This window comes from Marmota monax, unplaced genomic scaffold, assembly GCF_021218885.2.
Source record: "Marmota monax isolate L192 unplaced genomic scaffold, Marmota_monax_Labrador192_F-V1.1 WCK01_AAM20220418_F8-fsc00034, whole genome shotgun sequence".
In the NCBI taxonomy this organism is placed as follows: Eukaryota; Metazoa; Chordata; class Mammalia; order Rodentia; family Sciuridae; genus Marmota; species Marmota monax.
The window spans coordinates 7246722-7318810 of NW_026693934.1; the positions used below are offsets into that span (position 1 = coordinate 7246722).

At 40.7% G+C, this 72089-nt stretch overlaps 1 protein-coding gene, 1 long non-coding RNA gene and 1 pseudogene across 4 annotated transcripts; 2 read left to right on the forward strand and 1 right to left on the reverse strand.

Annotated features, from left to right (window-relative positions):
* Positions 1-9850: 9850 nt before the first annotated feature.
* LOC124106118 (uncharacterized) lies at positions 9851-22250 on the reverse strand. 3 transcript variants are annotated; one of them, XR_009228560.1, is made up of 3 exons: positions 22114-22250; positions 15717-15897; positions 9851-11245 (listed from the first exon to the last, which is right to left on the reverse strand). It is a non-coding gene; the product is annotated as an uncharacterized LOC124106118 (long non-coding RNA). The 3 variants fall into 3 exon arrangements; XR_009228561.1 differs by adding an exon at positions 21173-21236 and having other exon boundaries at positions 9851-15897; XR_006856000.2 differs by having other exon boundaries at positions 9851-15897.
* Positions 22251-41512: 19262 nt separating this feature from the next.
* On the forward strand, positions 41513-45389 carry Cxcr4 (C-X-C motif chemokine receptor 4). Its single transcript, XM_046463787.2, has 2 exons — positions 41513-41652; positions 43795-45389. The coding sequence occupies exons 1-2, from the start codon at positions 41638-41640 to the stop codon at positions 44836-44838; spliced, it is 1059 nt and encodes a 352-aa protein (XP_046319743.1). The 5' UTR covers positions 41513-41637; the 3' UTR covers positions 44839-45389.
* On the forward strand, positions 45074-52176 carry LOC124106210 (small ribosomal subunit protein uS2-like; annotated as a pseudogene).
* The last annotated feature ends 19913 nt before the right edge of the window (positions 52177-72089 follow it).

Sequence of the window (72089 nt, forward strand, 5' to 3'; positions counted from 1 at the left end):
AAGTCCACCTCAAAGAAATGTTAATGAACAGCCCCCAGCAAAAAGGTGCTGACTCAGTCCTTCCTGACCAGATTACTTCTTTGGCCCACCTGTGTCCCACCCCTCGGTCCTTCCCACCTACATTCCATTACTGAAAGAACTATAAAAAGGGGAGACAACATCCCTTCCATGGATTCCACCTCTTGGGTCCCCTTCTTCCTCCGGGAGAAGTCTTTTCTGCTGTCCTTTAATAAACTTCTAATTTCTACTCTGACCTTGCCTCGGCGTGCTTCTTTGGTGTTATTCTTCAACATTGGGGAAGCAAGAACTCGTCACCGGTCAACAGCGGTAACACAATGATGCACAAGGACACATCTCCCACTTTCACGTTTGGTAACTTCATGTTGGTGTCATTAAATTTGTTACGATTCATCTTTTACTTGGCTTTTTTGCTGCTGGGATCAAAGAGCCTGACAAGAGCAATTTTAGAGAACTAAAGAAAAGTCTATTTGGGAGCTCACAGTTTCAGAGGTCTCAGAACATAGAAGGCCTACTTCATTCCTCAGGGCCTGAGAAGAAGCAGGACAGCATGATGGAGGAAACTGAGTCAGGGCACGGCCACCAAAAAGCAGAGAGAGAAAGAAAAAGAGAGAGAGGTGGGAGGTGGAAGGAAGAGAGAGATTCCCACTCCACTGGGACAAAACATATACCCCAAAGTCACGCCACCCAATGACTCATCTCCTCCAGCCACAACCTACCTGCTTACAGTTACCACCCAGTTAATCCCTATTAGGGGATTAACACACTGATTGGGTTAAGGTTATCAAAACCCAATCATTTCATCTCTAAACCTTCTTGCATTGTCTGACACATAAGCTTTTGGGAGACAGCTAATATTGAAACCATAGCAGCACCGAAATCTGCAAATGCTACAGGCCCCTCCCTCTGCCTGCCTTCATTCCTACCTTCCTTTATTTTTCCCTCTTTCTTCCCTTCCTTCCAATTGAGAACCAATTATCAAACATATACTAACACACCATAGGATGGGAGAAGTTAGGTCCCAGATACCTTCCCCAGAAGAGTCCCCACCGTTGTCCTTGTTTGCCCTTTGCATCTCCAACGCTGGTGTGGCTTGTGGGTTCATGCAGGTCAAAGCATGTCCCCTTGTTGGGGAGCGTCTTTGTTCATTTTCTGCTGCTGTAATAGAATATCTGAGAATGGATAGTTTATGGAGTACAGATTTGTTTGTCTTGCAGTTCTGATGGCTGAGAAGCCCAAGTGCATGGTCCTGGCATCTAGCTGGGGCCACCATGGCAGAAGGTAGAAGGGGCAAGAGAGGGCGGAAGCAGAAGCACAAGTGAGGACCAAACTCTCTGTGACAATTAAGCGGCTCCTGCAATTATGACCTACTCACCTCTTCAAGGTCCTACACAATTGCCCTGGAGATGACGTTTCCAGCACAGAACTTGGGGAACATATTCAAACCATAGCAGAGGGAAGGTGAGAGCTAGATATGGTAAAACTGACACGCTGCAGTTGGCCTGAAAAATGCCAAAGGCAGTGTGGTGCAGTATGCAGTGACCTGAGTTGGAGCAAATGGCCAGGGTTTGCTCTGCCTTCTCCACAGAAAGTCTTTCCTCCTAAGAACACGGAGTATGATTCTATTTCTACCTTTCCACCTTTTCTCACAGCATGAACCCCACCTGGGAAGTCCTTCTACCCAAATCCACCCCTCAGTCAACTCCTCCCTGCACTGGATTTAACTGGTCCTTTAAAGGAGGGAACTGGGTATTTGGTGATCAACAGAAGCCAAGTTCAATGGCACACCTCTGGGAGTCTTCCAAGTGGATGAAGCAGATGAGAGGGATGAGCCAGGAGACTCTGAAACCCTCCTAATTCAGCTGAAGCCACTTCCCTTTAATGATTTTTAGATGAAGAAATAAGGTTTTCTTTGAAAAAGGGTTTCTGCTGCTAAATAAAAACTTTTGAACATCAGTGAATAATCCTGAAGAATCTATTATCTGAACCACAGCAAAAACTTCTTCATTTTGTCTCCTACCTTCCACTCTTGCCTGTCCCTTCCTCTCTTCTCTCTTCCTCTCTACTGTCCCACACACAGCAATCATAGTGTTAAAATGCAAATAAGATTGTGCCATTTTCTCCTCCAAACTCCCCAACAACTTCCTGTAGTCATCAGAATAAAATCTGAAATCTAACATGTCCAATAAGGTTCTGCAGGGTGTGGCCCCCAGCCCCTTTCTGACTTCATCTCCTCTCACCCACAGAGGTCTATTTATCACACATCTTTCTGGAATCTTCTTCCTTTGAGTATCCATATGGTTTGCTCTTTCAAAGATCTGGCCAAATGTCGTTGTGTGAGCAAAGCCTTCTCAAATCCTCCTATCGAAACTAGTACCCATCACTATAACCCTCTCTCCCTGCCTTAATCTAGAAAGCGTGTGTTTCATAATTTAAAAAGTAAGCCATGTTAATTTTAGGAAATGTAGAAAATATGAAAATAAAATAATTAATTGCCATAAATGCAAAGATGAACAAACAATCTTTCACTATTTTTTCAAGTGTTTTTTGTTTCTTTTCTTTTGGTCTTATTCTTTTTCAATGTTAATCATGCACAGAATTTAAACAATCAACTAGATTTACAGATTTTATTATGAGAAGCAGCAATTTGATTTTGGTTCTTTTTTCCTTCTACCTCCACCACAGTTGCACATTTCCTATCCCTCTGTCCTCCTAATATACAATATATGTGTATTTTGAATAAGTCAACATTCAGTGTTAAACAATTGTGATTATGAATACACAATGAACCATATGGTTTTTCATTATTACTTTTCCTTTCCAATTATTTATGTTTTGCCTAGAATTACTCATTTTATTATATCCTATTTGCTCAGAGTTCTGTGCTCCATATCAGTAATAAAACCCAAATTACACCAGTTGCCCAAATTGTCTCAACAGAATCCAGACATATGTGTCATGTTGTTTTAATTTCTTGGAGCATTTTTCTACCTGTGCTTTATGACAATGGTCCATCTAGAATGATTGGCCTACATATCTGGTACATTGCTGGCATCCCAGAATTACCTGAAGTTCTCAGAAAACAGTATGCATATTCTCCTTGGTTTACTCCAAGCCCATGCTCCAAGAGCATTCTGAGAAAGGCTGCCTAGAAGACATATTTTTGAGACATTTCACATCTGCAAATGCTTTCCTTATGTGCTTACAGCTCATTGATAATTTGGCTGGAAGTAGAATCTTGGGTCTGAAATCATTTTCCTTCAGAATTTTGAAGGCACGGTCCCATTGTGTTTCAGCTCCCAAAGTTTCTAATGAGAACCGAAACCATGCTAATTAATGGTCCTTTGTAAGTGGCATGTTTTTGCTCTCTGCAGGATTTTAAGCTCTCTCTTTGGCTCGATGTTCTGAAAGTTCATGGTGGTGTGAATGTGGGACTATTCTCATCTATTGTGCAATTGTGATGGGCACATGGTGGCCTTTTCAGTCTGGAAACTCAAATTTTTCAATTCTGGGAATTTTCTTGAATTCTTTCTTTGACAATCCCTTCTTCTTTGTTTTCTCTTTTCTTTCTTTCTGAAATCTGGATTATTGAGACCTCCCAGGCTTCTGCTTTAATTGTCTCATCTTTTCTCACCGATCTATCCATCTGTCTTCTTAATTCTACTTTGGGGGAGGTTTCTTCAACTTTCCAATTCTTCTACTGACTTTTTCATTTTTGCTATCATATTTTTAATTTCCAACAGCTTTTTTTGTTCTCTGAGTATTAACTTTTTTTAGCATCCTATTCTCATGTCATAATTGCAATATCTCCTTCTCTTTTGTCTGAATATTCTTTCTCCTATATATTTTCTTTTCCTTGTGTAATGTTTCTTCCAAGTTGCTCTTTTTCTGTTTACGTGGTTTTTGTTTGGTCTTTCCTGTTAGAAACTTTCTGCAGATGTCTGATAGTCCTTGGACATCCGTTCATCTGAAGAAGGGGGAACCAAATGCTGATCATTAACTCTGAATGCACAGGTGGGACTCGTTGACTGGAGAGTTTCACTAGGTGGTGTAATTGCTTTGTACCGTTTGGTTGGAAAACCCCAATACCAGTATCTTTAGGTCTTTTTCTGTTGAGACCGTCAGACTTTCCAGAGAAGACTTCTCCAATCTTCTGCCAGAAGGCCTAGCCATGGCTGCCATCTTTCTTGGCAGCATTAAGTGAGCATAAACTCACTTAATCCCCCTTTTGAATCCAGTCCTCCATCCTCAGCTTGGCCAAGTGTCATTTTCAGAAAATAAAGCTCCAGTCTTCTTCAGGATGCCTGGCTCTTCTTTGTGGAGAAGAGAAGGTCTGGAGAGACAAATTGCTTCTTCAACAAATTTTCAGTTGATTCTATTTATCTTCTGTTTCCTGCACACACACACACACACACACACACACACACACACACACACACACACCCCATTCTAGATTCACTTGACCCTACCAATTCCTGCACTTCGGAAGGTGATTACCATAAACCCAGGCTGTTCTCAGCTTTCCCCTCTGCCCACCTTGGGTACAGTTTTCTCAGGTTTGCCTCCTAACCCCCACACTTATTCCTATTTGCTTCTATTTCTCTTTATCCATAAGCATGAGTTTTGCCTTTAAAACCCTTTTACTGGCATTCTGTGAGGTTTCAGGTTTCATAAGAGGCAAAAATAGATGTGTGTTTTCAGTGTGACATCTGTATCCAGCAATCCCTATCCTACATCTACTTATTTGCTTATTGGCTATCTTGCCTCAATAGAATACGAACTCCACAAGAGCAGAGACCTGGATCTTTTGGTCACTTCTATACACTCAATTCCTAGAAGAACAGCTCTGGCACAAAGCATGTACTCCAGCAATTGACAAATAAGTGGATAAATGTAAGAAGGAAATTTCCTCTAGCTCAATTTCTGTTTTGTAAGTTTTTGGATCTTCAATTCCTAAATGCATTATATCGTTCCTTCTCCTTTCACCTTAAGGACCTTCCACTTCACTGTTTTTCAATCTTTACTTTTTCCTGGTAGATCTTCTATTTTATTGGCTTGCTCCAAACTCCTTTCTCTTTCTACTACCTGGCTGTATTCAGTCTTGTTTTCCATAAGGGAGATGTATTTTTCACTCAGTAAAGCACACTCCCTATACTTGTAGGAGCTAGGAGAACACAAAGAAGGAAGGCTTAGTTATAATTTAACTAACTTTCTTTTTTAAAATCAAGATTCCTATTGAGATTCAAATTCAAAGTAGGTGGGGGGTGGGGAAAAAGGAACAGTAAATTACCAGTTTGCCAGGAGCAGGTGAGTTAATAAGAGGAGATCTGGGGCAAGGGAATTGGAGGGATTATTGGAAGGGAATGAGAACTAGCTTCTAGACAAAGAAAAGGCAAATTAATACTCAGAGTGTTCACTTTCATCCTTATTCTTTCATCCTTATTCTTCTCTTATGTCTCCCTTAGTGAAAACCAGGGCCAAATAGGGAAAGAAAAAAATTGGTAATTTTTTCTTTCATTGAAACAATATATGTTAAATTTTCTAGTATACTTTAGCACCAGGTGAAGAAATCACATCTGCCCTTATGAAATGAGAGTCTAGTTGGAAATTCAGACCCTAAACCAATAGACAAATAAAGTTAATATTAGCAAACAGTGTCAAGTGCCTTGAGAGAAGTGAGTAGAATTCAGTAATAGGAGATTATAAAGGACAGTTCCTTAGATGAATTGGGCAGTGAAGGCTCCTCTATGAAAGTGCATTGGACAGATTTATTGTTGTTGTTGTTCTTATTACATCTCAAGTATTTAAATTTTTCCAGCCCAAAGTAATTTCCATCTTTTGAGAATTAAGGGCTCCCCCATATGAAGCTTTATTGTTATGTGCAATCTCATCCTCAGCTGGAGGGGTGTCCTGATTGGCTTGAGCAAATCTGGTCCCTCCCCCTTGAATTTATTTTACTGCCAAAGGGATCCGGTTAGACATGGGCATGTGATACAATTCAGGCCAATGAGAGATAATGAATCCCTGAACTCCAGAAGGAAATACCATGGGAATCCCTCCTTCTTCCTCTGGAGATTAGATGTGAGGATGTGATCCTGGAATGATGGCAGTAGTTTTGTTACCATAAGAATCAGAGCTGGGGGCTGGGGCTGGGGCTGGGGCTGGAGCTCAGTAGTAGAGCACTTGCTTTGCACGTGTGAGGTACTGGGTTCGATCCTCAGCACCACATAAAAATAAAATAAAGATATTTTTAAAAATCAGCTGTACAGAAAATGAGAGAAATGGGGATCTTCGGAAACCTAGATCAATCCTTTCTTGAAGCCATTACTATTTTCTCACTCATGAGACACATGAACTGTTGGGAAAAGTATAAACGGCAGCCATACCCCAGAGAAAAAACCCCAACATGGCGCCTAAGCACCTCTTCTTCCTACCTTCTTCATTTCTGCAGTGGCGCGAAAAGTTCCCGCCCGTGTGAACTCTCCCGCCGGCGCCAATTTCAAATCTCGCTGGCGGGGAACCTTAGCCCCAATGAGAACTAATTCCTGGGCTCCGGAGCTGATATCTGAAAGAACTTGCCAATAAACAGGTTGCCTGCCATTTATCTAAGCCCTACCATCTCCCCCTTAGTTCTATATAAGCACACAGCTTTTTGCAATAAAATTGGAATTCTCCCGGCGAAGTGTCTTTGCGTGGGGAATTCTTTCATGAACAAGTAGATTCCCTTATTGTTTAGGGTATTTCAAGTGGGAGTTTTTCATTTACAATCAAAACAAAATAACTAAATTCTAAAAAAAAAAAAAGACACTTAAGCTGAAGCCTGAGAAAGATACAACCCAAAGACAAGAAAAAGTCTATTCTAGACACAGAAATCAGTCCTGGGAAAATTCTGAAGGGGAAAAAAAATTGCTGTAATGCATTCAGGAATTGAAGATCCAAAAACTTACAAAATAGAAATTGAGCTGGAGGAAATTTCCTTCTTACATGTATCCACTTATTTGTCAATTGTTGGAGTCCTTGCTTTGTGCCAGAGATGTTCTTCTAGGAATTGAGTGTATAGAAGTGACCAAAACACACAGGGTCAGGGAACTAAAACTACACTCTGGTGTGGGAGACACAGGAAGAATGAGCTGAGGCTAGGCAGCAGGCAGTGGCTGGATTATGCCTCCTTGGGTCATGAGAAGGAATTTGTACATTTGGGTATAAGGAAATAGGAAGTCCCATTCGGATTCATGTTTCAAAATGATGGGATTACCAAATAAGAACATGGTGGATAGAGGCAAGAGCAGAAGAAGGGTATGAAAAGGGGCTTTTGGGTTGTCCAGACAAGAGAAGATGGTTGCTTAAGCAAGGGTGGTGGGTAGTTGGAATAACAAGAAACTGGATAATTTTGTAGTCATTTCTTTCATTTATTTGTTCATTCACTTTTTTCAACCAGAAGTACAAAGTGTCTCTATGTACCACAGTGTTAAAACTGAGGACCTAAAGATAAAAGGGCTCTTGCCGCAGTCTGGCTGGCCACAAATCACGAGCCACTCAAGCAGGAACAAACTTCATTTTCCGAACTCCCGCGAATGCCACCCACGCAGCCCTCCTAGGCACACCACACACCAACAGGAACTCCCTCCACTGGACCTTACCAGCCAACTCAAACTCCCCAGGAATCCCCGTGAGAACTCCAAAGTAGCAGGCGCCTGAGGAGGACAGCAGGGGTCTATATACAATTGAATACACAGCTTAACATAACCATCATCATCTCAATGGCTCGCTGGCTCACCTCTCAACCACTCCCTTCTGGCAAAATGCCATGCGTCATCCTGACTAGGCTGTGGCCCTCAACAGGCTCTTTCCCTATCCACAGAAGATTTCAGTTCAGAGGGAAATGGCCAAGCAATTAAAATAAAAAGGTACTTTGATGGAGATACCTTCAATGTGTGGTGGAGACATTGAGGAATGAACCAGTTAGTTGGCCTGGGAAAGTCAGGGATGGCTTCTTAAAAGTAGAGACTGGGGTTTATAGGAATTTGTCAGGTCAGCAAGAAGGGCATGCTAGGCAGTGTGGAATGCTTCCATGTCTAAAAAGAGTTTCCACTCAGGGAATGAAGAGGCAATATTTCCAGAGCCCCAGTGGCAAGGAACTGGAGAAACAGTAGCTCTCACCAAACATTCCTTTCATATCCCAGACCCCTTTGCAGTTGGAGGTTCTGGACAAGAAAAGTGGGTACCATTTTCCCACGATAGAATGGAACTCAACTTCCAGCTCTTGCTTTCTCCTCCATGGCAAGGAGGAAATCTGGTGACATGGAAAAATATTGGTAAGGCAACCTGTTTTCTGTGTCATTGCAGTTCCACCAGAGAGTGACCCAGAAATGCAGTGAACTTTGCATAAATAAGAAATCCTTTTTTTTGTGTTAGGCCATTGAGATTTTGAAAATGTTTGAGGATGTATCAAATTTAGCCTGGTTAATATACAAAGTGATGAGGATAAGACTAATCAGAAAAGCAAGAGCCAGAACATGGACTTGACTGTCACATGCCCTGATAACATTGGATTTCATTGTGTAGGCCTTTAAGAGTAACCAAAGAATAGAGAGTGACATTATCAGACCATTCTGGCAGTAGTGGGATGGATGGATGGATAGAAATGTAGTCTTGAGGCTTGGGGGCAGGGATAGCTCTTAAAATCAGAGAGAATAGAAAAGATGTTGTTGAAATAGTACAGGATAAAAAAAGAAAGAAAAAGTACAGGAGAAAAAGTGCTTTTTGAACTAAGACAATGATGGTATGAAAGGAGCATGCACATTTGGCAGATATTTTAGGAGACTGCACACAGGTTGTAGGTGCCTGGATATTTGGTGGAGTACAGGAGAAAGAAGACTTAGAAGTTTTGAATCCCTTAAACTTCTACTTTCTTAGTTCAGTCAACTTGATTGCTCTGGGTCCAACCACTGTCAGCATTAAAAGAACCAGGAGGGAGAGCTGAAAGAGAAGTCTTCGTGGCTTCAAGGCAAAATAGAACAATATTGTGCCATGAGTCAGAGGAGCAAGGAGATCAAATCTGGTCCCTCTGACTTGAATAAATTCATTGTACCTCTCTGGACTTCAGTTTCCTCATCTGCATAAGGTAATCTTCAAACTTCAAAGAATCCCAAGGCCTATATCCGTTTTAATGTTTCATAATTTTCAAAAAAGGTACAGGAACAGGGAAAGGAAAGGATGGGAAGAAAGTAGGTGAGGAGTCCAGCTAGGCCCAACAAGAAGAATGGAAGAATAAGGAACAGAGAAAAAAGAGAATAGTGTTGGTCAAAATGAGATTCTTGGGCACCCAAGGTTACCCAGCCACCTAGTGTCTTTTTATCTAAGCCAGGGACAGGGTGTAGATTTTATCTCAGCTTATATAGGTCATGTTTTACTTATTGGATTTGTATTTTTATATATCAATTTTATAACTGTCCCTAATTTATGAAAATGCATCAGTGGTTCAAAAGATGATAAAAATAGTGATGTAAATATCAGAATTCAGGTACCCCATGCCATGATAACTGTAAAGAGAAAGCAGATTTAAGGACAAATGAAGAGAAGTGAAGTAGTATATGCTAGGAGAAGTAAGAATATAACTGTGATCTTAAACAAGCTCACATAAATTAAAGTCTATAAGTTGAGCTTAGGAAATATGACCAGAAGCATCTAAAAACTGTTTTGTATTGGACTGGTAATGTGTTTGCCCCTAGACCTCCAGGGTGGCATCTGTTATAAAAATGTTTTCCAATAACACTAGGAAGTCATGAAAGCTTCAGTGCCATTTTCCAACAAAGCACAATGACTTCGCTGATAGGACAATAAAGTTTTTCCAGAACAAGTGCAAACATCACAAGTGTTTTCTAACACAAAATTGATGAATTTTGTTGCTAAAGGTAATAGAGAAACCAACACTACAGAAGCATCATAAAATAAGTATAGGCCACACTATTACCAAGAAGTTTGTGAAACCAGCTACAAAGGTAATGACAAATAATGTATTTGAAGAGAAAGTGGAAGTAAGAGCACAATTTCTTTATCAAAGGACATTTGTAGGTGTTACATAGTATCTGTGGTACACAACGTGGGAGAAAGGTAGTATTGTTCCTGTATAGATATTTTATTTTATATATGGAAAAATTCAGCTCTGGTGAGGCACGTATATGAAAGAGAAGTGTTGATTTTCCACTTCAAGAGTCTCTCTTTTTTTTTTAATTGCCTTATTAGCCTGGCATGGTGGCACATACCTGTAATCCCAGCACCCTGGGAGTCTGAGGCAGGAGGATCACAAGTTCAAAGCCAGCCTCAGCAACTTCGCAAGGCCCTCAATAACTTAGTAAAAACCTGTCTCAAAATAAAAATAAAAAGGGATGGAGATGTAGCTCAGTGGTTAAGTGCCCCTGGGTTCAATTTCTAGTACCAAAACAATAAATAAATATATGACCTTATTGAAATATAACTTACATAGCATACAATTCATCCACATAAAGTGTATAAGTCAATGATTTTGTTATGATATATTGTTTTGTTTTGTTTTTTACATCATATTGATTTTTTTAAATTGTGGTAAAAAATAAATAACATAATTTTTCCATTGAAACCATTTTTAAGCATACAATTGAGTAGCATTAGTTCTCTTTACAGTGTTATGCAACCATCATCACTATGAGAATCTGTGTGTGTGTGTGTGTGTGTGTTTTACTAGGGATTGAACCACATGGTAGGCAATGCTCTGAGCTACATTCCCCCCACCCTATTTTATTTGAGACAGGGTCTCCTACTAAATTGTCTCAAACGTGTGATCCTCCTTCCTCAGCTTCTTGAGTAGCTGAGATTACAGGCATGTGCCACACGTCTACCTTCTCTTTTTCACTTAGATATAGTTTACTAATTGTTTATCACTGAAAACCCACACTCCAAGTGAAAATGATTGTCATTTGATCAACACGTATTTTATGAGTCATGCTATAAAGTAAAAAATACTTTGGCATCAGTTTGCAGAGTGTGCACTAAGGAGGGCATTCCCAGTGAATTGAGGAGGACGTGTCTGAACAGCAGTCTATCCACAGCTTCCCTCAGAGATCAGGTGGCTGTCAGCACCACACCTTTCAATCTTGATTCCATTTTGATGGTATTCCCATGGAAGTTATTTCTGAGATACAGATTAGCATACAGGATTTTTCCTAGGGCAAGGGTTTAGGATCAACACCTGTTGAAGGAAGAGAAAGGAAGCAAGATTGGGAGATAGTGAGCGATCATACATCCTAACAAAGTCCTCAGCCAACCCCCTAGGGTGCTATGAATCTAGGGGATTCAGAGTTGACTTGAATGGAGATGAGGGGACCAGATCCTTAAACCCCGTCACTGGTCAGTCATTGGAAATATTGCACCTTTAGCAAGAAGTTTCCTCAGTCAAGACAATTCCATGAATGGGCTGATGATTGAGAGCCACCTTCCCAAGAGCTTTCCCAGCAAGAGGAATTTTGTCCTTCAGCTCTAAAGGAGTATCTGGGAAGTACATCCAACGCATTTCATCTCTTGCACTGCTCAGATCCACCTCTTTGTTTAAACTCTGGGAGAAGCTTTTGCAGGATTCCTAGAGAACGCTTGAGAGGAAAGTTAGTGAGATAAACTGTAGTCCTTATCCACTGTAGATGTCTCCAGGATGCAACTGATAGTCATCATTTTATCTCTGTAACTCATCTTAGATTCCCCTCACCTTCAGCTACCACATCAGTTGGTCTCACTGGCTTACCTGTTGGCAAGACCCATTTCCTCATACTTGAGGGGTCTGAGTACCTTGTCACCATGCTCTTTTGGGGCCAGAATTGGGCAAGAGGATTCAAAGAGGTATCCTGTGGATCACCTAGATACTCTCATTGTGTGACGGCAGGCTTACTTCATCCTAATAATCAGGATAATTACCCCTGCCAAGATGTGACTCCTCTTCTTCCTGCTGATCCCTTAGCAAAAGTACTGAAGCATGCAAGTAGTAGTCATAGTTCAATAGGACTCTTTGTCCCTGGAAGAAGTAAGTGTTCATGTTCCACTTCGGGAACCAGATTTGCTCAAACATAAATTCTAGAGTTCTGGGAACAAGAAGAACAACTTTCCAGGCTTTCCCATGCACAGTCTCCATCCCTGCCATCCAGGCTGCTTTATTCATGCCTATCTGGGCAGCTGATGACAGAGGTTCCCTGATAAAAACCGGTCAAGTCCCTTTGTCTACCTGTTTGCTTAGTGCCTCTTCTATGGTGGATGCTGTCTGGTGGGCTTTAACATTAAAAAAAAAAAAAATCTTCTCCCTTCTTTCCTTCTCCCACATACCCATTCACAGGCATCTACCCGGATCTTCTAGTTTCTGATATTCCAATCTTTCTCCTCCCAGGACCATAAACAGTCAACCAAACCATTCACCACTGATCCTGAGGGCATATATATTCTAGTCTCTGAGCTGCTCTTCCTTCCTCCCAAAGTTGTACCACTTAAAGCTCTACTCATTGAGAGCGTTTTTCCTGCTCTGCTTCTATTGAGGCCACCCTGAGAAAGTCTATATACAGTACAATTTCTGTATTAGTTAGACTTTCGTCACTATGACCAAAATACCTTACAAGAACAACTTAGTGGATTAAAAGTTCATTTTGGGCTCACAGTTTCAGAGGTTCAGTCCATGGTTGGGTGACTCCATTGCTTTGGGACTGAGTAAGGCAAAACATCATGGCGGAAGTATAAAGTAGAAGAAAGCTTTTAGCTCATGGAAGCCAGAAAGCAGATAGAATTGGAGCCAAGAAAAAAAATATTCCCAAGGGCATGCCCCCGGTGACTTCCTTCCTCCAGCCATACCCCACATGCCTATCATTACTATCCAGTAGGTCATTCAAATTATTAATCCATTAAATTGTAAATCTACTGATGATGTTACAGCTCTCGTGATCTAATCTTTTCACCTCTAAACATTGGATGTTTCCAACACATGAGCTTTTCAGTTAACATATCCAAACCATAACAACTACCATGATTCTTATCTTAAAATGCATACCAAGGCAAGCCATATGTGGACAAATCTCAGAGTTTGTCCTTCTTCATCAACTGGTCTTAAAGGATTCTTTTGCAGTCACAGAAATAAGCTGAGGAAAGGGTGCTACCGTAGTCATGATAGATGACATGGGGTGCTAGACTCTGTCTCTGTAGCTTAGTTGTGTGCCTGGTTTAACTCATGCTCATCTCATTAGGGACTGTTATTAGCCTTCCCAACCCTAAGATTCTGGCAGAATTTAGCCCATTGTTGGCAGTTCTGCTTCCATGGTCATTTAGTGTGCCGTGATTAAGCACGAAGCCTCCACTACAACCCACAAGATAATTTTGAAACTTATATAATTCTAACTGTAGATGGTATTATCATGCTCCAGAAATCTAAGAGTCTATACTGTAATTCTTCTATTGGGTTTATCATAAGCTCACAAAGCATCTTTTTCTACCATTGATACTTCCAATAAAATGGTATCTATCTGGTCATGTAACTCAAACCTATATCTGCTCCAGGGCTCTTTCCTGCTCTGAATATCAGTGAAAATTGACATCCTTCCACATTACCCACTACATGATCTAGAGCAATATTCCCAAGTACAGAGCATAGAAGAACCAGGGTACCTTACCAAGAGTTGTAGATTGTGCTTCCTACTTTGTGGTCAAGATACATGATGAAAGGAAGGAAGGAAGGAAGGAAGGAAGGAAGGAAGGAAGGAAAGGAGGGAGGGAAGGAGGAGATATGTGATGCAATAATTTGTCCTTTACTTTTAAGGGAATATCCTGGCAGACCTCAGAACAGGACCCCCAAAATATGTTACTGGTGTGGTAGGTTCTTTGTAGGGTTTATCTCCCACCCTCTGGAATGTGTCTCACTAAAGTATCCACAGATCTGGTTTTTGTTTTTTTTGTGTGTGCTTTTGTTTTTTATCTTTATCCAATCTGATCCAATCTTGTCGTAGACTAGTGAAGTAAGGTGGTACTCTTTGAATGTCTAGATAGCTCAGACTATCTTAAGACAGAGAGGAGAAGAGATAATGCAGCCCTGAGGGAAAACTATAAGGGAATACTATTGTCCTTTTCAAGTTAGTGCAAGTCATTTTTTATCCTTTCCAATAAGGTTGGAAAAGAAAGCATTAGTAAGATCAGTGATTTTGCATCATATAACGAAGGACATGATAATCTGCTCAATAAAGAAGTTGCAGTTGGGGCTACTGCTTAGGGTTCCTATGATCCTCATTGTTTTCTCTGAACAGAGTTCTGTAACAGCATCTCCAACTGTCAGTCTTAGGGGAAGAGAGGCACCACTGCTTCTTCAGAACCATATTTCTTGTTACTGTGGTTATTGGTGTGCCCTCCTGAATTTTTTTTTTTTTTTTTGTATCAGGGATTGAATCTAAGGGCACTTAACAACTGAGCCACATCCCCAGTCCCTTTTTAATATTTTATTTAGAGACAGGGTTCCACTAAGTTGCTTAAGGCCTCGCTAAATTCCTCGCTAAGTTTAGCTTTGGACTCATGATTCTACTGCCTCAACCTCCTGAGTCATGCACCACTGTGCCCAGCCTCCTGATCCTTCTGCAAAACAGTCATCCTGTGACCCTTGTCACCCTTACATAGCACATACACTCTCATGTGCCCACTTTGCTGAGCTTTTTGCACTACTCCTTTTATCACCATCTGCTACAGAAATTCGGTCATTTTTGCTCCAATTGGTGTGAATGACCATTTTTTCCATTTTTCTAGGGGGCCATCCTAGCAGCATGTTTATACCATTTTCTGGGGGGTCCTCCAAGAACATTAAAATCCTGTGTCCCAGGAGAGGGCTCACATATCAATAAGCTCTCTTTAACTGAATGAATAATCTGTTCTCCTTGTTTCTGCATTCTCCACAATCCAGTCCTTCCCTGGGTCCTACAAGTTGACTTATCCTACAGTTCCTTCAGAGCATGACTCCTTCCCTCCCCAGGCAGGCCCAGCATGTCCTCAGCTTATGTTGTGTCTTAGCCCTAGTCATTGACCTCGTGGACAAAAAAGGAGGGGAGAGTAGATTCTATGGGAAAGAGGCAGGTGTTGTCTAACATGGAGAAGACTCTGCATCATCTTCAGGTAAGAAGGGAATGTCAAGCCTTCCAGGGAGATGTGGGCTACTTCTACAGGTTCAGAGGGTCCCAGTGATTTCAGGACAGAAGATTCTTGGATGCAACAACCCAGAAGTCCCCTTCCCAATTCTCAGCATCCCACTCTTTTCTAACCAAGATCTTAACTTTACAATATCCGACCAGCCTTTGTTAGTTTGGTCTTCTTTGGTGCTCATCTATTTTTAGAATTAAATCTTCAGCCTGATCCTTGCAGCTTTCTCTTCCACGGAAGGAGATGAAAACCTCTTCATATGCTGCCCTCTGAATTTCACACTTAGGTTTTAATTGCCAAGTCATCATGATTAACTTTTCTGTATCTTTTATGAGAATGGAGTTTAGTTATAGTGACCAAAATCTGTTGTCTTTAAAGTTACCATTTCTACTGTGTTTCTCAAAAGTTTAATACACTGTAGGATCTATCTCCCATATGTGTACCATCCCCATTCATGATTGGTAAAAGTCTTAATAATTGTGCTGCCACATTGAGCGAGCAACTATCTATATTCCACCTACCACCAGTGATGGGATCCTCATTACCACCAAACAGCTCAAAATCTAGATCCAAAAATCCCATTCCAGTGATTTTCTCCTCTTTTATGATGACGGCTATCACAGGTTGGGTTCCCCAGGATGCAGACTTGAGATACATATTAATGTGCAGGATGTTTTTCAGGACTTTCTATTAAATCAACACCTGTGGAAAGGAAAAAAAGGAAGCAGGATTGATCAGAGAGAGAATTCGAGCTGTGATTTAGGCTTAAGCCAACCATGTGGGGAGTTCTGAAGCTGGGATGTCTCTTCAGAGATGTCCTGAGTTTGGATGAAGGGACTGGGCCTCTCTACCTGGATCAATCAGCCCTGGGAGGAGGAGTGAGCTTGGGTGAGGTAGTTTTCCACAGCCAAGGCATCCCCACAAAGGGAGGAAAGCTGAGCTCAGTTTTCAAGAGCAATTCCAGGAACATGGAGAAGGGGGTGAATCCTTTCTTCATTTCCAGAGGCGGATGGGTAGTGAATACCACAGCACCCACCACCACAAAGGAAATGGTGAAAACTGGGAACAGGATGACATTGCAATCACTGATAGTGACATATTTTGACTTTTATGAGGAAGGAGGTTTTGAAATGAGAGATGAGATAAAAAGTAATTTCTTCATGGCCATTTCTATGATTTCAAGTGGCTTCCTATAAGAGCATTATCTCATCAATATATGCAGCTCGAACATTCTGAACCTGCATGGCCACATGAAAAATAAGATAAAGGGATTTCTTTTAAGACTGAGCCATGTTATAAACAGCTTAAAAATGCCAAAAAATATTTTTTTATTTATTACCAGAATGTAATGACTTACCTTTCTTGTTAGAAACAAACCTATTACGTATTATTTTATATATCTAAAAACATGCCTAAATGCTGCAATAAAACATAAATAAATACTTTCAGAGCCAAATGGAACTCAAGAATAGACTAGAAATCCATTTGCAGTTATCTCCTGATGTGCAGCATCCAACTGTCCCTCGTCTGAGTGTGATAAGCTCATCCACAGAGTGTCTGACAGTCTCCAGAGAGAGCCCTTGCCATGGTTTCTGGATCTGTATGTGACTGAGCTATCCAGAACAAAAACGCATGGGCCTTTCCCTACAGCTTTATAATTGTGAGATATTATTTTGTAATTTAATAAACAGAGGAAATCAAAGCAATAAGAAAAGATGAAAAGAAACAAAGCAAAAATAAAGAAATTGACCTCGTTCATGCCATGATCAATGACTCAAGGGGATGATTCAAACAGATTATAGATGCTTTAATGAGATTGTCAGCGGCAGCATCCATCTCATCGCAATGAGATAATTATCACTTGATTTTTAACATTGTGCTTTATTTCTGTCTTGTGACAAGCACCATTTTGTAATCAATTTGTTATAATTTGCCTAAATTGGTAGAGATGGCTCTGACACCATACATACCCCCATATGCACATGCGCACACACACACACTTCTCAATACATCAACTGCTGTGAATATTTTTTTACTTCTATCATATGTTGGGGTTTCCATATAGGATATGCTTTTTCAAATGAAAAAAAAATATTTAGTGTTTTATTTATAGAAAATATTTACTGTTTTTGCAAGCTGTCCCTCCACTAAAATGTAAGGTCACTGAATACAGAGACCTTGTCTCCGCGCCCTGTATCCCCATCACCTAGAACAATATCAAGCACATGGCACTTCCTTGCTCAATGTTTATTGCACAAGTGAATGAATGAAACCTTTACTTATCCAGCCAACCATAGCCATCGGAAATGTACCTATTCATGCATCATCTGAGAAAACCAGGTTTACTAGTGAGTGAGTTAGTTTTTTAATCTATTTGGCAAATTAAATATGGTCTGCATATTCAATATGTATTATGTAAAATGACATTCTGAAGAAAGAGTCCTAAGGTGAAGGCCCATGAGCCCAACAAACTGGAAACTGGAAGAGCCAACTTTCATCTTCATTTGCTCAGTCCTCCCAGATAATAGCATTAGGATAGCCAGAAAAAGCAAGAAAGGGGACCTGAAGCAGGCATGGCTGGAACCTTGTTTAGTCAATCCTATTAAGCCTTATGCAGCTTTCATATTTAATAGCCTCCTCCCAAATACCTCACTAACCCAACCTAAATCACTCCTTTGTATAATACAGTACATACCTGCTGCTCAATAATAGCTTCTTTTTCCTGCCCTCCTCCTGCCCAGTAGAGTTCCATTTATTATCTATCTTTAGTTGGGCCTTTCCAACAATCTTTTCATGTCCCCCCATACACATTTTCTTGTCCCCCCATACACATTTTCTTGTCCCCCCATACACATTTTCTATAAAGCCACCTGAGCAATTTTGACCATCCCTGGAGATTATTGACCAACCAGGTTGGGTTTACATTTATGAGCATGTAACTGAAGCTGACACGGCTCTTACCAGAATTAATAGATCTTGGAACAATTTGCCTTCGAAGCATTTTATAAACAGCTTCATACATCTAAGGGCAAGACAGATTTTAATTAGTGTCACTAATAGCTAAGTAATCAGAGGTAAAATAATTAAGTGACAGGACCAATAGGACAAAGGGGTAGAAAGTGAACTTGGAGTCTGCCCTTTCAAGGTGATAGAAGTGTCCACTTGTCTATGGGGTGATATGGGCAAGTCTTCTGTTAGCACTGAGGGCTGGCAAATTGGTTTGTCTGGGTGTAATATCATTTTGAAACACCCTGCACTTCCTTCCTCTCACCCTCTCTCTTTAGTTTCTCCTCTTATTTAATTGTAGTTGCTCTATTCTCTGAGCAAAGCAGCTGCCTGACTGGGGAAGAGGTCCACCATACAGAGTCATGGTTTACAGTTTGCTAAATGTAAGCCTGCCTAATCCTTTGGTATCATTGGATTACTCTGCCCAAGCAAATTTTCCCAGCTTTCATCATGAGAATGGGCTCCCTGCCAAGAAAGCACTCATCCCAGCTCAGATCCACCTGGGCCTTCCCGATTGTAGACTCCCCCACCCCAGGCCATTAAGAGAGCTTTCAGCCTGAATATTTGCTCAACCATTTCTGCAAGTCAAATACAAAGTCTTTGTTCCACGGAATCACTAACCTCTGTGCAAGATTCTGTTCTGAATTGTTGCCAGGAAAAGAGAAAGAAAAAGAAAGCCTTTGATCATTTGGTCAGTTTTCGCCTAATTTCATCTAATTATATTTAAAATGAATTTATAGTCTATTTAAATAAGTTTAAATAGTAACCAAGTTAAGATCAGAGAGTTTAAAGAAAATCATGCACCTTTGCGGATGAATGTCACTCTACAGGTGGCTGCATTTGGAAAGTAAGTAAAAGCTTTCTGAAATTCCTAAATGCTTCATGAACGCTGTATCAATTAAAGCTTTAACCGATTAAAAAAAATGTTCATGGTCATTTGCTGCCTAATTCCCTCCACAAGCTAAGAGACGGGGACCTTCTTAGATTTCAAAGGGAAAGGGTTCTTTGTGATGGCAAAACAGAGCAAGGAGCTTGAGTCTCACACACACATCTCTGTCAATCATGTCTAACATTCCCAGTACGTATAAACTCTCTCTTGGAGCCAAGACAATAACACCTTGCCATTGAATCTCTGATTTTGATCCCTCCATAGCTAAACTTTAACAACTGTAAGCAAGCAGTTGAGGATGAAGTGTTGGTAAAGAGCTGCTTTCAGAATCGAGTACCCAGACTCAAAGAATTTAAGGATCTAAGGGGCACATTCATTGCACAGGCAAACAACAAAAATTACGCCTTGAACACTGAATCTGTTTAAAGTATTATGAAAATGAAAGATTCCTCTATACATTTTCCACTTGTATGCAAAAATTCTGGAGCCTGAGTGAGGAAGCATTCAATGTGTTAAATGTGCACTAAGTAGCAAAACATTGGGTGGATTTCTATAACACTGCCTTAGTACTCCTTTATTCATGGAGATTGCAGATGCCTGAAACCCTAGATAGTATCAAGACCTATATGTCCATGTTTTCTCCTATATGTACATACATAGGATAACATTTACTTTATAAATTAGGCACAGTAAGAAATTAACAACTAATAAAATTGAATAATTATAACAATACACCGTAATGCATTTTTTTTTTGTAAATGTGATCTCTCTCAAAATAAAATTTTTGTTTTTATTTTTGAGAATATATGTGGTCTTTGTTCTGTACACTGTGCCTGGCTTTATCATGTGCCCTGCCATGTTGCCACATGGTACCAGAGTTAATCTGTCCTTTCATGTTTTGTGCCCCAATGTCTCCTTTATACTTTTATGAAAGTAAGTTCTATTAGGCATCTTCTTCCAGAAGAGCCCACTTTTAAGACAATTGAAGACTTGTTCTGAACAGTGTCCCCTCTCTTTAATCAACTTCTTCAGCTCTGTTGGAAATACGGCAACAGCTTCTTCAATGGCAGATACAGTTTCTCCAGTCATTTTCTTATTTTTCAATCCACACCTATTCCTGAATCTGTGTAACCATTGCTTTTTGCATTACAAGGCTTGCATTAAAAGGCACCCATTTCAGAGGATCCCTTGCTGAACACTTCATATAGGCTCAATGCTTTCTGACACACAACACATTGCTGTCAATCAGAGCATATTTTCTGTTCATGTCTTTCACCATGAATTTAAAGCCTCTTCCACCTGAAGCACTTATTATGCCCTGTGGCTATAACTTTGCCATTTTGAGGTCCAACAGCCAAACTAGCACAGATTTCTTTTTCCTTCATAGTTTCACAGACAGAAGATTCATTCTTACTTCAAATTTTAGCAACCTCAGTATAAGACTTTTTATTCCCCTAAGTGGAGAACTATCCCCTTGTAAAGGAAGCACTTTACAGCTCCTCTTTGATATATCAGAATTACCAGCATTTCTACTCTTTTGTTTGGAAACCACTATTAATAAAGTACAGGTTACTTAAATTTCAAGCACTGAAATACAATACAGTCAATCTGATAACTGAGATGACTACTAAGTGGCTAACAGGTAGATAATGTATACAACCTGGATACCTGGATACACCAGACAGAGAACAATTCATGCTCTGGGCAGGCAGAATGGCATGGTGTGAGATTTCATCACACTACTCAGAATGGCCCACAATTTAAAACTTTCAAATCATTTATTTCTAGAATTTTCCACTGAATATTTTTGGATTGTGGTAGGCTGAGGATAACTGAAAACTTGGGAAGCAAAACTACAAAAGTGGAACTACTGTACTTTATTGATTTACTTAAACCCAGCTTATCAAATATGTCAAGATTGAAGAACACATTTTTGTGGTGCTAGGGCCTCCCTTCCTTCACACTCCCCAGCCTTTACGTTGCTTTCCAGAGCTGCTACAGTCAATGGAGAGGAGCAAGGTCTCTTTATCATGTGCCTTTACCCACACAAAGATAAGTAGGTAAGTATTCTGCCAGGTTCACCTTTCCTCCTCTTCCTCCAATCTTCCAGAAGACAGAGGACAGTAAGGTCTTAAAAATACAGCACCTTAAAAAAGAAAAAAAAAAAAAAGATGATATCTATGGCTTAAATAAAGTAGTCCAGGTGAGCATGGACTTTGAGAAGGGTTAGAAAGGCCATTCTATTTGGTGGTCAGCAATGTATCTTATTTTAAATCAAGTTCCTAAAGACAGGGGACCATACATTTGCTGAAGTGGGGAGGGTGACAGCTAACAAATGTGTGAGCTGATAAGAAGCTTAACTGGAACTCAGCTTCATTCATAGAAGTCTGTTTGGCTTGATATGCACCCGCACTCCCAAGTTTCACTTTGCATTTCTGGGTTCACCAAACCCTCAGATTCGATGCTGAAAGTCAAAGTGAAACCCCCCATGAAGAAAACCACACTGATTTTTACCTGCTTTAATGTCAACATTTTAAGAACCTGACAGTAAATCAAATCAGTTTACTCTACACTCAGCTTTGGGGGTATATAAAATACCTCCACTAAAGTGTCAGCTAATTTGATTGGCCTCAAAAATGTTTACCATTTCAAGAATTTTAAATAAAATAAAAAAGCCTCCACACATATCTAACAATGTTAAACAATTGTATATGCTTTGTGAAAACCTGAAAATCCCAAGTCCTTCAAAACAACGGCCAAAAGTAAATATTGAAAATTTCTCTATAATATGCATATAATAACACTGCCAACAAAAGAGAGAAAAGGAGGAATAGCCCAAAGAATGAAGATAAGTAGGAGGAAAGTTAGAGGGGGGAAAAAAAACAAAATATGGGTGCCTTTTCTGTTCATTACTGGAACAGGTAGAATTTCCACTTGTTACCAGAATTAGTCTAATTTGAAATGCTCATCTGACTTGAAATGTTCAAATTGGTCCTGGGGCCAAATTGGTCTGTCCAATTTACCTGGGGCTGAATTTGATCCATTCTGTGTACCCAGGGCCATCTTCATTGCACCGGGGGCTGCATCCTTGGGTGTTCTTCTGTCCATAACCCTGACAAAATAGGACTAGGGAAGCCCAGCTTCTGTATGGCATCAGAGTTGCTGAAAGTCAGAGTAGAAGAACTAGGAAGAAAGCCAAGATTTGGGAATGTACAAACAGCAGAGCAGGAGTGGCCAAGTTAAAGACCAAGGTCAAAGTAACAGAGTGAGAGCTGAGCCAGGTGGGAATAGGTCAGTCAGGAAGGCTGGAGACAAAGAAAACAGGAGCTAGGGGAAATAAGGGCAGCTCCTAGAAGACTGTTGGAACTCCCCACCATCATCAAGGTGGGGGTGGCCAGGGAGGGGTCGAGGACACCCACCATTGACAGAACACAACCAATCTTACCCTTGAAATCAAAATCTGGTTACCTTAAAGCCAAAAAGTCCTCCCTTTTGTGGAAATGAGAACTCTTGGATGCTCTACTATTCCCCACCCACCTTTTTTCCCCAAATAAAATGGTAACCCTGGGATTTAGTTTTCTGTCTTTACTAATAAAATTCAAAAGGCCTATGTGGAAATTCCATGAGGATGAAGATGAAAAAAAATATATATGGCTAGATGATCCTATAGTTCATGTTGCTGTTATGCATCTGCCATCCCCCACATAACCCCCCCCCCCATTATGATTTCCTTGTGGACTAAGACCTTCATCTCTCTGTTCCATCTCTCTGTTCCATCTCTCTGTCTTTGAGGCCTAGTCTAATGCTTGGCACTTCCTAACTACTTATAAAAATGCTTACTTTAATGTTCAAGTTGAGGAATGGTCATACTATTGATACTTTTTTTTTTTTTTTTTGACAATGCTGGGGACAGAACCCAGGGCCTCATGCATGTTACCTGGGCTAGTGCTCTACCACTGAGCTACACTCCCAGCCCCCATTTGATACTTTCAGTCTCTCCAGAGTCTTCAAATATGTTTGAAGCATTTGTCCCCAGAGTCAATTAAACATCATCAATCTCCAGGAAGCTCAGAAGTACCAACCAACCTTAGGCTCAGTTACCTTCCCTGGAATGAAAGTGGCTGGTATTTTTTTCTGGAAACATATAAGGAAGTAATTTATAAGCAGCCCCTTTTCCTGCCTTTTTGCCTGTATAACAGAGCCATTTCTCCTTGCCTCAAAAAATATAGTGTGTTTCCAAGCTGCAAAGAAACCGTTGAAAATTAAACCACACAACAGCATTTTAATGAGAACATGATTACCTAACACCCCTCTGTGGTTTTTAGATGGCCTTGTGCCAACCTTCCAAACTGCTACCAGAAGCCCAGAGTTTAAAAAAAAAAAAACAAGAAGAAAGAGACCAAAAAAAAGTGATTAGCATCCCCTTAGTGAAGGTAGCTTTCTTGGATGGCTTCCAAATAGATCTCTCTAGAAGGACCTAGGTTATTACTGGTGCCTACAGTTGAAGAAAAAACTTTCTTCCTGTTTTGAAAAGTTTGAGAGACAAAAAAAGGGGGGCAACCTTGAATTAGTACACGATGTCCTCAACTCAAGTGTTTTCAGCACTGAGCTCCACTGTGAGTGGCTGTACCCAGTGCTGTCTGTCTCATCAACTTGCCCTCTGCGTACCCACTTGCTATTTCTGTAGCCTAGGTTACAAGACCACAGGTGTCAATGCTGCAAGGTGGAAGCTCCAGGGCCCTCAGAACAAAACCTGGGGTGCAAAGCGGGCACTTTGCACCAAGCGTGCCTGATAGTGGGCACAAAGAGACAGAGGTGCTGGGGCTCACATGAGGGTCATTTCTCTGGGAGCCTTCTTCCCTTGGCCTCCAACTGGCCAGCACTTATATAAGTCAGGGTTGTGGTTTCATTTCCACATTGGGTTTCCTGACTCAACCCCTGAGCCACCTTCTGTAGTTGTCTTCCCACCGTTCAATGACACTCAGATGGCTCTAAGAGGCAACATGAAAAAGGGGAGAGCAGAACTGGAAGACACTGGAGTGGAATCCCTTCACTCCCCAGATGACTAAATCAAGGCATAGATGAGCAAATCACAGGAAGTATGCCCTAACTCACAAGAAGATTCAGAGACAAGAACATAATTACCATCCTCATTTCCAGGCTGTGTCCATTGCCCTAGCCTGGCTACCTCCAGTTCCTTTCAGTAACACAGTAACTTCACACAAAGTGATGGCCCCAGAGCTGGCCCTTTGTAAATGCTACTTTTCTTCCTGGCAAAGTACTCTGTGCTCTGCTAAACCCTGACAAAGATAAGTGGGAAAGTTCTAAAGGAGTTCCATTACCTCAAAGGCAATAAACAACACATCTGGCATAGAAACAACACAAGCAAATACACAGCAGAATGCAAGATGCTGAACAGTGTGAATGCAATGAAAAGTCAAAGGCTCTCTCTCCTTACTCCCTCACCTGGCTAACTCCACTGTTCTTAATTTTGAGATCACTTCTTTTGGGAAGCCCTTTGGGTTTGATTTAGGTTTTGTGTAAGTGTGCAATCGTCTGGGTACTCCATGATGACAGGTTCCCATTGCTGTTTCCCCATGCCTAGTGCCTGGAACATAGTGCTCTGTAAACATCTGCAGAAGGAAGAAGCTGAATGTCCATCAGGAAACTCTAACCAGGACCTGCGATTGGAGATGGTGTCTAAGATAGGAAAGATCTCTGTCTAGAAAGTGGTCTAGAAATGGTTGGATAATACCCACACACATCACAGAAAACCACTGCAATCTCTGCTGGTGGGTGAGGAGACTGGTCAGTGAGGAGACTCCCACAGACAAGGATCCCCTTTAAGGAAAAAGAGCCCAGGCTGGAAGGCCCAGACTGGGAGGTCAGGAAAGCTAACAGGATGGCAGCAATTTGAAGGGAGATGATTTAAAAAGAAAAGGATTAAGGGAAAATCAAATTCTAGAAGTCACTCAGTTCGATTTTAGAATCTAATTTGGGGAAACAGTTTCCTACAGTGGGAAAGAGAGCTTTCAGGGTTCCTAGTGGCTACTGCCCTCACCCCCAATTTGGAAGCATTGAATCTCTTTCTCAGCACCTGAAAAGACTAGCTGAGTTTCACCTCAGGAAAATGCAAAATAGTCAGCTGCAGCCTAGGAAAAAATAAAAATAAAAAAAGGTTCGCAAACTCCAGCACAGATTTCTCTGAAACACTCTTGTAAAGGGAATTCTGAAAAGACCACTGACTCATTTCAGCCGAGTGGCAGGGTGATCCTTTAATGTGGTGAGAACATGACCAAGAAACCACTTCTCTTTGGCGAGACTTCTCTTTGGGGAGCTGTTCGCTCTGACTCTTATCTGGTGTCTGTCCCAAGCAAATGAGCTTCATCTCCATCTTTCACTCAGGGGCACCTGGTCTGCATTTAACAAAACAAAACAAAAAAGAGTTCCACAAAGAATTATAATTGTCAACAGCAGAGAAGGCTACCTTATGGCTCACCCACAAGGTAATTATAACAAGGAGCAGAATGATTGGTCTGACAGTGGGTACAAAGAAGGAACAAGGAGTCATGAGGAACAATTGGGACTGGCTTATAAAACATGCCCCACCCCCTATACCCTGGGTAGAAAAGGCCCCCTTCTAGGCAGCCATGCCCCTGTATGAAACACAGCAGACATTTAGTGTCAATTCCTCCAAACCATCCTTAGCAAGAAGCTAACTAAAGAGGATGCCCAGAAAATGAGAGAATGGAAGACAGATGAGCATGGCAGCCTTAAACTGTTGCTGACACATTCCACTCCAACCTTGGGCAGACGAGGAAGAAAACTATGACTCATTTCTATATAAGACCCCGATAGTTCTGCTGCTCTCCAGGAAAGATTACCTCAAGGTTACAAGGTTATAGACCAGGTCTATGGGCTGAGCTTCCATTGCAGAGCGCAGCAAGGGCCCACTCTGCTAGTCTGTTGGACTGGCCTCACTATGGAAGCCATCCCTTCTTTGGGACCATCCTTTTTAAAAAATTTATTTGTTCTTATTAGTTATACATGATAGTGGAACATATTTTGACATATTATACATATATGGAGTATAACTTCTCATTCTTCTGGTTGTACACAATGTAGAGTTACATTGGCAGTGTAATCATGTAAGTGCATAGGATAGTAATGTCCTATTCATTCTACTATCTTTCCTATTCCCATTCCCCCTCCCTTCCATTCATTCCCCTTTGTCTAATTCCAAGTATTTCTATTCTTCCCTACCCACCCCCTTATTGTGAATTAGCATTTTCATATCAGACAAAACATTCAGCCTTTGGTTTGGGGGTATTGGATTATTTCAATTAGCATGATATACTCCCTTTCCATTTATTTTCCCAGCAAATGCTATAATTTCATTCTTTTTTATGGCTGAGTAACTTTCCATTGTGTATATATACCACATTTTCTTTATCTGTTCATCTATTAAAGGGCACCTAGATTGGCTCCATAGTTTAGCTATTGTGAATTGAGCTGCTATAAACGTTGATATGGCTGTGTCACTGTGGTATGCTTTGTGTATAAACTGGGAGTCAGATGACTGGGTCAAATGGGGTGGTTCCATTCCAAGTTTTCTGAGGAATCTCCACACTGCTTTCCATAATGTTTGCACCAATTTGCAGTCCCACCAGCAATGCATGAGTGTACCCTTTTCCCCACATCCTCACCACCATTTATTGTTATTTATCCTCTTGATAGTTGCCATTCTGACTGGAGTGAGGTGAAATCTCAGTGTAGTTTTAATTTGCATTTCTCTAATTGCTAGAGAAGTTGAACATTTTCTCATATATTTGTTGACCATTTGTATTTTTTTTTTCTGTGAAGTTCCTGTTCAGTTCTTTTCCCCATTTATTGATTGAATAATTTGGGTTTTTTTGTTTTTTGTTTGTTTAGTTGGTTTGGTCTGGTGTTAAGTTTTTTGAGTTCTTTATGTATCCTAGAGATTAATGCTCTATCTGAGGTAGAGATGGCAAAGATTTTCTCCCATTCTGTAGGCTCTCTCTTCATATTCTTGATTGCTTCCTTTGCTGTGAAGAAGCTTTTTAGTTTGATTCCATTCTCTTTACTGATTCTTGATTTTACTTCTTGGGCTTTAGGAGTCTTGTTAAGGAAATCAGTTCCTAAGCTAACATGATATAGATTTGGGCCTATTTTTTCTTCTAATAGGTGCAGGGTCTCTATTCTAGTGCCTAAGTCCTTGATCCACTTTGTGCAGGGTGAGAGATAGGGGTTTAATTTCATTTTGCTACATACGGATTTCCCGTTTTCAGCACCATTTGCTGAAGAGGCTGTCTTTTCTCCAATGTATGTTTTTGGCACCTTTGCCTAGTATGAGATAACTGAATTTATGTGGATTTGTCTCTGTGTCTTCTATTCTGTACCATCAGTCTATGTGTCTGTTTTGGAACCATCCTTTTCTTGTCACCTATCTGGATTTGAATTTCTAAGGGGAGCCTCAAACAGCCCCAAAGCCAGTGACCATTGAGATCCCTGTAACTAAAAGAACAGTCTCTCCTAATCAGATGGGCATTCCTTAGGAATCCGGAAGGACATTTATGGGGGAGGGGCTTGGTTGTCAAATTGTAAGCAGCCCTTTCCCACCCCCATACTGGAGCAGCTGTAAATAGTGGGTGGCTATCTCTGGGGGACCCCCATAAGGCACACACATGCTGCAGGGTACAGTAGGGAGCATCAAGTCACTGACTTCCCTGGTCCTTACCTAAAAAAACAAGATGAGCACCTGATGCCCTTGTCCTCCTCCTTCCCCCACATCCTCAACACGGGGCTTCTGTCATCTTCAGAGAGTGGCATCCCCAGATCAGAAAGGGTGCAGGACAACTGTGTCACTAATGTTGATGATGATGACTACCCTGGTGGCAAATAGCAGGTACCACTATTATCTCTTAGCAGATGCCCTATTACATGGAGTAGGTAACCTGTCCAAAGCCTCTGAGCTAGTGAGCCCAGGCCTCTTATAATGGACAGAGGAATTGGGTGTGTCAGAAGCACTTTTTCAGCACCACCCTGTTCTGGCTCCTGCAGCATCAGTCTCCTGTCACTCGTTGGCGCCAATTTTGTGCTTGAAATCCCAATTGTGGGTTTGAGGTCATAACTGTCTGTTCTTCCTCAAGAGGCGACACACCCACTGTTCCCTGGTTTCATTTGTACATTGGGGTTCCAACTGTCACTCCCCAGCCACCGCATTGGTTTCACTTCCCTGAGCCCTAATTCATTCGAAATAGGGACCTACCTACCAAGTTAGTGTGAGAAATGAGAAAAGGGGTGTAAATATAATGCTGGCAGGAGCCTCACCATGATCTGTTCATGCACCAGTGAGCACTTCACAAACAAAAACCATCCTAATGAATTATTTTTGTTTTTCATAACAGACATCTTCACCTCTAGCTGACATCAGAATCATCCAGAGCGTGTTCTTAAAATACAAATGTTCATGACCCTACCCCAGCCATGCCAAATCAGAAACGCAATGATGGGGTCCAGGAATCTGAATTTTATCTAGCATTAAGCTCCTTGTTGTGCAGGGGCTAAGGCCCAGCTCATGTTCATCCTTCTGGAAGGTTCCATAAGGGATTCTTACCCAGTAAGAGGTTTAGATGACCCAAAAGCTACCTCTCAAATAGCAATCCACTTATTTGATTGGTTCTTGGTTTGTAGCTCCCTAACTACAAGTTGAGCAGTGATTGGAATACAGAGAAATATTTCTTCTATCCCATTCCACATTGGTCATCTCCCAAACTCATATCTCTGGCAGTCAAAGTAGGAATAGGCTCCAGGTACCAGACTAAAACTACACTCCCTCCATAACTACCTTTCCTCTACTAAACATGAATATCACTTTTAACAACCACAAAGTTTCATGAACCACCACACGAAAGCTGGTCATGCTGGTAACGTGTCTGTTAACAAATAATATTCTTACACACACACACAAAAAAAAAACTCCTATGAATTCAAACACTTCCAGATAAATTTAGTACTTTTTAAAATCACAGTGGTATCCACATGTATTTGAAATGTTACCAGACATTATTTATTCAACCTTTAGAAAGATTTGGGACTTGGGAATATTTGAACCCTATACAACACCCTCCATAGGGGTCCAGATTGGGAACCTCAGACTGGGAACTAGCCTGCACCACCCTGTCAAGGCCAAAGGTCAGTAGCCTGCCCTCACTTGTTCATGCACAGCAAATGTCACCTAAAAACTCCAACTGTGAAAACAGCAGTGTTTGAGATGAGCTGCCAGTGAGTAACCAAAGAGCCAGAAATGTGATCTGAAGCCAAGATGGAAAGAGAAAATGGATCTGAAAACAAACTCTTCCCATTGCAAATTGTATCTGTGGCCATCCTGGAACCACACAGCATGAACCAACAATGAACAAGCCAAACTAGACCAAAACACTCAGCAAAGAAACTATTATAATGGAATAAAGGTCTGGGAGACAAAAATGGCTGTTTTCCTTTAGAATGACTCTGGCACAATTTATAAATAAAGGCACAAATGTAGAACAAGTTATTTTCAATGTTTCACTGAAATTATGCCTGCAGGTGGGGAGCCCTGGAAGGACCAACTTCAAGTATCTTGGGTATGACATCCCAACAACACGCTCACCTGGGAGGCGAGTGCCGTGACGATAGTGTGGGCTTCCTGGGAAGCTCAGCTCAGATTCCATCTCTTCTGTAAATCTTTTCCCAGGTCCACTGGTTTGTAATGACTCTTTCTCATCTGAAACACTGGGTCTTGACCATGGTCATTCTGACTCTGTCTGAGGAGGGCAGACGCCATCAACTTCTTGTTTTCTGTAAAAGTCACCTCTAACCATAAAAGTTACAGACAAGTGTATCTGAACTGTTATGACATCACAGATATTGATCTAAACTCATACCTAAGCTCCTAGGACATCTGCTTTTTCTATTCTGCCTTTTCTCCTGGAGCTCTTTGGCACAGTCCTCGGCTCTAATATTGCATAGTCACACACTGATTTGCTTTAATCTAACATGTCGTCCTATCCTACAGAATCAACTGGTCTTACCCAGGTAGAACATTACAAATATAAGGAAGGATCTAGAAATCTACATTATTTTTTCATCTGCCAAGTTTACCTCCTCTGATGGTTATCTTCTAAAGATGTGCAAAGGAGGTGAAGTCACCTTGATGACATCAGTAACCGGATGTCATTGTACTACACAAAAGCCCACAAGTCAGAGGCAGGCATTGCTTGAGAAACCCAAAGTCTGAAAAATAAAAAATATAAGCCTTCAAACTTTCTCTGAACAACATCAACTCCCCTCCAAAATAGTCTCCCTTGATCTGCATTCATTATTCATCAACTGCAGTTAGAGACCCCCTGGCTTCCTCTTTCTTCCTCAGTCCCACATCAATGAGTCACCAGATGCTGATTCCCTAAGGTTTCTTCTACCCATTAGCCTCCTTCTAACTCCCACCACTATGCAGCTAACCAGACCTTTATAACCTTCCACACTAGTTACCCAGATATTTTTCTATCTGGTCTATCCACTTCAGCTTTCTCCTTCCAATCCATTCACCACCCCACTTACAGACCAAATTAAAGCCTGTAATTCTGCTCAGATTATTCTCCAAATCAAAATCTTCACACTTTTCCTATGCCTTGATAGAACAATATGCAGACCTAGCCTTGTTTATAATTCCATCTCTGTTCTGGCCTCCATATACGTTACCAGACAGAATCCCAGCCTGTATTCCAGACAACCAGCTGATCCCTGTTCATGACTGCAACTTTCTATTCATGCTTTCTTCCTTCCTGTTGAATTCTTTCCAAGTCAAAATCCTATCCATTCTTCACATGTATTTTCTTTGTGAAAGGAAGGCCTCTTTTTTTCTCTCCTGGACCTTATGTGTAAATTGCCCATCCTGCTCTGGCTCAAGTCACAGTTACTTTTGTTCTTATATTTATGTCCCATGCTAGACTTAAGTGTCTTGATACTGAATATCGTATGTTATTCATACAGTATATTTCCCAGTACCTAAGGGAGTGCTGAACATCATTGGGACTCAAAATACTTTGTGGAAAGAAAGGGGAGAAGGAAGAACGGAAAGATAAAAGGAAGGGAGGAAGGGAGCAAAAAAGAAAAGGCAGAAAGAAAGGGGAGGAAAAGAGGAGGGATCTAATGAAGAGGTTTCAGAAGTAAGAGGAGAAAATCAGAAGGGGCTAGTTAGCACAGGAAGAGAAGCCACTGAAGAAGAAGGCAGGTTGTGAAGATAAATGGGGAAAATAAAATACTATAGGTCTGACCTGGGCAGCATGAGAGTATGTGTACTAAATTTGCAAGGGATTTGCAAGGGAGGACCAAGGAAACTTGCTTGCACCATCAGAGAACTTAACAGCAACCCTGATTTTATTCAGTGGCAGACAATCATCTTATTATCTCCCCCACCTTTCACAGCAGGGCTGAGGTTTTCAGGCCAAAGAATGGTCTCTGATTTATGAAGTCATAATGGGTAGAAGCTCACCTCATTTTATACTTATCTAGATTTAATTAAAGCATCTTATCTCTAATAATAATTAACTTTAACTGAACAATCATTCCACTTTACCAAGTAGCCATATGGATTACCCTGGCTGGTCCTCAAATCAATCTTGGTAAGATAAATAGTTAATAGGATTACCAAAGAGTGGCCTTGCACTTCAGAATGTGATAAACTTCTGGTTGTGTGCTGTCATCTCCCTTGGCCCTCACTCATATCTCCATTACCTAAGTCACACTCAGGGAAACCCATCGACCCCAGTTTGAAGAACACAAGCCACTGCTTTATACTTCCAAGTCTTTGCCCATAGGGTTCTCTGGGTAGAATTTGCTTTTAGTCCTTCAGCAACTTCACCTCCAGAATCATGTCTTCTGAGGGAAGAACCAGAATAGCATCCACTGAGAGAATTTCTAGGGTTCTCCTTTGGAGATTGGGGATGACCATCAACAGACAGGCATGCCTGGTTTTTGGCAGCTGCTTCTGTGGAAATTCTGGAAGATGAACCAGGACCTAAGAGATTATGGGACCCATACCATCACCTCTGACCAGTGAAGAAATACAGACATGTGCATATACGTGCATATACGCTCTTTATCCAGCACACCCCACCCCAGCAACAGAGAGAAGGGAGGGCTTACATAGTAAAACCCACTTCCCTCGCTCTCAGGAGAAAGAGGTGTTTACACTTAGAACAAAGTGGGACAGCAGACGGGTAGGGGAGAAACTCAGACTTGTATTGGCCTCTTTGGACCAATTTCTGGATGAATCCACTCCCCCATCTTTAGCTCCCTCTTCTACAGAATTCATTTAAGGTGGGCATATTCCATTCACAGAGGGACACAATGGCATGGGGCCTAGAGACTGCCGATAACAGGTCTTGAGATCAGAGTATTCTATGTGGTTTTCTCTGATTCGAGGTGGACGTGAACAAATTTTTCAAGAAGAAAATGAGATGTATAGCTTGAAAAAAATATATACTTAATGATGTACATTTTTTCCAAGGTACTAAGTATTGAACCCAGGGTGCTTTACCACTAATCTTTACCTCTACCCCTTTCTGAGATAGCGCATCACCAAGTTTCTCATTGACCTTGAATTTGGAATCCTGCCTCAGCCTCCTGAGTAGCTGGGATTACAGGCATGCACCACTGCATCTGGCATGATGTACTTTTTAATATTTGGAAAGCAGTCTATTGTTTTCACAATACAAACTAGAATAAGTAAGTAAAGTTAGCAAAACTCTCTTGACTGTCGGGGAATGGAGAGCAGAAATATCTTCTGTATATTTGTACTTTCAAAAAAGAAGCAAAAGACAACTCCTGGGACCTGTTGCAAAAGAGCATCAGTTAAATTTTTACAGATAGCATAAAAGGACGAAGGGGATCTTTGCCGACCAGGCACCAGGGAGCCTCTCTCATTTTCTAGGCCAGTCCTGGGACACTCAACCCCTGAACTCAAAGACAGAAGCCTAGGTAGGAATGTGTGTGATGGTGTCTTAGTGAGCTTTTCCTTTTCTAGAATGGAGGTTAGGAAATGGGGAAGGCAAATGACAAAGAAGAGAAAAATCAGGAGATGCTAGGGTCTCCACAAACTCAGAAGCATGAACTAGGGGGTAGAGCACTTGCTTGTAAGAGGCTCTAGAGCGGGTTCCATCCTCAGCATTGAAAAAGAACTTTTTTTTTTCAGAAGCACTAGAGAACTTGGATATCTGGGGCAGCAATAAATGTAAGTGTGTGGGCGTACATGTGTGCACACGTGTGTGAGAGAAATTGGGGAAGGTTTTGGTGGAAGGCGGTGGGTGGCTCTTTTTTTAGTCTGGCGAATTGTCAAATTGTGACAAAAACCTCAGAACAACACATGGGTGAAAGGAATAGGAAAAAAATCCCTTCAAAAAAGTAACCAGCTGCCAGAACCTTAATGCTGAAGTGAAATTTTACCCGGGGTTGGAGGGGAACCTGTTCAGTCTAGAGAAGGTTCATTCTAAATCAGGTTAGGGAGACACTTGACAATGGAGCTGGGATACCCTCCCATTTTCTATCAGTTGGACACACAAATAGAGACCAGCTCATGGAAAGGATTAATCCAAGTGGTTCAGAGTTGTTCCTAAAGTGTCTCCGTGGAAGTTGTTCTTTCTTCTCTGCCCGCCCCAAGCAAGTCATAAACTATCCACATGTTAGCTGACTCCCAAACCATAAAGAAACAACAGGGAGGACATAGGACCTTTGATGCCTATTCAGAGAGCAGAGCGGCCCCACCTTGGCTTTCAAAGGTAAGAGGGGCCAGGGACAGTGGTAAGCAAAAATAACCCAAATAAACATAGCCCAGTGGGTGCCACAAAGGATTAAACACCTTTAAATGAGTTGTGGGGGAGGGGGAAATGAAGAAAACCGGAGACATGCCCCTGTGGTATTTTTAAATGACAGTGAACCGTTTTCCTTTCCTCTATTTAAAAATAAACTGCTCCAACACAGAACCATCCCCAGCTCACACAGATCTCAGGAAATTCCCTGAGCTTTTCATGGGAGGGAATGACAGGGAAATCTAGATGATAAAGCAATATTGTCTCCAGGCAGCCACCAGCACCTGCTAAAAGGAAACCCATTTGAGTATGTATTGTCAGATGACTTTTTAAGTATTCATTTGAACCTGGTTTTGCCTAATGTAACACAAAGCAAAGAGGGGGTTAACTTCATTCTTTATTAGCCTGCTTCCGACACTGCTACTTTCCTGCATATTTTTCTCCAAGGCAAGTATGTCTGAAAGTCTCAGGAAGCCTTAAAAAGTCTAGCACTAAATCTTTTGAGACACTTAATCCCTAAATCTTCCATGTTTGGAGATAATTTCCTTTATGAAAAGAAACCCTAACCTGGCCCAATTCCTCTCTCAAACTCACTAATGGAACAAAGAAGCCTCTCATTAGACTCATCCCTGTGGCTGTAGAAATAAGTGTCTCAGAAAGAGCACGTTTTTGCTTTAGCCTCAGGATGGCTTTGGCTGTCGCCTTCTTTGGCTTCCTCTCCTGGCGTCTCATCCAGGCAAGCTCTAGCCTAGTTAGATCCAGTGGATAGCAAAGAGGAGAGCCAGGTGCCCAGGAGAAAGGAAGAGTTGTCTAGTGACTAGGGTTTGCCCAGCATAAAATAGGCTCTCTTTCCCCTGCTGGGCAAGACTTCCCTGGGAGTGTTAAGAGACTGGACCACCCACATGGTTTTGTTGAAGTTTTTCCTTACAGTGGTTGGAAGATAAGACCAAATGGCTCCAGAGGACTCCTTCCAACCCAAATCTGAGACTCCATAACTACAGGAGAGGCTTTCGAGGCACGTATGAGAAACTCTTTATTACTTCTCTTTCCTTCCCTCATCACACATCTCTCTTCTGCCCTGCAATTAGAAGAAAGAACATTTCACACTTTATTTAAGGCTCCATTTCCCTTTACCTGACTTCTGTGGGTAATGATGGAGAAAGCCGTTTGCCTGGCTAATTAAAGCCCTCCACTGGCAAGAGAGATATTTTAGCAGCTGAGATCTGAACCTATATTTAATATAGATCATGTCTTTGAGCACTTATGTGTTCCACACTGTACTAAATATTTTACATATATATTGTATTTAATCCTCCAACAATCCAAAAAGTAAAATGCTACTGTTATCTAGATATTACAACAAAGGTAATAGATTTTTTAGAGATACGCTTGCCCAGATCTACACTGGTATACCATGTGCTGGTAAATAAGTTCTCAAAAAAAAAAAAAGCCTTAATTTATCACATTTGCTGATTTCCATGGTGTAATATTCCCACTGTGGTCAATTTTAAGCTATCAACATGATGTCTCCAATTTTGGAGGTAGAAGAGTAGATATGTTAATGCCTGTATGAGCCAATGCAGTACCCCCATGCTCTGAATCACAGAGCTACACTGTCTGGCTTGCAATCCCTTCTACTGTGACTCCTCTTATTTAAAGAAAAGGATGAAGAGTGTATTTCTTGTTGAAGGATGTTATCCTACAATAGCTGAAAGGAAAAATCAGGCTTAGGGCAGAGGGTGTTGCTCAATGGTATAGTGCTTACGTAGCATGTAGGAGATTCTGGGTTCGAATCCCAGGAGAGAGAGAGAGAGAGAGAGAGAGAGAGAGAGAGAGAGAGAGAGAAAAGAAGAAGAAGAAGAGGAGGAGGAGGAGGAGGAGGAGGAGAGGAAAGAAGAAAGAGGAAAGGAAGGAAGGAAGGAAGGAAGGAAGGAAAGAAAGAAAGAAAGAAAGAAAGAAAGAAAGAAAGAAAGAAAGAAAGAAAGAAAGAAAGAAAGAAAGAAAGAAAGAAAGAAAGAAAAAGAAAAACAGACCAAGCCCTTGTGCATCAAGGTAGTAGACAAAGCAGAGAGCCAGGGATGGGAAAGGGGTTGAAGAATATGAGTCACAGAGACTTTCTTAATTCTCTTTAGGGACCCAGACTTGAATTAGTCAGAAGCTACAATGGAGGATCAATTCAGAAATCCAAAGTGACTAATTTCAATCTCAGAGATATGGGCACCCCACAAGGATTCTGAAGTCAGCTGTTGTCTATTTCCATTGCTGCCTATGTGTGTCTGTTCCTGTCATCATCTTAGACTATCTTAGACCAGTGTAAACTGAAAGTTTGTAGAGTTTTTGTGTTTGTTTTGAGCTAATACTATTTACTTACTTTTTTTTTTCTGATGCTAGGGATTGAACCCAGGGCCCAGTGCACACTAGGCAAGTAATGTACCAATGAGCCATGCCCTCAAACCGTGAACCAACATTTTTTAAGTTTATAGATTTCATATTTCAAAAAATCAGGACTTTCATTCTCTCTTCATGATGACTGAAATTCCCACATAATAATAGAAGGTAGTTGCTGCCACTTTTAGGCAAGGCATACATACACCTTCCAGTTAGCTACAGTCTCCACCACTTTCTATTGTCTCACTCATTTACAATATCTGCAGGTTTCCAAACTTTGTCACTTGTGTCTTAGACTTACAAGAGCTCCATAGCTTTAGATTCAGAAAACTGTCAAAACAGCCAGGCATGGAGGCACATGCCTATAATCCCAGGCTGGGGAGGCTGATGATTGCAAGTTCAAGGCCAGCCTCAGCAACTTAGTGAGACCCTAAGCAACTTAGAGACACCATCTCAAAATAAAAATTAAAAAGGGCTGGGAATGTAGCTCAGGGCTGGGAATGTAGCCCAGATTCAATCCCCAGTACCAAAGGAAAGAAGAAGATGGTGGAGGAGCAAGAAGAGGAGGAAGAGGAACAGGAAAAGGAGGAGGAGGAGAATAGGTCAAGCAAAGTACTGCATGGATTCCTCTACACGCACAGACACATACACACAAATAATTCCCACCTTGTCCTTCTGCCAATGTAATGCTCTTGGTAGACTCAAAACCCATCTACATGATCAATCAGACCACCACATTTCTAGAAGAACTGGGGCTCTGCCATGGGATGCATAGTTCTCTTTAGAAAACCTTCTATCCACAGGGCTCTAAACGCTTCCTCTTGTTATATAGCTGCCTGAGGTCACCACCAATAAATTACTGGCTTAAGGAAAACAATGACAAGCCTTTTCCATGGAGAACAGGGTTTGTTCACTCAATTATTTCCTAAAGTCATGCCCTCTTTCCCAGCTTGACACCATAATTTTTGAAGCAATAGCACTGAGTCTGTTTGGTGCTGTTCTTCACACCCACAAAGTCACACAGCACCTGCCACATGAGCACAGCAAAGTTTGAGAACAATTCTTCCTCCTGGCAGTGGAATTAGTGAAGTAATGATCATTGCATTGCTAATTAAGTGGCTGCTTTGTTAAAATGACTTACCAGAGTGACTCTAAATTGGCTATATTTGTTTACCAGCCTAGCTTTTTTTCTTTGGGTAGGAAATTATGTTGACTGTTCCTGACTGCTATAAAACTTTGAAAGAAATCACAAATAGTCTCATTTTACTGAAAGCAAACCTTTTAGAAATTTAAGATGTGATTTAAATAATTCCAAGAAAACCAGTAATAATTTTCCTAAATTGGTATAGAGCTGCTTAAGTTCTAAGGCTTAAGTTTCTTTTCCAAAGTCATTTTCCACCTGTAAGTGTTGGAGACAGAAGGCATTAGAGAAGGAGGAGTGGGCTGGGTGTGGTCAGGCAGGAGACCATTTCACTTAACACCAGCTTGCAAATAGTTGACATTTGATAGCATTGTCTCTTTGAGATTTGTAACCTATTGCTAGAATTACATGACCCTTGGGAAAAACAGGCTTGCTTTCTCTTTTTCTTTTCTTTTTTTTTTTAATTACTTGGGAAAAAATTAACTTTATCCCTTTGAGTATCCCCTACAACCATCAAGGAAGTTTGTACTATTTTTTCTCTTTCAGAAACAAAAGCTATCAAACATTTTAAAAAGAGATTGGAAGGGTCTGTGAGAGGACAGGAGGATGCTATATATTCTTCAGGCCTTTAGGATCCCTGTCTCCTGCCATCCACCTTCAGGAAGAGGACTGTCCCTAAGCTGTCTTCTGTCTCTGACCTGAAGCCTATTTTGGAACAGAGTACAGCTTTCTGTCAAACACATAAGTACACATAGACTTACACATGAATCAACCAGCTACAGAGAGAGCAACAGGAGGTGGCAGGATGCTTGCCACCATGTCACTTGATTTGCAAGCATCTCCTCCAAACCATGGCCAAGGCTAGTAATTCCCTGGGCTAAAGCCAACTTGAGAACTTGGGGACACTGCCAAAGCCCTGACAGCCCCTAATCCTGGATCTGTTCTCAGAGCCACATAGGAAAGAATATTTAGGGGAGAGGAATAAAGACATACATGCATTTTAAAGTTGGATTACTTCACAAGAGATGCCACTCAAGCACTAGGTAAGTAAATGTCAAATGACCTTCCAGAGGATGCAGCTTTCAGAGGGTAAATTGCAATGGCCAGAAAAAGGGAGACATTGTAATGGAGTGGAACAAGCCGGAGCTCTGGAGCCAGACAGACTGAGTGCAGATCCTCACTGTGTGGTCACAGGCAAGTTGCTCATCCTCTCCAGACCTTATTTTCTTTACCTAAGGAAGAGAAGTAATGGCACCTGCCTTACAGAATTGTTGAGGAGATTATCTGGGGTTGGTTGCATTTAACAAGCAATCAATGTTTGAGTTTTGTTTGTTTTTTAAAGTATATCATAGAGTTCTGAAAACAGCGGTTTAGGTAAGATTAACGGGGAGAAAACAAGGAGGACTATCACGGAAAAATTTATCACATCTAGTGAATACTTTAGGAAGTAGAAAGGTATGAGAAAGGAAGCATTCTGATTCTATTTTTTTTCTTTTTTGTTAAAATTTATTGACATTTTTCTGAATATGAAAATGCTTCATTACTATTTTAGAAAAAAATGGAAAGTGTTAAAATGCAAGGAAGAAAGTAAAAATCAAATATAATTATCTAGCCAATGAAGCTTCCTATAAATATTTCATTTTTCATCCTATCTTTTCCTAAATGTGTATTTTAACAAAATTGAGATTACACTATATACACAGTTTTGAATCCTGTTTTTGGCACTTATTGTTTCATATTTTCCCATGTTACTAAAAATTCTTCACAACATTATCTGCAATGTCCACAGGGAATTTCATATATAGATGTACCAAAATCTCAACTATCCACCAACAATGGACTTATGGTATTGTTCAGATATTTCACTATTATTAATGGTCATAAGTTAATTATTAACTATTATTAATGTGGCATAAGTCTTTCTTCCTTAGGATAAATTTCTATAGGTGAAATTACTGTCCTAAGGTTCCTGCTGAATATAAAATACTTTTCACTGAGGCTGTCCCAACCCACACTTCTACCAGTGGTTAGAGATAGAGACAGCTGCTCTTTTCAAAGCCCAAAGCCAAATATTATCTTTGAAAGAAAAAAATTTGGGCTAATTTATAGTCACTAAATAGCATTTCATTGTTCTTTTGTTTCCTCTTATCTTAAAATGATCCTTAAAAGGAGCGTTCAGATAAACGCAGACTTCTTTTGTCTGCAAACAATCAACAAATATTTATTATTCAAATCATTCTACTAGGGATATATCCTCTCTTCCTTTGGGGGCAAGTTTGAGAGATTCCACCTTTCAGATTTTTGCCATTGTGAAGAATGGATTTTGGAGTTACAACACAGCTGTCATTCCAGGATAAAACATACTGATCCCGTCACTACAAAGCTTCCCAAAATGCAAGTCCTGTAGCCCGTCTGAAATTCCAGTCCTTCAACGGATCTTCTTCCTGTCCTAACTAGCTTATGAAAATAAGAAAATCCTGAAGTTGTGTTTAGACGTTTTAATAAAAGTGCTTTTGAGTTTTTGTATGTCATTTTGAGGGTTTGTGGGTTCCACCTGACCCCCAATATCACCTTTCCTGTATCTGCTAAAATGCAGTGTACAGGGAAACCTTCAAAGGCAAACATTAGGGAGCCGGCCCTTACAAAAGAAGAAAATCATGCTCAGTAGGGAAAAGGGTCTCAGTCTCCCGAAACACCTCTAAACCGAAAGCTTTTCCTTTGATAAAGTAAAGATGGGGTACTGCTCAGGGTCCACTCTAGACAAATCCTCTCCTTAGGGCTGTCCCAAGATAGGAGAGTGCAATCTGGGGTCCGTGCCGTCGCGCAACCACAGATCTCAGGACCCGAAGCTCCTACCTGGGAACCAGCTAGGACTCCTGCGGTCCCTCCGTGTGCAGTCGCACTGATTCTCAGCCCCGCCCCTCCCTCGCTCCCCGCCGCACCCAGGCGAGACGCAGGCGGGAAGTGGCGAGGGGCTGGAAATTTATGTCTGGACGCCTACTGCAAACCCCAGCCCGTCTGGGGCTGCTTTAACCGTCCAATCCCCGCCCCGCCCCTCAACCTAATTTCTCGTTTGTGCTAAAGCGGTTCTCCGCACACAACCGTGGAAGACAACGGCTGCGGCGCGGAAACCTGGTTCAGTCCAGGCTTTGAATCCCAAGGCACTTCGTCTCTGCGGCCGGTCTCCAGTTTCCAAGGATGCTCCCCCTCCCCGGCACGTGGCACACAGTCGGCCCTTTGTGCATAATCTGTTGACTAAATGCATCTCTGTGATGTTACCATCCACACGTTTTAAGAGAATGAGCAAGTGATTCTAAATTCCTTGTGATGTTACAGAAAGTCCCAATCTCCAAACACTTTTAATAATCGCACACACAAAAATATTATTCATGAATTGGTTGTCACTATTGTGAATTTCCTCCCAGGAACACACTTCTACTTCTCTGTTAGTCTCAAGAATTGTATCAAATCCTATCTTCTTCTGAAAGGTGTTTCCTGATTACTTACGCCTGACCCTGATGTAATTACTATGATTATTCACATAAAGTTGCACACAGTTTTGCTCCGAAGCACCTTTACAAAAATCTGCCGAATGGACAGCATCTGCTGAAAGAGCGGGGAATGGAGTCAGACGCTCGGCCCCATTTTCAACATTGCCGCCTACTGGTTGGGTTACTATCGTAAGTCACTTCCCCTCTCTGGACCTCAGTGTCTCCATCTGTAGCATTTCCAGGTCTGGATTCCATCCACGTGAGTGAGAACTGTCGCACTCACCACGCAGAGATGCGTCTCACGGTCGCGCTTCCCGCCTCCCTCCAGACGCATAAGGCTTTCTCCCCAATTCGGGGACGTTCTACCCTACTCCGGACTTTCAAAAGTGACCATCGGTGATCCACTAAGGCTCTGGAGCTCCCCAAGCAGCTCACCCCTAGGCCCCGCCCCTCCGTCCTCCTCTTGGTTGCCAGTCCTTCTCCCCAAACACGCCCCCCCCGCCCTCTTAACTGCGCATGCGCTGTTTTGCGAGCGTGTTTTTATAAAAGTCCGGCTTCGGCCAGAAACTTCAATCTGTTGGCTGTTGCAGCAGGTAGCAAAGTGACCCTGAGGACCTGAATTCTCCCGTGGCTTCCGCGACTGGAGAAGGAGCGGCTACCATGGAAGGGATCAGTGTAAGTCCAGTTCCAACCTTTGTGCTAAACGTACAGACGCTTGAACTTAGAGCTCAGCCGCTCTCGGAGCGGGCAAAAGGGACCAGAACATTGGATATGACCATGCCCCAAAGAAGGGACATGGAAAGAAATTTTCAGGACTATGGCTATGTGGTGGGTTAAGATTGGAATTCTTTTTTTTCCCCCCTGAAAGTTGAGGGGAAAAAATTGAAATGAGGGTTCATGCGGCTGCATGTGTCTCCCCCTTGAGTCCTGCGGCGCACGCTGTTTGCAAACATAACATTTTGCCCAAGTGCAGGGAAGGCGCGCGCTTTGCCCCAGTATTCAGAACCTTGGTCTCTTCCTCCCAGGAAAGTGGGTGTCTTGGAGCGAGTTACATTATCTGAACCTAGAGGCGGGGGTCAGCGCTCCTGGGCTGATTTTCCAGAAGTATTCTGCGTCCTAGGTTAACGTCGAGCACAAGCTCTTGGAGACTGTTTCTTGCCTTTGGGCGCACGTTAGCTTAACTCCGTGCGGCCAGCAGAGGTGTGCCAGACTCGGGCACAGTGGGCAGACGGCGGGAAAGTCTGGCAGGAGCATTGCGCTGCTTGGTTGAGGGGTCAAAGCTGTGGCAGCAGCCGGGAGGTGGTTGGGAGCAATCCGCACTCCTTGGGATTGAGAAAAAAGGTGCGGTGCCCGAAGCGCTTCGCTTGCCCCTAGTGGGGCCTCGAAGTTTGGGATTGTGCAGAGGTCGAAGGAGGCAGGCACATTGAACTTCTGGCCCCGAGGTGTGTGCAGCAGGCACTGAAGTAGCAGGGGTATTGGGACAGCACCTGGGCTGCCTGGTCTCCCGGGCGAAGAACAGGTGCAAGCGGGGAGACCGTTTGGCTGTCTTCGAACCTATTGCGTCGCTTAACCGTCGGTGGTTTCCTGAAGCCTTTTGAAACCTCCTTGCCAGGGAGGCTTTTCATTTCCTCCCGCGGCGCGCAATTCAAAGGAGCTCACCACGGAGCCGCCCAATCTCTCTTTAGCACCCTGGATTGTGCCTGGCCGCACAATCGGGCGGGACCCCCGGAGCCGCTACCAGCCTGTTGTAGATGTGGGTGTGGTGGGCAGCGGCTCGGCTGTGGTGGGGCGGGGTGATCCCACCCCTCGTAAGCCCAATGCCTGGAGGCTTCCAACTGCCCCCTTCCGACCCTTTCAACTGGATCGGTGGCAGGGTGGAAGGCGACCTGGGAGAGTGAGGAAATGAAACTTGGGGCGCGGACCACGAGTGCAGACCCCGTGACTTTCCCCACCCAGGAAAATGCCGCGCTCCCTAACGTCTCAAACGCGCCAAGTAATAAACACGAGGATGGCAAAAGAGGCCCACGCCCCCAAGGAGCGTCGGTTTGGACTAAGGGGGTGCCATTTGCTCGTTTCTGACAATTTCTCTCAATACTTCAAGCCCTAAAAGGCCTCTCTTTAATGCCGCAGTCTCCTTCCCCACTACGTGTTGCTTGAAGCGCAGAATGGTTTGTATTTAGACCGGCGTGGGAAAAACAATATTTTGCGTTTTAAAAGAATAAAAGACTTCAGGATTGTGAAGCCCCCTCCCTCCCCCGTCTGTTCCTTCCTTCCCTCTGGCCTCTCTTGGCCGATCTTCATACAAAAAGTTAATCCCAGCTCCTCCTGCAACCCTAGATTCTACACCCACATTGCCCCCACCCCATGCCGCCTGGGAGTGGCCTCTTTGTGTGTATGTTTGGTGTGTTGTTTTTTTTTTCTCTCTCTCTCCCTTGTACTTTTTTTTTTTTTTTCCTTTCCTCTAGTGGGCGGGGCAGAAGAGTTAGCCAAGATGTGACTTTGAAACCCTCAGAGTCTCAGCGCCCTTTTGTTCTAAACAAAGAATCTTGTAATTGGTTCCACTAAAGAGGGATATAATGAAGTAACTATGGGGGAAGATGGGGAGTATGGCTGTAGGATTCTATAATAATTCTCTTGGGTCTTTCCCCGGTACTTTAGAATTTCCTGAAGAAGGCTGACCTGAATTGGGTTTAAATAAATAAATATATGCGCACACACAATAAATTGTTTGCTTTTAATACCCAGAAACATTTTTTTAAAACTTGGGTAGTGTCTGCTGACCTTGGAAGTGAATGTGTACCCTTGCCTCTTTTGCAGATATACACCTCAGATAACTACTCAGAGGAATTGGGCTCAGGGGACTATGACTCTATAAAGGAACCCTGCTTCCGGGAGGAAAGTGCCCATTTCAACCGTATCTTCCTGCCCACCATCTACTCCATCATCTTTTTGACTGGCATTGTGGGCAACGGATTGGTGATCCTGGTCATGGGTTACCAGAAGAAATTGAGAAGCATGACGGACAAGTACAGGCTGCATCTGTCAGTGGCCGACCTCCTTTTTGTCATCACGCTTCCATTCTGGGCTGTTGATGCTGTGGCAAATTGGTACTTTGGGAAATTTCTATGCAAAGCAGTTCATGTCATCTATACTGTCAACCTGTATAGTAGTGTCCTCATCCTGGCCTTTATCAGTCTGGACCGATACCTGGCCATTGTTCATGCCACCAATAGTCAGAGGCCAAGAAAGCTGTTGGCTGAAAAGGCAGTGTATGTTGGCGTCTGGATCCCTGCTCTCCTGCTAACTATTCCTGATTTCATCTTTGCCAATATCAGTGAGGCAGAAGGGAAATATATCTGTGACCGCTTTTACCCCAATGACTTGTGGGTAGTTGTATTCCAGTTTCAGCACATCATGGTTGGCCTTATCCTGCCTGGTATTGTCATCCTGTCCTGCTATTGCATTATCATCTCTAAGCTATCACACTCCAAGGGCCACCAGAAGCGCAAGGCACTCAAGACCACCGTCATCCTCATCCTGGCTTTCTTTGCCTGCTGGCTGCCCTACTACATTGGGATCAGTATCGACTCTTTCATTCTTCTAGAAATCATCAAACAAGGATGTGAATTTGAGAACACTGTGCACAAGTGGATTTCCATCACCGAGGCCCTTGCATTTTTCCACTGTTGCCTGAATCCCATCCTCTATGCCTTCCTTGGAGCCAAATTTAAAACCTCAGCCCAGCATGCACTCACCTCTGTGAGCAGAGGGTCCAGCCTCAAGATTCTCTCCAAAGGCAAACGAGGTGGACATTCTTCTGTTTCAACTGAGTCTGAGTCTTCAAGTTTTCACTCCAGCTAACGTTGGTGTAAAAGACTTTTTTTTAAATATGAAAAAGAACTTTTTTTTAAGTTACACGTTTTTCAGATATAAAAGACTGACCAATACTGTACAGTTTTTAATGACTGTTGGATTTTTGTCTTGTGTTTTTTAGTTTTTGTGAGGTTTAATTGACTTATTTATATAAATATTTTTTTGTTTGTTTCATGTTAATGAGTGTCTAGGCAGGACCTGTGGCCAAGTTCTTAGTTGCTGTATGTCTGGTTGTAGGACTTTAGAAAAGGGAACTGAACATTCTAGAGTGTGTAGTGAATCACGTAAAGCTAGAAATTATCCTCAGCTGTTTGTGCATAAATAATCTTTCCATTCCAGTGGAACATCTTTTTATTTCTCCCCTTTTCTTAAGTTGTTTGGTTACACTGTGTGATTTTGCTCTAGAAGACAGCACTTATAACCAAAGTCTTAAGTGGTATAAAAATGCTGGTTTTTCAGTTTTCAGGAATGGGTTGATTTCAGCACCTACAATGTACAGTCTTGTATTAAGTTGTTAATAAAAGTACATGATAAACTTCCTTGGTGTTTTGTTCTGGTTTCTGTTAACATCCCCTTGGTTGGCAGAAGACAAAAATAATAGACATGTTTATGGCATACCAAATACAAGCAAAGGTATTTTTCTGGTAATATTTTACTTACACTTATCTATAATAGTTTCTGCTTCTGTTATTACTTAACATTTTGTAGAGGAGGAAACTGAGGCACAGAAAGCCTAAGTAACTTGGTCCAAGGCATGTGATCATTAGCAGAGCCAATATTTCATACCAGGAAACATGTCTCTTAAGTCACGGTAAGTCATCCAAAGCTCTAACCACGATTTCAACTCTGATGGAAGTCTGGAAATGTTCATCCAGTGCCCATTATTAAAGATCATCTTTCAGAAGGATATGTGCATGTGAAGAAGGAATAGCATGCAGTAGTGTTTGGATTTTACTGTTGCTTTCCCCTTGTGTAATCCAGGTCAGGAGCATGCTCTTCTCATCTAACCCTTTCTGTATAGATGCCATCACTCCCTTTTTACAGAGGAGGGAAATGAGGTTCAGAGACTTTCCAGAACTCGAATTTTTAACAGGTAGAGCCAAGAGCTGATCCTACTTAACTGTTCCAGCTTTTGCTCTTAACCATTACCCACTATTGTCCCCCAGAACACCTGGTCATATTTCAACCGAATTGTTATTGAAAATAAGGCCAAAAGTGAATGTTTTCTTCATAAAATTAACCATACCCAAAATACCCTTCTTGCAATATCTCCTATGCAAATTCTAACACTTTTTTATTCTTCATCTATTGCAACATCTCATACCTCCTTTGAAAGGCTCAGCCAAGCAGCTAAAAGTTAATATTGGTGCTTTTTAAAGCACAAAAGAAAGGTCTACTGAAGCAAGCTCCTCATTGCCCATATTTTGCACAAGATTTTGGAGTCTTATGTAATATCACTGTAGCTATTTACACTACCATTGTGCAAGCCACAGGCTCTTGAGTAAATTTCACCTCCGGTCTCCAGTTTAAGATAATTTCCAGACTGTAGTGGCCATACCTACCTCACTTTGGAACAGAATGCTCCAGGCATGCACTCAGAAAATGAGTGGGATATAATTAAGGCAATACTTGGTCGACTTGTGGTAATTGTTTCTGGCAAAGAAAATCCATTTTGGAGGAAAAATTGCAATGCCTTATCTTTCTAAAGCAAATCACATTTGTTCAAGACAAATTATAGATCCTGTGAAGGGAAATAACTTAATTACTTAAAATAGAATCTAATTTGGCTGTACATTTTTGCTGCAGTCTATGGAACTGGGATAATTCAGACTGGTATTCCTATTCCACTTGAGAACACAATTAGATTTGAGATAGGAAATTATCTTGAGGTTTCTTGGTTTTCCCTAGGAAGCCTAATTGGATCACCCTTCATTTAAGCATAGTTTTAGATGTACTCTCTCAAAGGCTTAGTCTTAAAGCCATGACCACTGTGACAGACTTCACTTGAACCTTCGCTATAAATATTTATTCTCTGAGAGACAATAAAAGAAATCCTTGGAAGGAATTCCTTTTCTTTCTCATCTTGGCTTGAAAACCTTCTTACCCCAAATTCCTCTCCTTTGCCGTGGAGTCACAACAAAAGGAACTGAGCCGAAACAAAATTCCCAGTGTCACCAGTCTTAATGGATATTTCATTCTCCCTTGGAACAAAGGTGGGATAGCTCTTTTTCAAAAGGGGGAAAAAAAAGCTTTGGCTCTCTCCCTGCACCAAAAGGCTCTCCCCACCCCCATTCTATCCCTAGCCTGCTCTGATCAGAGTAGCTCCAAAGCCTTCCCTATGTGGTAGTTTGACAATGCAGGGAAAGCCAGTTGGCTAGCCACCCTCTCATGAAGTAGGTGATTGTTCCTTCTCCTCTACCCCTGTGAATGGGGCCCTTGAAGGTCAGTAATGTAGATCCAATTGTATAATGAAAACTAAAATATTTAAATTGTATGCATGCCAATAATGGCATAGATATGACATCTGACTTGTTAATAACATTAAGTCAGTAACTAGGGAGGAATGTGGATGATTTTATCTTGAAAAACTTTTGTTTTCTTAAACTGTCACTTGGCAATTTATCTCCCTTATTGTGGGCTTCCTAGCTCCTTTTGTGGCTATGTTAAAATAATGATTCCAGGGTATTCTTTTAAGAAAAAGGAGGCTTTGTTTTAATAATCAAACTAATTGTCTGTGACTTTCTTCTGGCGTATCATCAGACATTAAATAAAGACTCCCAAAATAATTGAATTTCATTGTTCCCAGATAATACTTATTAAGGAGGGGCAAGGAACCCTAAAACCAAAATCCAAATTACTTTGGGACACAATCCAGTATGCCCTAACAGAAATGCAGCATTGCAGCCTGGCATCATAAGGATTTGCCCAGCCCACTTTAAAGCCATCTTCCACCTGGCTGCCAATGCGCCCAAGCCTCTTAGTGCCAGAGAGATCCACAAGTAGCCAGATGAATGACTTTTCTGAGAGCACAGCCTAAGAGAGATGTTAGTGCCTCATGGATTAATAAAGTCGTTGAAATGAATTCTTTAAAAGCAATGGTCCTCAACTGGGGCAATTTTCCCCCCAGGGAACATTTGGTAAGGTCTAGAAACATGGGCACTACAGATGAGGTGCTACTAGCATCTAGTGTACAGGGGCCAGAGATGTTGCTAAATATCCTACAAAACTGAGGACAGCATCCACAACAAAGAATCATCTATAGTAGTGCTCAAAGTTGAGAACCCTTTTTTAAGGTTACAGTGATTATCAAAATAAAGATACCTCCAGGCTAGTTGTGGTAGCATGCACCTGTAATCCCAGCCACTTGGGAAGCTAAGACAGGAGGATTACAAGTTTGAGTTCAGCCTTGGCAACTTAATGAGAATTTGTCTCAAAATAAAATTAAAAAGGAGCTTGGGTTGTAGGTCAGTGATAGAGCACCCCAGCAACACACACACACACACACACACACACACACATCAGTATAATTCTGGAAAATAACATGAATCCACAAAGAGCTTGAATCTGCCATGGTGTAAATGTTTATATCCTACCAAAATTCCTATGTTGAAATCTTAACCTCCAAGATGAAGGTATTACAAGGTAGGGCCTTTGGGAAGTGATTAGGTCATAAGGGCATAGCCCTAATCATTGGGATTAGTACCCTTAGAAAAGATACTCCAGAAACCCAATTAGCCCCTTCCACCATGTGAGAATATGACTTCAAGGTACCATCTATGAACCTGAAAGCAGTCCCTCACCAGGTCTCCTCTATTTCTTGACAGGCTGCTGCATCCCATGCTAGGAAACTATCCCACACAGGACAATAAATGCTAAAACGGTGACTGCTAAAGATTCTCTGATTCCCTTCAAGTTTCTTTCTCTCTAAAACCTACAATGTTTACTCATTTAATCCTCATCAGTTCCTGTGACTCAATTTGGAACACTTCCCATTTTTCTCCTTTTATTTAAAAAATAAACAAGGAATGATGAGGTACCAGCCCATCGTTCCATTGTCTGCAACTGACTCGGATTAATTTAAATCAATCCTATTAAGTCCAACAATTAAAATCTTCTAAATCATCTGAAAAATCCTTTCAAGTGAAAATGCAAGTTGATTACAGGCCGAGTTGAGGGATCCACAATGTTAAAGGGGCTCAGAAGGGGAAAGCATTTTTCAAAATCAGACAAACAAAGGTGTCTGTACCAGGTGTGAAATGTTTATCTGGCAGAGGTAGTCCACGATTAAATTCATTTACATATTACAGTTCAACTAACCAGAACCCAACTCATCAACACTGTAAATTAAAAGGAATTACTTCCTCATATTTGACTCTGACGGAAAGAAAGTAATACATACTGAGAGCCATTACATCTCAGGCACTAACGTACTCAGATTACAAGAGCTCCTGCCAGTTAGATATTGCTCTTTCCACTTTTAGGCAATGATACTATCAAAAAAGTTAAACTATAAATAAAAGGGCTATGCTTTTTACTCTATGCACATTACGAATAACATTAAAACAGAACCTATAAATTCTAGGGCATACCTTGAAGTGCTCTATCTATATATTTAGTCCAAATTTCTCTCTTTTCTATTTCCAGGTCAAGTCCTATGTGATAACATTAACAGTTATCATGTACCTTGAGGAATTTCTATACACCAAGCACTTTGATTATTCATTATTCAATAACTGTTACATAGTACTATTATTTGTCTATTATAGATGGGGAAACTGACTCATAGAAGTTGCTTAAATTTGACCCATTATCACATATTTAATGAATGATAAAGCCTGGATTTTAACCCAGGCAGTCTTACACCCAAGTGAGACCTTTTAAGCACTAGAGGGACTTTATTAATTGCTATGGTGTTAAACAATATTCAGCATAATAACCACAATGTCAGAAGGATCCTTCATACTCAATACTCTTCAACGTTGAATACTAGACACTCACCTGATGTACAAAGCAGACACCAACATTTTAGAAAGAGTTTCACTATTAACAGTTGTAATAAAAAGGATTTCAGATGAACCTGATACACTGTGCCTTGCACACAGTAGGAGTTCAAAATATTTTGTTGAATGAACAAATGACTTCCATAAATTTCTATTTCTGAGCACACACCATTCTCTAAGCATTCTAATTCACGTTTACATGTATGATTTGGTTTCCTTCATTCTTTCACAATCATTTATTAAACAACATTCTGGACCAGGCAGGTATGAAAGCTGTTCACAGTAAGTGGAAGGTGCTTGAAAATTAGCTAAACAACTTTCAGACTTTTAATTTTCAACATTTTAAGAAATCAAAGTTTCTACCCAGTTTCCAGTTTCCAATTCAATCTTCCTATTACTGTTGACCTTCCATCCCCGTAGATTCCACATCCACAGATTCAACCAACTGCAGATTAAAGATATTCAGGCTCTCCATGTCACCCAAGAAGGGTTCATATGGCAGCATCCTTAATTCCTGTTGTGACTTAAAGGGAAACTGTCACAATATCAGAGCCCTTAATGTCCTGCAAATGAAGGAGAAGGATGTTCTCAAATTCCTTGCAGCATGAACCCACTTGGGTGGCACCAATCTTGATTTCCTAATAGAACAATATGTCTTCAAAAGGAAAAATGATGGCAGCTACATCATAAATCTGAAGAGGATCTGGGAGAAGCTTCTGCTGGCAGCTCATGCCATTATTGCCACTGAAAACCTTGCTGATCTTCTCCAGCAATTAGGGAAATGCAAACTACACTAAGATTTCATCTCACTCCAGTCAGATTGGCAACGATCGAGAACATGAATAATAATAAATTATTATATAAAAATGTATACTCTTACATTGTAGGAAAAAAAAGTACACTCATATATTGTTGCTGGGACTGCAAATTAATACAACCACTCTGGAGAGCAGTGTGGAGATTCCTCAAAAAACTAAGGATGGAACCACCATATGACCCAGCTACCCCAGTCTTCAGTATTTTCCTAAAAGAACAAAATTCAGCATATTATAGCAATACAGTCACCTCAATGTTTGTAGCAGCACAATTCACAACAGCCAGTTATGGAATCAACCAGATGCTCAGCAATAGATGAATAGATTAAGAAAATATACATACACAATGGAGTTTTGCTCAACCTAAAGAACAACAAAATAATGGCATTTGCTGGTAAATGGACAGAAATGGAAAAAAAAATCATGCTAAGTGGAACAAACCAGGCTCAGAAAATAAAGGGTGGATTGTATGTGGAAGCTAGAGCAAAACAAAGGAAAGAAGGCAGTTAGGGAGGGGATCAGATATCATAAAGATACAGGGAAGATCAGTGGAGTAATGAGAAAACGGAAGTGAGGGAGGAAGGAAGGGGAAGATAAATGAAATGAATTTAACAAAATCATGTGATAATTATATATAAAGCTACCAAAGGGAATTTCACCTTTATATATATAAACTAAACTTCCTTTCATACATATATATTGTATATGTAAATACATATTTTATATATGTATGTTTATGTGTATTGTATACATATATATATGTATGAAAGGAAGTTTAGTAGAGTAGAGGAGGGAGGCAGGGGGAGAATGGAGGGGAGGGAAAGCACAGGAGGGCGGGAATGGGGATTGAAATCAAAATCCTTGCATGCATGATGTTGTCAAAATGAACCCAAATACTATGTATAGTTATAATGCTCTAGTTAAAAGAAAGAAAGAAAACCCTGCTGATGTCAGTGTCATATCCTTCAGGAATACTGGCCTGAGGGCTATGCTGAAGCTTACAGCTGCCATAGAACCACTCCTATTGCTGGCCACTTCACTCCTGAAACCTTCACTAACCAGATCCAGGGAGCCTTCCAGGCTGACCACCAGCCTTTCACAGAAGCGTCTTATGTCAATTTTCCTACCGTTGCTCTGAGTAACACAGAATCTCCTCTACGCTACATGGACACTGCCATTCCGGGCACAAGGGAGCTCACTGTGTGGGCCCGAGAAGTTCTATGCATTTGTGAGCACCCTTGGGAGGTCAAGCCTGATCTCTACACCAACGGAGACACTTAAGATATTGTAAAGGAAGAGCAGACTGCTGCTGGAAAAGTTCTGACCAAGGGTGAATGGACCACTCCTGAGTTCATGCTACTCAATTTGCTGTTGCAGGCTAGTCTGAAGGCACATGCAAGGTGCCTTCTGTGTCTATCCAGCAGTTCCCAGCCCCCCCCATCAAAGACTGATCTGCAGCTCCCACTGTTCAGGCCACTGAGTGGGTAGGAACAACCACCATGTGGTCTTGAGCTATGCTTCTGCAGACACTTAAGCAAAATGGAAATAAAGTTACAGAAAATAAACTCCAGTTTCTAAACAAATTTAAAAATAAATATTCAGAAAGACAATTGTATCTGTGCCGAACAACTACAGGCTTTTCTTATTTATTCCCTAAATAACACAACATAACAACTGTTTAAATAGCATTCATATTGTATTTGGTAACATAAATAATCTAGAGATGTTTTAAAGTATAAGAGAGGCCAGGTGTGGTGGTGTGTGTTTGTATTCATAGCTACTCAGGAAGCCAAGGCAGAAGGATAATAAGTTTGAGGACAGCCGGGGAAACTTAGCAAGAGCCTGTCTCAAAATAAAATTTAAAAGCCTGGAGATATAACTCAGTGGTTGAGCAGTTACCTAGCATGTGGGAAGTCCTGGGTTCAATCCCCAGTACAATAATAAAAATAGAAGCAAAATAAAGTATAAGGGAGGAAAACATAAGAAATAAAACCAAGAATCAATAAGTGGAATGCCATCAAACTGAAAATCTTCCACACAGCAAAGGAAATGATTAAGAACATGAAGAAAGAGCCTACAGAATGGGAGAAAATCTTGGCCATCTACTCCTCCAATAGGGAATTAATATCTAAACTATACAAAGATCTCAAAAAACAAACAGGCAAAAGAACTAAACAGAAAACTTCTCAAAAGAAGAAACATAAATTGCCAACAAATATATGAAAAAAACATGTTCTACATCTTTAGCAATCAGGGAAATGCCAATCTAAACTATACTAAGATTTCATCTCACTCCAGTCAGAATGGCAATGGTCAAGAATACAAACAATAATAAATGTGAGATAGGTTTTGGGGGAAAGGGTATACTTGTACATTGTTGGTGGGACTACAGACTAATACAACCACTCTGGAAAGCAACATGGCGATTCCTCAAAAAGCTAGGAATGGAACCACCATATGACCCAGATATTTTTTGGTGTTTTCCCAAAAGATCTAAAATTGGCATACTATAGCGATACAACTACTTTAATGTTTATAGCAGCACAATTCACAATAGTTAACTTATGGAATCAATACAGGTGCCCATCAGTAGATTAATGGATTAAGAAACTATGGTATAAAAAAAATGAAACTATAGTATTTGCTGGTAAATGGATGGAAATGGAGAACTTCATGCTAAGTGAAATAAGCCAGACTCAAAAACTCAAATAAAGGTTGAATGTTTTCTGTCATATGCAGAAACTAGAGTGAAATAAAGGAAAGGGGGAGGGAAATATAGAATAACATACAGATAAGTAATGTAGAAGAAGAAGATCCAGAGGCAAAGTGGAGGGATGGGTAAGGGAAGTCAATGCAGAATGAATCATGTTGTGCGCATAGATAAATATATGAAAGGGAACTTCACCTTTAGAAGGTATAAAAGAATCAATCAAATATAAATTAATAGATGAGCGAAAGTCTAGTAGAGTAGAAGAAGCAGAATGGGAGAGAGGAGGGAGGACAGGAAGGAAAAGGGTGAGGGAAAGGTGGAATCATGAACAAAAATCAAACTACATGCATGTATGAGTTTATCAAGATGAATCCAACTAGTATGTATAACTATAAAGCTTTAATTTTTAAAAATCACCAAAAAAGCATTAGGGAGGATATGCACAGGGTATATGCAAATGTTTCATTTTTTCACATAAGAAACTTGGGTACATGCGGATTTGGGCATCCATAGGGAATCCTAGAAACAATTTCCTAAGCATACCAAGGATGACTATACTTAATACCCTCTCAGTCTTGCTTCCACTTATTTCCCAGTTAAGGACAAGTCAGTCCCAGTCCATCTCACAAGATAGGTGATAGGCCACCAATCCTGGGCTTCCTGCTTCACCAACCCAAGGGATGCTATTTATTCCAAGAAGATAAGAGCGGAAATTTTGCCAAATTGTAGGATATGGGAAAGGGCCCTGAGGCAGCTTTTTGGACTTCTGTCCACAAAAGACAATTTGTTAGGCCCCAGGGATTAAAGAAGGAAATCAAAACCATCATTTTGGGCCACATCCCACTTCCTTTTGGCAACTCTACTCAGTCTCTATCTGTCCAAGTGAGCTTTTCCATCTTAAATTCTTAACACATGAAGTCTGTGGCATGTTAAACTCAAAAGGGTTGGAAAAGTTTTAAATAGCTATTGTATATATCACCATGTTCTTCTTAAAGTTTTAAATAAATTTTGCTTCTCAACTAGTTTAACAACTTAAGTGCTGAGAACTTTAGAGCTTAATATAGCTAATGAATAGATTTGATTTGATTCAGTGAAAAAAAAAACAGATTTAATAAGAGTGTGCCAATGTCAACTACAATTATATAAGATTACCTTGATGTTTCCAAAGCCAGAATCTAGGGTGAGTCCCCCTGGGACATATTTAAAGGAATGTTATACTTCAATATAAGTTCTATGAATGCAAAAATTATGTCTGTCTTGTTCACAGCTGTATTTCTAGAGTCTAGAAAGGAGTCCCAAGCTTTTTCTGTAAAGGGCCTCACAGTTTTTGTCATAACTACTCAACTCGTCATCACACACAAACAAAAAAAAGCATCTATGGATAATATATAAATGAACGAGTGTGCCCCTATTCCAAGAAAACTTAATTTCTGGAAACTGAAATTTGAATTCCATAGCATTTTCAGGTGTCACAAAACATTGTTCCTTTGATTTTTTTTAACCATTTAAAAGTATAAAAATCATTTTTTTTCCCTTGCTCCCAGGTTGTAGAAAACATAATAGACTAGATCTGACCCCCAGGCTATAGTTTGCTGACTCGTGGTCTAGACAATGCTTAGAATATAGTAGAAATTCAATAAACATAAATGAATAAGTGTAACTCTAAGTATAGAAAAGTTTATTCTTTAAGCCGAAGGCACTAAGAACCCCAGGGAACAGATGGCTTCTCTCCATTCACATAAATATGACACCCACCATTTATAAAGCACTTGATCATTCACAAAATGCTTTCACAGGGAGGGCCTCAGAGTGAATCTGAACCAGTTTGCCCTATTGGTTGGCAAAATTCTCCTGCACCACTGGGGCCATTATTTCAGGAATAAAGGTCCAGGATAAGAGAGTTGCCTTTTTTACCCATACTTGTGTAGCTCCATCTCTCTCCCAGAGTGTGCATGAAGGTGGCATGTCCCCCTCTGAGAACCCCCCTGTAACTAGGACAGTGACGGCTCACTAATAAAAGTTGTTGGGGCGCTGACTAACCTTCCTCAGCGTGAGCAACACCAGCTTTGCTTCTCCAAAGTGATAATCACCACTCACAACTTTTGGCAGCGACTCCCCAGACAGTCAGTAAATAGGACAAAAGGAAAAGCCATAATCCATGCCAGTGAATAGTGTTTCCCAGCCGCAAGCTGAGCCACAAAAGCCCAAGAAAAATCAATGGTGCAGAAAGAGTTTTTGGACCTGACCCTAGCTTTTGGTGGAAGAAGGATAATTTCTGCTTTTTCCTTTTAGCCTTCAGGTGTCTCATGGGAATGTCAAAACTAACCTCCAAGGAGCTGCCATTATTATGTCTCTTACTAAAAATGTCTCCAAGTAAACTCTGTATTGTATAGAATATTCTTCCCAAGGTGAAAAGCCCAACTTCTGTCTCAGGTGAGAAGACATGAGAAGAAGCTGAAGAAACAATAAAGTGTTTTCTACTTTAAAGTGGGTCTTCTGTTATAGCCATATGACAAAACAAAAATGCCTGCTTGTCACCATGTCACATGTCACCATGGCCCAGAGTATAGGAAGACAATCCCTCAGGGCTGACATCCTGAGAGTGGATTTATCCTCCGTATGGAGTGGAAAAGAAAAAAGAGGTGTGGATCCAATAAATAAAATGGGAAGGGACACAAAGTGCTTCTGTGAAACAAAAGAGGAAATAAAAGGGATAAACAAAAATATGAGGAAATGTTCAACCTCACTGGCAACCAAATAAATAAAAAGCAAAACCATAACACACTGCTTGTCCTGTATCAAACTAGCAAATATTTTCAAAATTATTATGTCCCAAGTGCCAGGGTACAGTGAGCCACACTCCACTGAGCACTGCCAGTCAGACAGAAGCTGACCAAACCCTTCCAAGGCTACTCGTCACTTCTGATACATCTAATGTCAAGAATTACATCTTAAAAATTCTTTGTGTAAAAAAATGAGTTTTGCATTTGTAAATAATAAAAAAAAACCTGGCATTTGTCTAAATATCTGGCAGCAAAATAAGAATTAAGGAAACTATGGTGAATCGATGCTGAGAGCCACAGCCAAGTCGGAATGGCCCCTGGCATTTTGCCAGAAGTAATGGTTGAGAGGTGAGCCATTAAGATGATGATATTAAGTTAAGCTGTCTATAATTGCTGTGACTGGATGATGCTGGATTGAAACAGGCTGTGTATTCAATTGTATATTAGACCTTTACTGTCCGCTACTTTGGAGTTCTCTCGAGATTTCCTGGGGAGTTCACATTGGTTGGGGAAGTTCCGGTGGAGGGAGTTCCGGTTGGTGTGTCGTGTGTTCCTGGAGGAGCCGCGTGGTTGGCGTTTGGGTGAGCTCCCGGGGAGTGTGCGTGGAGTGCTGGGGGAGTTCGGAAATAAAGTTTGTTCCTGCTTGAGTGGTTCGTGATTTGTGCCCAGCCAGACTGCGGCAAATACACAATGGATTATTACCCAGCTTCTGTAATGGTGGGCATACTTTCTTTTTTTTAAAACACATTTTTTTCGCCGTTGTAGATGCCTTTATTTTATTTGTTTATTTTTTTTTATGTGGTGCTAAGGATCGAACTCAGTGCCTCACACATGCTAGTCAAGCACTGTGCCACTAAGCCGCAGCCCCAGCCCCATACTTTCTGATTGTATATATAGCCAGGGATTGAACCCAGGGCCTTGTGCATGTGAGGCAAGCACTATACCAACTGAGCTATATCCTCAGCCCTGTGTTTTTTAAAGTCAATGCAAATCAAACATAACTTTCCTATCTTCATATATGAATACATGACCAGTGTAACTCCACATCAGATACATCCACAAAAATGGGAAGTTATACTCCATGTATGTATGGATATGTCAAAATACGTTCTACTGTCATGTGAAACTAAAAGGAGCAAATAAAAATTTAAAAAGTCAATGCATATTTTTAGAAAGAAGATAAAGTGTTATAAGCAGTAGCTGTTTGAGTCATAGATTTTGGGGAGATTTAAATTTTTAAAAAAATTTCTCTGTATTTCCCATACTTACTAGAATGAATAATGAAAAGATAATTAGCTAACTTTAATAGGTATGGATAGTGTAGGGAGAAAAGAACTGTACAAGCCCTAATACTCTAAGATGATAGTCTAGTTTTTTACTTTTACTTTTACTTTTTTTTTTTTTTAAATCAGCTCAGGGCCCAAGAAGTTTCAAGATAAATGGTTGTTGAGCTGAACTGAAGTAGACATTTATTGGATTTTTAAAGAAAAAAAGATCAGAAAGATATATTATCCTCAAGGATTTAAAACCTAGTAGTGGAGTTTGCCAGTAGTAGAAATCTTAACATTACATCCCCAGTGTTTCTAAACTGAAGTTTAGGATTTCAGGAAAGTATTCTAGAGAATTCCAAAGGTACAGAAGAATGATATTCTGTGTTTTGTGGCGGTGGCCACAGGCTAGACAAAACTTCTGGAGAGTTTATCAGATCCAACCAATACATAGTCATGGCACTGTCATTATAAGACTGGCCCATTAAGGCTGCAGAGTCAATAGTGACCTGAGATCTCAAAGGATTTCTCCCAGAGAGGTCAAGTCTTTCAAAATCCACAGAAAAATAAACATATTAGAAAACCCTAAAGGAAATCTCTGAAAGGGTTAGGCATTCATACATGACAGCAATAGTGTAGGGCCTGAAATGGGAACAATGTGTAAGTGGTCAACCCTAAATATTCCATTTTTGTATTGTATTAGAAAGGAAATGTCATGTTGGGGAAGAACTTCCTTCATTCTAATAAGTCCCCAAAATACAGCTGCACACACAATGGTGGTTTACAGTCTACCACACAAGGCGAGGCTCTGAGGTGGGAAATGCCTGCCGAAAGAGATGGGGGTTGGATTTTGTCCAGAGGATACTGCAAGTTCATTACTTTTATTCCTTAAGTAGGCTAGGAATCAGATAGAAAACAAGGATTAAAAAAGAAAAATTAGCACTTTTCTCTATGGTTATAATGAAATTTACATAATTGGCAATAATGTTGCAATTTTAATTATTATTCTGGGAAATATTGTCTGACTGTAAATATAAATTCTCAAAAGAATATGTTAGAATAAATGATAGAGATATTATCTGGTTCAATTTATATTTTATATGCATTGGGGTAAAGAAATCTCCATTCTTAGCTTCAGGTATACAGTCATTTATGACTAGGATATAGTTTCCTTTTTGTTTTGTTTTGTTTTATTCTGGGGATTGAGCACTTGACCACTGAGCCACATCCCCAGCCCTTTTGGGTATTTTATTTTGAGACAGGGTCTCACTGAGTTGCTTAGTGCCTTGATGTTTCTGAGGCTGGCTTTGAACTTGAGATCCTCCTGCCTCAGCCTCCCAAGCTGCTGGGATTACAGGCATGTGCCACCTTACCCAGCTAAGATCTCATTTCTTTACTGTGACATATGATTGACTTGGTGGAGTATTCCAAATTTACCCAAGAATTACTGTGGAATTTTGATCTTATACTACATAGTCTGTTTTTTAGATACACATATATAATTCTTTGGCTATATATTGATCATTTGAGGAAGAATATTAATTCTTTTCCTTATTTAATATAATTTTTACTTTTCATTGTATTTTACTGTGTTTTATTTGTAGTTCCATTAGCATCCAACACAAGCTAAAGTACTTTTTATTAAAGAGTTGCTTTAGTAAAGCAGTTTTATGGACCTCTGTTGTGGGTTGAATTGTGTCCCCAAAATTCAACTGTTGAAGCCTTACTCTCCAGTACCTCAAAATACAACTCCATTTGAAGGTAGCATCTTTGAAGAGGTAATTAAGTTAAAATAAGTTCACTAGAATGGGCCCTAATCCAAGATGACTGGTGTCCTTGTAAGAAGAGAACAGGTCATAGGCATACAGAGAGGAAAGACCATCTGCAGACACAGGGAGAAGATCCTCTTCTATGAACCAAGGAGAGAGGACTCAGACAACTCTGCTGACTCTAGCAACTTACTTCCAGTCTTCAAAACTATGAGAAAATAAACTTTTGATGCTTAAGCTACCTGATCTTCTTGCCCTTTGTTATAGTAGCCCTAGCAAGCTAACATAGCCTTCATTTAAAATTCTACTATAGTATATCTTGGTTTTCTTTTTCTTTGACTTAATATAAATGGAAATGGTCTTTAAGATATACATTCAAAAAATGTTTGCTAATCTGATACAAATAAATGACCAGAATTGAAAAAAAAAAAAAAAAGATTACATTCAGGTGGCTCAGTGGTAAAGCACTTGCTTAGCATGTGTGAGGCACTGGGTTCGCCTCAGCACCATATAAAAATAAATAAATAAAATAAAGGTAATGTGTTCATCTACAACTAAAAAAATATATTTAAAAAAATACTTTAAAAAATATATACATTCAACAAATAGTCCTTGACCATGACCATCTGTGTGTGAAGTGTAGGGATCTGACAGTAACAAATAGTGTCAAGTCCCACGAGCTTACAGTTTAGTAACAAAAGCATTACTCTTTTTCTGGAATTATACTTCATTTTAGAAATAGCCTTATAAATTTACTTATAAACTAAAAAATCTTCAAAGAGTTAAAATGAGTTAGAATGAGCCAGAAAAAGAAATTTTTAAAAAAATACACAAATAAAGAAATCCCAACATTTTAATGATACAACACTATTGCTAGAATCAGCTGAATCTTTTGGGAAGCAGATGCTGAGACATAACTAGGAGTATAACAGGGGTATTGGTGAGTAGAGTCTGAAAGATGGGAGGAAAAGAAAGTGGACTGAGAAGATAAAACCTTCAGATTTCGATATTGGGAGGAAGCAGGACTAGGAAGAGAGAGCCTGAGACCACAATGATGATTTTACAGTCATGGCTAACCCAACTGAGAGCTCCAGATATAAGGATACCTGTTGGGAAAGTCCTGCACTGAGCAGAGGTGGACTGGTCCAGGTACTTGGACGATGCTCTGTTAGTAGCTAGAAGCTGCCAGGGAAGACAAGCATGTGACCTCTACTAGAAAGCTGAGGTGGGTTCTCCAGGCCCTCACACCTGGAGACTGTCACTAATTAGGCTCATGGAAATCTTTCTGAATGGGAGATCTGAGCTGCCCCTCTGCAATTCTTGCAACCCCCAAAATGTAATACAGGGTTCCGACTTCCTAGAGATTTTTTAAGTCAGTACAGACAATTTATACTTGAAATAGAAACATCTCTCAGCAAGTGTTTTAGTAGCCAAAGTCAAGGCCTTTAAGGAAACATTTTAGTACCTGGTGTAATTTAAATTTGCCAAATATTGACTTTGTAGAGAGAACACTTAAATTGTAAATTTTGTTAAAGTATGTTTTATCTCCATGGACAAAAGTAGTGTTTGCCCAAAAACTAAAGTTGTGCTTTTGAATGCAACATTAGGATCTGGAATCTAAAGAAGTCAAATATTTGGAGTTTTGCCTTTTACTTGTTTATTTCTCCCATTTCTACATGTCAAATGCTATGCTTGGGGATGAATACAGCAAAACTTACATCACTATTGCTAGAAACCTTCTTCATCAGCTAAATCTTTTGGGACTCAGATGCTGAGACAGAATTAGGAGTGTAACCGGTGTATTGGTGCAGGTTCTTCCTGTCAGTAGTTCAGTTAGAGTAGACCCAATGTCAAAGGAGAGCGAATTACTACAGGTGGCCCTGAAGTTTCACAAGTAAAAAATGAGGAGACAGGTGGATGTAGTGGACAGGAGAAGGTGGTTTGGACATAGATCTGCTTTATGGGAATCCCTCCTGTTTTGGACATATTGAATTAGAGGTGACAGTGGAAAAGTAAACTTGAAAGAATTAAGTCATTTTATAAGTCTGTTTTGCAGCCCCTGTGATGTTTTAATTTCAATGACAAGGTGGTGTCACTGTATCCCGTGGAGTCCTTCCCAGAGTGCCCATTTTGAAGCATGCATTGCAGAGGTTAAAGAAATGTCGATCTGTGACTGGGACCATTATCTTTCACCTGGACCACACACTATCTTGCTGAGTGATATTCCAGATCTACTCAGGTTCTTTCTAGTTTCTTCTCCACACTATAGTTTACACAAACCCAATCAAACCCCTACTTAAAATACTTTCTGTTGCTTTCCAGCAAAGATCATCTATGATGATCAGCCATGTGTGACCTCTGCCTTGATCATCTGGCCTCACCTGACACCACTTCTCTCTATGACATACAGATTTCCTGGCTCCTTCCACCTTATCCTGCATCCCTGCTCCAGGGCCCGAGCCACAGTCAGCTCTCTATCCAGAAGAATTATACCTTAAAGGAACAAAGGCTATTGAAGTCTGTTTCCTTGTTGTATTTCATAAGTACAGCCATTAGGTTTGAACCTCTTCTCCTTTATGAAATTTTCCTGTACTACTCTGGTTTCCTTCTCCCCAAATTCTTAGATACAATAGTCCACCAAATATAAAGGTATTTTGATGGACACAATACCTTTATTTTTATTTGTTTTCATTGTTATGTGGTGCTAGGGATCAAACCTTCCTCTTCTTTAATTGACTACAATTTCCTATTCAGTGAAATGAGAGATGTAGACAAGATTTATAGCACAACTGGTCTTCAAAAAAAATCTTATGCAGACACCAAGCATAGAAAACATAACATTATAATTTCTATGACTAAATAAGGGATGTTAGACCTGGAGAGCCTCCCCGATGGGCCCCCACCTCCTTGCCAGCTTCCCAAGGAACCCTGAAGTGTATGTGCAAAAATAAAACCAAGTAACAGATTCACCTGCATGAATGACTTTTACCTATATCACCACAATCCCTCTACTCTTATGCTGAAAATTTTGCTAAATTTAGTGTAAATCATATTGCATAAATAAGTATATCTAATTTTTTGGAGTTATTAAGCTCTTCTCTAATTCAAATAGCTCTCTTGTGAATCTTACTGAGATATGTCAATCATCTCATTGTAAGACTAATAATAAGTGATATGATGATTTATAAATAAATGATTGCAGTAAACCAGATGCATTTTTCTGTTTGTTTGGTTTTGGTACTAGGGACTGAACCCAGGGGCACTTTATCACTGAGCTGCATCTCCCGTCCTTTTTATTTATTTATTTTTTTTTGAGAAAGGGTCTTGCAAAGTTGTTAAGGCTGACCTTGAACTTGAGATCCTCCTGTCTCAACCTCCCAAGTCTCTGGGATTATAGGCGTGCACCACCACACTGGCCCAGATGTTTTTTTGTTTTTGTTTTTTTATCGTAGATGGACACAATACCTTTATTTTGTTTATTGATTTATGTGGTGCTAAGGATCGAACACAGTGCCTCATATGTGCTATGCAAGTGCTCTACCACTGAGCCACAACCCCAGCCCTCAGATGTGTTCTTAAATAGCTTTTACTCCTCTCAGTATTTTTTTTTCAGCTCTGTGAAGGACACTGATTGTGGGTGCTGCACAGAGATGAGGCAGAACTTATTAAACCATGGAAAGGTGCCAAGGAAGGAACAAAGAATCCCCTTTTGTGTTCATCTACTTAGGACACTTTAAGAAGCCATTCTTAAACTGTGTGTGCCAATTTACAGTGACCCATCTATTCAACTTCCAGAAAATAGGAAACAGAAGTAACTCTCATACTCAGTATTTCCCTTATACCTGGACTACTGGGAACACCTGCACTATAGAGAGGATCTCACAGAAGAGGAGTCCATGGGTCACTGGAAATTCCCACACAGAACCTGGACCTCAGGTGACTCAAACCATGCTCTTGGTACCCAGGACCTTGTAACCTAACAGCCCTAAGTCTACTGCCCTAGTCTCAAGGACCCTGGGTCACCATCCTCAGGGTAGAAAAAAGTCTCCAATATGCACTTTCTTAGACCCAAGGAAGCCAAGGCATAGATATTTGCAGAGGAAAATGGAACTCAGAAGTGTGAATTTGGGTGTCTCCAGCTCCAAGGCAGAAAGCTCTTGATGTGTAGGATGCAGCTGGGATTTAAAATGGTGAAATGCAACCTCCATTTGCATGTTTGACCAAAGGTTAGGAATAGGCCATCTCCAACCCTTGCAAAAAGAGTTGCATTATAAAGAGTCTTCATGCTCAATGCCTGTATGACTCTGCACAATTAATTCCTCCTAGGGTTTCTCTAGGAGGAGACAAACATGTTTGGGAGTCATCCTGAGATTGGCCCATTTTGTTACCTCATTGTTGGTGGAAAGGAGTCTATATGTCAAGGAGGTGCAGAGAAGTTGAAATTTTCCCTCTGGAGGTTTGATAATTGGGTCTGTTGAAATGAACTGACGATAGATTAACAGGAGAACAGGCATACAAATTTATTAAAGTACTGATGTGCTTAGGAGCTACACAAAATATGAAATCCAAAGAAGGACCAATTGATTCAAGCTTAAATACCCTCTTTATAGGGGCGAGGAAAGTAGAGAGCATAGGCAATTTTAGAAGAAGAGTAAATTATTTTTTACAGAAGATAAATGAGCCTGAAAGACAGATAATAGCTGAGATAAAGTTCATAGAGACTCCAGATATGGTGTCAACTCTAATCTTTCTTTCTGGGATGTGCTTCAGTTTCCCAGTTGGTGAGATATCTTGGGAAGAAATTCACAATGATTGAATATCTTATTATTTTTAAATTTCAGGACAAGTTTGGCCTCGAATCCTCCTTTCTCAGCCTCTTAAGTAGCTGAAACCTCAGCCAGGTGCCCCCATACCTGACAACAACTGAATATCTTCTGAAGGATCCAGTCTTCAGGTAAATAGGAGAACTTCAGAGAAAGCCCTTGCTTGCTCTCAGGGAAACAAAGAGGATTGAGAGACAGGGAAGGGAAACGTCAGAGACCTTAAGGTTACTTTTTAAATTCAGCATATCAAAGTGTCATACTTTGTTGTATCGTTTTCTGAGCCCAAACAGAGGCATTTGGGAAGTGGGTTTCGGTTGGGGCTCAAGGGTATGCACTGAACTTCATATCTACTTGGCCCAGTCCATTAAGTACAAAAGCCAGAATGGGTTTGCATGATAGAATGTTACTTTTTTTCTTTTTAGAAAGAAAAAAATTTTTTTAAAGAGAGAGAGAGAGAATTTTTAATATTTATTTTTTAGTTATTGGCAGACACAACATCTTTGTTTGTATGTGGTGCTGAGGATCGAACCCGGGTCGCACGCATGCCAGGTGAGCACGATACCGCTTGAACCACATCCCCAGCCCAAAAATGTTACTTTTATATTTCATTGTTTTCTTATATTTTTCCAAAACCAAGATTTAGAATTTAAATTAGGTACCTAAACCCCCATTTTCAAAATGTATTTAAGTTTTGGTCAAGATTTTTATTATACTATACTTGGAGTATCATATGATATTTAACTCCTAAAATAGGCCCTTTAACTGCTCTGCAAAATGATAACCATTTTTATTGTTATCTAAAAATGTCTACCTATTTTTTCTTTGTTCTCTGCCCTCCCCCATCCTTCGCCCTTTTCTTTTCCTCCACTGAGTGCATACAAGTGGCTAGTGTGCACACACTAATGAGTTGCCCAGGCACTTAAGGATCTTAATCCCAAATCATAAAGACCCTAAGAAGGACCTCAGCTGCCATCCATAAATTTTTATTCAACAGTAAGATAAAAGTGGAATTCATTCGCATAGAGCCAGTGCAGTGAGGGGGAAAAATTAAGTGTCAATTCAAAATACTTACGTGCATCCCTGTACTTCCTGAGCTCATAACTTCTGCACATGCTTAATAGGTCATGTCACAGTTAATGCTTCTTCCTCCTAGGAACAGCTTCATAAACCCCCCTGAAATGCAGTTAGTACAGATGACTTGGGAATGGAAACATGAGGCAACTCCCTACTTTCTCTAATTGGAATGGCTAATTCAGCCATAACAGCAGTTCTATCCAGATGCTCAGATCTGGTTCAGAGTATGGAAATCTGTAGTAGGGGGATTTACTCAGGATGCTAAACAAAGAAAGCCATCATTATCTATGATCAGGAAAAAGTATTCTAATTAGTGTTAATGTCCTCCTGCTGAGCTTCTTGTCATCCACACTGTGATCCCTGTCCTTGAATTTTCCCGGGTCTGATGCCCTTCCACCCACAAGCAAGCAAGGGTCAGAGCACTGAGGTGGACAGAGAAGCTGAGGATGGTGTGCTGTCCAGAGAAAAGAATTAGCTTTGAAATGCTACCTACATTGACTTTCTAGAATGAGATTGTTATAAAACCTGGCTCAGCAAGTATAGGTTGAATGCACTCAATTTATAAAGCCATAAAAACAGGGAGTAATTGAATAAGAGTGTGAGAAGAATATGTGGAACATTGTGTTCAAACATGTGAATTGTCATTAAGGTTCATCTGCAAGTGAATCTGAAACACATGGATACCTATTAAGGCACGAGATTTCTCAACAATAAATTTAGGCTCTAGGGGAAATCAGGCACAAGTCAGCTTGGTAAATCCCTTTTGACAGGGAGAGGTGCAGGTGGGCCTTCCCCTGGATTCCTTTCTTTTCACTCACCCCAATGAAGACAGTGCCCTGATGGGCTGATGTCAAAGCCAAAAAAATAGCCCTAAAGACAGTACAAGGAAGAGAAAATTGATGTACCCAAGTCCCGCATGGAAAAGGAGGAGGGAAAGGAAAGATCCTAGCCAGCTATAAATTTCCCGTGAACTGCACATTGTCTTTCAAATATTGAGGGATTTAACGGACCCAGCTGAAGTCCTCCATGTGAGCTTTTTTGAGTACTGGGCACCCTGCCAGTCACATATTTTATGTCACACATGCCAAGTGTGGCTCATGGTCAGAGCCAGGCTTGAGAAGAGACCAGGCGGGCAGTTATCAGGGAGGGATGCTCTCAGTAGCAAAAAGGAAGGTTCTCCCCACCTTCTCACATCCCTCTTAAAGTAAAAATGACTGTACTGTGACTGTGACAAAGCTGAAAATGTCTGAAATGTCCACCCTGGAAAGTCAGTCACTCATTTGACTTAATTTTTTTTTTTTCAGCCATAGAGGTAGAGGGCAATAAATGTGAAAAATACAAAAAGCCTTTTGAGACTATCGAAGTTCATCTCCTGATTCTAATTGATTTTTGGGTGATGGAGTTCCTGGCCAAAAGACTAAGGAAATCTACCATGCATTTGGCCATTTTACAATAAAACTCCAGTATGAGCCCATTTTATAATAAAGCTCACTTACTATGATACTTTTTTTTTTCAAAATGAAGCTATGCAGTAAAATGTTAATTTATGTACCATGTTCCTTAAAAACCCTAGAGATCAGTTTACTAACAACAGTTGGTCAGAAAAGATTTCTTTCCGAGTATGTTCCATTTAAAAAGAGTGTTTTCAAGTCAGATTATTGATTAACAAGTAAATAAATAGAATTCTGATCTTAAAGTATACATTTTGCTTCCATTATTTTCTGTGTAATTTCTCTGTCCACTTGAATCTCAGATAGAAAACAAAGGTGAATAAATAAGGAAATGTTAAAGGTAAATACCAAGAAGCCAAGATAAATATGTGAGGTAAGAGCAGGGGGAGGAAGAGAAAGGACGTCTTAGAAATAAAGTTTTGTCATGATGTTAATGTTGTCAATGGTGATGTTTTGTTTTGTTTTTGTTTGCTTGTTTTTTTGTTTTTGTTTTTGTTTTTGGTGCCAGGGATTGAACTCAGGGGCACTCACATATCCCCAATCCTATTTTGTAGTTTATTTAGAGACAAGGTCTCACTGAGTTGCTTAGTCCTCATAGTTGCTGAGGCTGGCTTTGAACTCGCAATTCTCCTGTCTCAGCCTTTCAAGCCACTGGGATTACAGGCATGCGCCATGGTGCTCTGTAATGGTGATGTTTTTAGTGAAGAAAATTCAAGCAAACCAAAGCTTTTGCTCATCAATTCAGACAATTACAAAGTATTGGGGTGGGGCAGACTTAAGAATTGCGGTTAAAGAAATGAAATATAACAGTATCTCCACAGATGTAAAGGTAGGTATTTTCACTTACCAAGCTTCAATAAATGCTAATTTGCAAGAAAGGAATTAAGGAAAACACAAAGAGCAAAGGGCACCTTAGGCAATATAGGTGATATTCACTTCCCAAGCTCTTTGCCCAGCTATCCTCATTGTCAGTAATATTAATAAAATTCATTCATCTTTCATTCAATAAATATTTATTGAGAACAACTCAATAAATATTGTGCCAATTACTGTTCTAGGCCACAGGATTCCCCCGACTCTCATTTTTTATTTGTTTGTTTGTTTTTGCAATGCTGGATATTAAACCCAGAACCTCATACATACCAGGCAAGTGCTCTACTACTGAGCTACATCCCCAGGCTTTTTAAAATTTTGAGACAGGGTCTTAAATGCACAATTCTACTACCTCAGCCTCCGAAGTAGCTGGGATTACAGGCATGTACCATAGCATGGGCTAGGCTCTAGGAATTCAAAAGTCAAATGGGCAAGATCTCCTCCTATCCTCATAGACCTCATATACTAGAAAAAGAGACAGTAAACAAATTAACAAAAGAATAAGCAAACAAGAAAATTTCTTCTTAGAGTGTTAAGAGAAAGAGCAACAATATAAAAGAAAGTGACTGGGCAAGCTATTTACAATTGGATGACACTTCATCAATAATCCTCTCAAAAATATATATTGGGCATTTAATCAGTTAGTTTTTGTAGCATAACAAACCACCCCAAATTTAGTGGCTTAACACAATTACCATTTCTTTAATTCATAATTCTTTGGATGACCATTTGGCATGGGCCTCCCTGGACAATTCTTCTGTTCTCGTCTAGACTCACTCATGCATCCGTGATTGACTACTGGTCATCCAGGTTGCATACTTCTGGGGGTTGGTTGGTCGTCAGTTGGGCCAATTAGGGTGACAAGGCCTTGCATTTCTCACCCTTCAGTAGCCTGAGCCCATTCACATGGAGGGTCCAAGAAGGAGAACAAAACCTCTTGAAGTCTAGGCCTCTAACTGAGACCACACAGCTCCTGCCAATTGGATGGCCAAAGCAAATCACAAGCCAGGAACTGCAAAGTCATATTGCAAATGGTGAGCATAGAGGGGAAGGAAGAACAATTGGGCTTTTTTTTTTTTTTTTGCAATCTAACACAGATGATCAGGGGTAAACTAGGCACTGAGAAGATGGCAGTGAGTGAAACAGATTCAATTCCTGTCTTTTTGGAGCATATGTCCTATAATCTATGTTCAAATGACTACTGAAGGAAGTGCCTGCCTATAGCTCTAAGAGAATGGATGTAGAATGGTTGTTTACCTGTGGGACATAAATGTTGATTTCATTAATTGGCACTTGGCACCTGAGACAGGGGATTCGGCCTGCTCAACATGGGACCTATTAACACGCCTTATTGTGAATAGAACTAATTACTAAAATTGGATTCCAACCAAGCCACCCTCCGTTGCTTCTCTGAGCAGTGCCAATCTCATTGCGCAAAGGACAGTCACAGTTCTGTTGAAATCCTCTTTTAAACCCAAGTCATTTGTTCATTTGTTCATTGCCTCAGACTCCCAATTGCATCTGGTGCCCCTGGACTGGAATTATTTGTCCAGAAGGTGACCTTCGCTGTTGTGACTTTCTCCTGAAAAATGGCTTCCAACAAACATGCGGCAAGCCTAAGGGCCAGGAGGCCTGGCCAAGGCTTGTTGGTCGTCCACCTCCCAGATGTCAGAGCCTGAAGACAGAAGGTGATTGTCTCCAAATGGCCTCATCCTTAGGCACTGCAGGAAAGCAGCCATGTGGTAGACACGACAGGCCCGCTCTGCGAAGGCCATGGGGAGCTCACCACAAAGCCAAAATTCAGAAGAGAAACTTGCCAAATTCTGGTAGAAAGACTGAGGAAAATTTTTTATGCGCTTTGTCTCAATTTGTCCTCCTGGAAAATGGAGCTGTTACTACTTTATTCTTATTCCCAAAGTTTGCAGAACGCATGTTCTTCCACATCTGTTCATATTGGATCTGTCGCTCAACAAACTCTTATGAAGCCCCATAGTAGGGTTACAAGAATAAATAAGACCTAGAACTTGTCCTCAAAGCATCTGTTGACTTGTAGACATGTATAACAAAGCTTCTTAGGGTCTGGGACTGAAATCATCAAATGGTTTTATTTAGTCACACCAAAAGAACAGGCTCATATAAAACATGGGTGTTGCTAATGGATATGTTTATGCTTTCTATAACTTACAAGGAGAGACTGTCTTTGAACTGAAGGTATCAATGTTGCCTGTGTCATCCTCTTATACCAAAATTCTTTAGCCAGCCAGTTAAAAGTTTTGAAAGAACCCAACAGTACAGAGATTGATCCTTCAAAACTGGAGGAGGGGAAGGTTTTATGATTGGAAATGGAATTCTCATGGCTGAGCGAGGTTTTATCCATCTGCTGGGAAAGACTGTGGAAACAAAGGAGGCAGGCTTCTGTCTACTACCTCACCCTCACCCTACTAGGGACAGGTTCCATGTCCCCAATTCTGTGTCCTTTGTGCTGTTCCTTCCACCTAGAAGGCACTTTCTTTCTACAGATCCAGATTCTAACTCTACTGTAAAACTTTTCCCTGAACTCTTACCTGAAAGACCTTTGTGAAGGCTTAACCTGATAATTTTACCTGGTAGTCATAGCTTCCCAGAAGTACCCTTGTATTTATTGAAACTTTTAGAGTATGTTCATATTGTTTTTCCCACACAATGCCAGAGGCACAGTAGGTTCTCAATAAATGTTTGTTGAAATGAGTCAATAAAAAGGAAGAAAAAGGAGAAAGAAGTATTAAAAGAGAGAGAGAAAAAAAAGGGCAAAGGAAAAAAAGAAACACAGAGAGAAAGAACTCAAATATTACATACAAGGATCCCTAGGGGAGAGTTGGCACCACCTCAAATGCAGAATCAGAAGTGGCAGCCTATTTTAGGAACTATCAGATTCCACCTGTAATGTCAATATCCCACTGAGGACACAGATCTTTCTAATCAGGTTTGAGATTCAACCTTGCAGGCAGGAGCCTTTTCCGCTTTGTTCTGAAATGTGACCCAGAGACTTTGACCAATGAAGGATGCCACCAACACACACACACACAAAAAAAAAAAAATTAGCAGATACAGCTTAATACCAAGCATCAATGCTACCAACCCCCATTCTAACTCCAGACAGTACCCAGGCTTGCTCACTTCAAAATAGGAGGAAGGTAGGTCCCCAACAGCAGCACAGTTTCTTCTGAGTGGTCAAATGGGATGATTTCAGAAGGTCACCCCCAGAGCTGAAGCAAGAGAGGAAGAGGGAATACTGCAATGTGAAGCTGAGAATCTTCCCCCAGTTCCATTTTAACCCTGTATCAGCTTTCTTTTTTTTTTTTAATTTGCATTTCTTTTGAGCAATAATACAAAAAATAGCTATGGGGAAGAGAGAAGAGGCAACCTCAACCAAGACACAAGAGGATTGTCATCCAACTGGCCCTGGGCCTTGCTGCTCTATTAATGATTAAATTGAGGCTTTACCACAACCCCTCCCTTCTATCTGTAGGTTACATCCAACAACCCCAGCAGCATTTCCCAGTGCCAAAAGCATTTCTTTCTGCTTTCTTGAGATGATCTTCAAAAATCATAACCTGGTTTAGTAGAGAAATCCAGTGGTATTATTTCCATTTTACAAATCGGAAATTGAAAGACTAAGAGGTTTAATGACTGGTCCAAGATCACAAGCAAGGAAGAGGAACCAGTTCAGGACACTGTTTCTGAAGCTCTGTGTCTTATGCATTCCTCCTTCCTAACACCCTCTCCCCTTCCCGCTGCTCCGCATGCAATCCCTCCATGGTATATTCTCAGCTTTCACTCGGTCTCTGAGGCCAGACTCTGCAATACCCATGTTTATCCAGATCGTAGCACATTAAGGTCCAATAAATACTTATTGAACTAAATTGTAAATAAACTGTACTGAACCCAAGACTTCTAACTCCAAACACATAGCACTGGAATCCTTTCCTGCCTTGAAGTACAAATTACTGGCAGCAAAAAGTTTTGTATAATCACTGAAGATAAGCTGGAAAATAAAGGCAAATATTTTTTAAAAAAGGACTAATCTCATAATCCAGAGATAATTTTAAGTAACATTTTGATATGTTTCCTTCATCTTTTCTTTCAATAAATAAATGTGTTTTATAGATTGATATTATAAATAACCTAACATTGAATTATACAAATTTTTTCCTCATGATTTTTTAAAATCTTCAATTCTAAGGTTCTTAGAATTAAAATATAAATTATTGGAATATAAAATCCAATATTTAAACATGTTCCAATATTATAATATTCAGACATATGTAAGTATAACTTATTTAGTTATTTTACTTTTATTTCTGACTTTTAAATTATTTTTAATAAATCTAAGAGGGACATTGTTATAAATGAAATTTCTATTCAAATTTCTATTTCTGTAGAATACAGTTCTAGAAGTAAAATTACTTTAAGTCATTTACAATTTACTGTTAAATTGAAAGAACATAGCCTGAGGTTCTTCAAAGTTCAAATTTCTAATTGACATCAGACAATTAGAAATATATACCATTGAAAGAAGGTTCAGGAATTGTTTACCAAAAACTAAGTCACTTGATGGATTGGGGAACCAAGGCCCAAGAATGGTTCATCCAAAGTCATACTGTTGGATTAGGAAGGAGGTTATAAGGAAAACT